Raw genomic sequence first — 72,089 nt, forward strand, 5'->3', positions numbered from 1 at the left:
TGAAACAATGTTTGTCATAGAGAAACATTGAAACTTATGCTCCTTCATGAGAAGCTCTCACTTTCACATTGAGCAAATATAGCTCAAAATAGTGAGGAAAAGCACCCTCTGACTTATCTGACTGACCATGGGAAAGGTACAACAAAGGAAATCAGAGGCTTTTAAAACTGAACAAAGCTTTTTTTGTTAAATCACTCAAAATTGGTTTGACAAAATATGTGGACATGACCCTGTTTCTCAATTCCACCAAGGGTGTTGCTACTGCATGGTGAAGCATTCAGAGCATAACAGAAATGTGAGCCACTTACTGTATGCAGTAATAAATACAAACCACTGAAAGAAATCTGTTCAACCCTCAATGCATGCATGAATGGAGGATTTGAAAAGAATACACTTAATGGATGAACTAGCTTTATATTCTATACAGGATTCAATATATACAGATTGAATTCCTTAAGAATAATTAAATAAAACATGGTAAGGTTAACTGAAAGACTCAATGATTTTTTGAAGGATTATTAATTAGTGATTTAGAACGTAAATGTACAGCATTTGTAAAATCATAATGTTATAGACCATGAATGGTATGGAAAGCTGTAATGTTATTGTATATACATTCAATAAGTTATGTAAACAAAGAAATATATGTCCTTAAAAAAATCATATATCATTTGGCATTACAAAAAGAATATAAACAAGTAAGAACAACCATCTTTCATATCAGCTGGCTGCTTATGTACCATCTGTGACTGATATCCCATACTGAGTACCTCCACCACGTCAGCCTCTCAACTGCTGCCAGGGACTCAGACCCAGTCGCTGAATTTGACTGGGGTCTCTGAGGACCTTCTCCACCAGATTAGGCTGCAGTGAATATAGCTCTCCTTTATAGCAGTGATTACAGCTTTACTATTGATTTTCTACAACGCATTAAATGGGCCTGAATGTAGGACATAGAATGATCAATATTGAACAAAACAAAGGTATTTCTACAGAACAGTGTTGACTCTCCCTCCATGGGACGTCCATACAATGCAATGTAAAGTACTATTTCCCCCTAAATTACATTATCCCATCTAACACAATCAGGTCCCTGCTGTGCAGCACATAAAATGTCTGTCAGAGTCCTCTTTTGCAGGACTGTACCCCCACACAATATATATCTCTTGGAAGCTCTTTACAGTGTCATGATAAGAGAATTTGCAACTGAGTTACCACATGTTAACATTTTACATTATTGTAGCTATTCTCCAATCAAGGAAGGAGTGTAGCTTAGTCCCGGTCTCTAAAAAGCAGTTCCCAGACCTCTAGGAAGGAGAGCACTAACAAGCCCCAGGTATCTTGTAATGCTTCATTCTCTCCCCAAATTCCCCTCTTAATTGCGCTGTATTTGGAGATTGGGGAACAGAGCGATAACTGCTTAAAGATTGATCGAACATCGGCACAGTCCCGATCCGAAGAACAGTTCCAGAGTGTTTTTGGGTATCTCCCGGTCAGGTGGTCGATGTGTAAAATTAGTCCAGGTAATCTACAGAGGTCAACAAGTCCGTCTGGAAAGCACAGTAGGCAACCAGGGCCCTCATTCCCTTCCCCACAGTGACAATAGCCCCTTTCGGGGGCTTTTGGGACCAGGCCCATAGTCTGTAGGTAGGAGTCTGTCCTTCAAGCCTCTCCAAAAGTCCGTAGCACGGGAGCTTCCATCACACCATTATGTTAAGATGGCCGCTGCTTTCAATGCCATATCCCTACCATCTATTCTTATTTGAATGCCTATTTCATCCTTTAAGGTGACCTGGGGTTGCTATATCTCTCAAACAGAGAGAGCTAGCCTGCAATTTGTAAATACCTTCCATCTGGAATTATGTAAAATGTGCAACAATGAAATAATAATTAAAAAAATGTAATCATGTTTTTTCAATGTTCAGGTGAATGGATAAAATGTTGGTGTTTGAGTGTTCTTGCAACTTCAGAGAAAATTCACAGATTTTACTATTAACATGATGTAAAGTCATGATTTTATTAACGACACAGAGGCGAGTATTATGCTGCACTCTTTCTTTATTTCCCTCAGTAGCAAAGAAAAATATAACATTCAAATGGTATGATAACAATACATAGCATGAGAGGTATATATTCCTAGCGACAGGACCAGCCAATCAGCTTCCTCTCTCCAGCATAATAGATGATGATGCATAATCTACTTCCTCTTTCTTGCAATCCCGAACAAGGACAAACGTGTCACAGAACAGGGGAACACTAACAAGAAGAGTATGCCAGTAAAGGTGCAATGTCAAATCGAGCTGGAAGAGAGAGGAGAAATATGGTGATATCCGAGTATGAAACTGGATGAATGCATAAATCATACTATCTGTCATCAAGTATAAATGTACAATATTAATTAGGAGTAGTCTCAACTGAACTGTAGACACTTAGAAATTGGAACAACTAAACGTGGATGGGTGGAGTGAGTGATGATAATTAAGTGCAGGCAAGCCTCTGTCTAAAGGTCCCCCCCAACCTTTGTAAACATAGAAACACAAAATAAAGAAAAAATCAATACAAAATGGGAGGGCGCCACAGACACTAATATTTACCTGCTTCATGTGGAATATCTCAAAACAATAGAGACGAAACAGAAAAATATATAATTAGTAAAACCAATAAACAATTTATTGAAGACAAAGATAACATTTAAATGAAAACAAATATGTTAAATATTGGCACAAAATATAAGTGTGCAGTTATCAATAATAAGCCTGAGTAGGCTTGGAACCCTTAAAAAGACACTCCAAGCACCCAGACCACTTCTGCCCATTGGAGTGGTCTAGTTGCCAACTCCCACTACCCTTAACCCTGCAAGTGTAATTATTGCAGTTTTTATAAACTGCAATAATTACCTTGCAGGGTTAACTCCTCCTCTAGTGTCTGTCTACTAGACAGCCACTAGAGGGCACTTCCTGATTCATAGAACAGGTTTTCTGTGCTATAGCGTCACTGGACGTCCTCACACTGTGTGAGGACCTCCAGCGTCGCTAAAATCCCCATAGGAAAGCATTGAAAGCATTTTCAATGCTTTCCTATGGAGAGGTCTAATGCGCGTGCGCGCATGCGCATTAGGTCTCCCCCGCCTGTGGACTGGATCTGTCTCCCCCACTGGATGACATGGGGACAGGGAGGAGTGTGGGCGGACCAAGAAGCAGTGGCGAGGGACATCGTCGCTGCCTCTGGTAAGTCACTGAAGGGGTTTTGACCCCTTCAGCAACAGGGGATGAGAGGTGGGAGGAAGAGGGGACCCGCAGTGACAGGAAAACTGTTTTCCTGGCACTAGAGTGTCCCTTTAAGGCTAGCAGCTTTTTCACAGCACATAATTCATAATACACATAGCAAGTGTTAAAGTGCAGATCAAATAAAGTAAGGTGCTCCAAATAACTGCTCAAAAAACAGCTTCACCCACTTTCCCTTCACAACACACAACAACATAGCACATAATTAGTGTGCAAATAAATATAAAGTGTAAAAATCATTCAAAAAGTGCTTCAAAGACTGCTCACACCAGGTCTCATGGTTCTCTCAGCAAGGCTCAACGCGTTTCGTTGGTCATCAGACTTCCTCAGAAGCTTCTATCTTCTTCTCTAATCTTCTTCCTTTTAAATCCGCCGGTGTGAACGTTTTGACAGGGGACCGCGCAAGTATGAACCATGTCGAACATAACGCCATACATCATGATGCCCGAACAGCTGCTTTGTGCATGCGTGGCAATCCACCCTGGAGATGCGGTTGACTGGCAGATGCGGTTTCTGGAAGGAAATGAAGAGTTCGTGTTTTGATGGGTTCCGTAGTGAAGAAATGTGAAGTTCATATGTTTGAAGGCATGCGACTGGGCATAAGAGTGGTCTGTCAGGAAACGATGGATACAAAACTTTCTTCGAGGAGATATATCAAAGAGTACACCTTCTGGTGTATATGAGCAAGCAGTAACATCAGAGCTTGGCGTCAGAAACCCTCTTGCAGGATATTAAACAGAGAAGCATGACTAGTTTTGCTGATAATTGTTTCAGAGATAGTGAGGCTTTAGTCGACCAGTATTCGAAGAAGTTGAGGATGATAGAAACGTCCTGAAAAAAGAATAACATGGTAAAGGGGGACAAGCTTATTTTGCAGAGGAGCCTACACACCATAGGGTGGTGACCTGCCGGGGTTCCATCCAAACCTTGGTGTCCAGTAGAGATAGAAGAACGGTACAGGTTCACTGTGCGATAAGACTTTCCATCATCAACGAGTGAGATAAGGAATTGGAGGATCGAAGTCAGAGGAGCTGATACGAGATCCATGTTTCGTTCCAGGCACACACCATGCCATCTGGGTCTGGTTTCCAACTGAATAACCTGTTAAGCTGTGTGTTCAAGCCCAAAGCAAAAAGGTCTATGTCTAGTGGATCCCATAAATGGTAGATATCCTGGAAGACTCTTGAATCCAGATGCCATTCGCTGGAATCTCTGAGGTGTACCAAATACACCGTGGTGTTGGAGAGGCCAGGAATATATTACGTGGTAACCGATATGCCCTGTGTCAGGCAGAACTGCCAAAAATCCTGTGCCATGTTCACCAGATGATTGATGTAACAGACAGCTGACATATTGTCCAATTTCAGCAGAATAGAGCACTGAATAGAGGGCTTGAGTTGAGGAGAAGTTGTGGATAGCGAATGAGCCTGCCAGGAGTTCCAGACAGTTGGAGAGTCGATTCATAATCAGACCATCTGCCACCAGTAGAGACATCTCCACAACGAGCACCCCAACCGTGTAAGCTCGCATCAGATTTTATTACCAAGTCTGGTGCTGCGCCAAAGATGCTGCGACCATTCCACACTTCCATGTGAAGAAACCACCATTTACGCTCGTCTTTTGCTTCTGAGTCCAGAATGACCATATCTGTGTAGGATATGCCTTCCATCAGATGGAAAATCTGTAAGCGTTATAGGGCTTGATAGTGAAGAGGGCCCGAAAAGTGGCTTGTATGGAAGCCGCCACAAGACCGATCATTCTCGCCAATTGTTTGAGAGTAAGTTGGGGAGCTGCCAGTGTGGGCCTGATTTCCTTCTTAATATTGGACAGCTTTGACATTGGAAGATGCAGGGTCTGAAGAGTAGAATCTATGATGAGACCCAGAAATTCTATCCATTGTGTAGGAGTCACGATGGATTTTTCCCAATTGATTAGGAAGCCTAGATTCTGTAGTAGAGTCAAAGTCCAGTACAAATGAGTTGAATAAACTGAGCCATGAGAAGGATGTCGTCTAAGTATATTATCAGCCGTATTCCTCGACTCCGTAACAGCGGGATCACGGGCTTCATGAGTTTGGCAAAGCAGGAAACCTTGATGTTGTAATGCAATAGGCACTGCAAGGTAGGCATCTTCTAGATCCAACTTTGCCATCCAATCTGATGGTTGGAGAAGATCTCACAAACAATGTATGCCTTCCATCTTGAAATGGTGATAGGTTACATAAGCGTTGATCTGTCTCAAGTTTATCACTGAGCGTACACCTCTGCCTTTTTTGGCAACCAGGAAGAGGTTGCTCACATAACCGGGAGTGGACATTGTAATTTCTATGATGGCTTGTTTGCGCATCAGATCCAATATTTCCTTGGTGACAAGTTCTGCATCTTGTCTGGAAAAAACAATTTCCCCCGGTGGGGAGTATTGCACTGACAGAGATAGGAAATCGATGGTGTAACCTTTCACAGTGTTTAGTATCCACATATCCAAAGAAATGAGAGACCATACATGGGAAAAAAATTAATTAGTCTGCCCCCCATTTTTGAGGAGTTGAATAGACTAAGCCATGAGAAAGATGTCGTCTAAGTATATTATCAGCTGTATTCCTCGACTCCGTAACAGCATGATCACGGGCTTCATGAGTTCGGTGAAGCACCACAGGGCTGAAGACAGCCCGAATGGCAGACATGTGAACCTCCATTTCTTTTCTTGCCAAATTAATTGCTTGAAATCTTGGTGTTGTAATGCTTTAGGCACTGCGAGGTAGGCATCTTGTAGATCCAACTTTGCCATCCAATCTGATGGTTGGAGAAGATCTTGCAAACAATGGATCCCTTCCATCTTGAAATGGTGATAGGTTAAATAAGCGTTGAGCTGTCTCAAGTTTATCACTGGGCAGACAACTCTGCCTTTTTTGGCAACAAGGAAGAAGTTGCTCACAAAGCTCGTAGTGGACATTGGCATTTCTATGATGGCTTGTTTGCACATCAGATCAAATATTTTGTTGGTGACAAGGTCTGCATCTTATCGGGAAAAAATAATTTCCCTCGATGGGGAGTATTGCCCTGACAGAGATAAGAAATCTATGGTATAACCTTTCACAGTGTTTAGTACCCACATATCCAAAGAAATGAGAAACCAAACATGGAAAAAATGAATTAGTCTGCCCCCCACTACCAATAGGGAAGAATGTAGATTGAGAGGACTTACCATAAGGTCGTCATCCTTAATGAGTGCCTCGTGGTTCACGGTCAACCCAGGGTCGATCACATTGTTGAAAGAAGGCAGGTGAATTACAGTGTTTCAGGAAACTGTCCCGCCCTTCGGTTCTGCCTTAACAAACTTCTGGTAATACAACCAGACAGATGGCTCCTGGCTCTTCTGTCCCCACCAAAAACCCTGGGGATAAATACTTTGTGAATATTTGATTGCGCTTTATCTAAGGCAGGGAATGTGTGTATGAAAAACGTTCTTTGACAAAATTTTCTCCAAATAGGAGACCATTGGCTTGCGTGCCCAGGCGTGGACATTCTGCCCTCAATTTGTTTCTGGTCACCTTATCCAAAGGCTTGTGCACTAATGATGCTATGTATCTGGCTTCGTGGTCTGACGGAGACCCTTCTGCTGACCGTGGATGGCACAGCTCATTGGGGTCGAATAGGGGTTCGCCATGGGGATCTAAAATCTTACCTGTGTCCCCTGAAGCTCCATGCTCCAAATCAGTTTTAGCAGGTTTCACTATAATAGTGACCTTGAAAGGGTCAGATTCCTCGACTCCAAAGTTAAATCCAGGATCCGATGGATCACCTGAATCATCCATATAGGACTCCTCCTCAATACCGCAGAGATCTGATTCAGAATCTAATTGGGCTTTTGCCCTTTTCCATAATCTAGACTATTTTGCCCGGATAGTGGCTCTTTTGCATGGTGGCAGAATAGTCACGCCATCTGTGACAGGTGTAATGCTGTCCATCTCTGACATTGAGAAGTGCTTAACTTTAACAAGGGCTTTGCGGCCAGAATGAAGCTGCACAGGAGTTGTTAATGGCAATGCCTGGGTAGTAGTCGGCTGAACCAATCTCTGTGCCTGAATCAAGGCTTGTGCAAATGTCTGTGACAGGGAGTTGGACATTACTCCAATAGCCGACATTAGGGCTTTAGTCATAGCTTTTGACATTGAATTGTCAATCAAAGTCTGCATTTCAGCAGAAGCATCAAAGTCACCAGTGAGTTCTGCTCTGTCTCCAGATGTACCTGGGAATGTATCGAAAGCAACTTGAATGGATGCAGTAGACCCAGAGGATGCTGAGTCATCTTTGTCAGACTGCATTTTCAAATCAGAACTGTTATTTATAGTAAATAGAAAACCTAGAAACCCAAATAGAGGATCTAAGGTAAAAGGGAGGAAAGTGTACTCACAGGAGTTGAATACAATCGAAATTTATTTCACAAACACCAGAGCCATCAGACCGCCACTAAAACCTAACTCCGAGTTCTGGCTGTTGGGGGCAGTACTAGCATCAAAATGCGGGAAAAAAACAAGAAAATTGCTGCCGCGAACAGAAATGTCTCCGCGAATGGCAAAACACATGAACAGTTTTCATTGAAACGAACGCAGGTCTATGAGAGTGCTATGGAAGCGTTTGTGGCAAAAAACAAAATAGCCGTACGTATAAGGCACTACGTGCATTCGCAAGAACAAACTCCAGAACGCTGAACGAAACGCACATTTAAATCCAGTGAGTGGCGGTTGGTACAGTAAAAGGCTCACGAAAAAATGGCGCGAAAGCGCCGAACAGGGAACAGAAATCCCTGAAGACATCCCTCAGCCATATTTATAAAACTGGGATCAGGGAAGTCCAGAAAACTCAAGCAATGACAGAAAACACAAGCAATGACAGAAAACACAAGCAATTAGATAGACAAATAGCTAAATCAAATTTAATAAATCAATAAAAAATTTAAAAGATCCCACTGTTAAAAGAACCATGGGACGTGGTGTTACTTAACTGATGGAGCAGCAAAGAAAGAGGAAGTGGATTACGCATTATCGCCTATTATGCTGGAGAGCGGAAGCTGATTTGCTGTTCCTGTGGCTAGGAAGATATACCTCTCATGCTATTTATTGATATCATACCATTTGAATGTTATATTTTTCTTTGCTGCTGAGGGAAATAAAGAAAGAGTGCAGCATAATAGGAGCCTCCTTGTCTTATTAAAATCTCAAATACTAGTTAACTTTAGGCAGTTACAATAATAACCTTTTCTGGCCAAAACTAAGAAATAATTAAATATACAAATTAAATCTAAACAACTCTTTGCAACCCTTCAAGACTCAGTAATTACTTAATACACTGCTGTAACCAAATTGATTGCTAATATGATCCTTGAAAATATATTAGGGGTTTACAAAACAATGTACAGAGATCAAACTGTACAAGTAAAGAGTCAGTACACTAAAATTAGCATCTAAAACTTAGTACATAAATTTCAACTAAGAAACGTAGAAAATTCTGATACATGATTATGATAAATAAAACAATCTAAAAACAACATATCATTTTTCACTTACTTCTATTTTTTTTTAAATCAGAAGGCCCAATATATAAAATTATATGTAAATAAAAAAAAAGTACGTTGTTAGTAGAATGTTCAGATAAATAATAATCTAATTCTGTAAGTGGCATTTTGGTAAAGCAGTCATGGAAATGCTTCTGTTGTCTTCGCAACATGGGAAGTTTGGATTAAAAAAGTGAAGAAGCATCAGAGGGTTACTCCAAGCACCATAACCACTTCAGTGTTTGGGATCTGTATGCATATAATTTCGTGTTGAGACCATGCACAGGCAGAGATTAACCCTTTAGCTTCTGGAGGTGCATCATAGGAGTGTCATCAGCCAGCCTGGAACTAGAGATCCAGGCTGGCAAATGTCAGTCCTGTGCAGCTTACGTTGCACAGTCATTGGTTAAAAGTGTTCAGCTGTCGCTCTCAACCAATGAATGTCAACCTGTGTGGTTCACTGCTGCTACAGCTCTTCTGAAGCCAGAAGCGTGTCACTTGACCACAATGGAGCATCATATCCTGGCGAGGACCCTGGTATGGGAGCAAACCTTTCCTAAATTTTAGTGGGATGTACTGTTTATGATGCTTGGAATAAACTTGTATTAATGTAAAACTGGTAAGACTCTTTATCACTGAGGAATCGTCATACATCATCATAAAAACGACCATCAGGGGTTTAAACAGTAAAACTATTTGTCTAGAGTAGAAAATCAACATTTTGATTCCATTTACTAAATAAATCTGTCAAATGGGTGAAAAGTGTAACTTGTATGCACTTTACTACTTATGTAAACATTTATACAACTATATCAATTTCACTTCAGTATTTGAGCAATAACAAATAGCTGTGTTCGGCTATGGATCGTGTCAGCGTCTTGGCAGTTGAAGTAGTAAGTAAATACATACAGAATTTGAAAACACTATAAAACATTAACCAGTTCATATCAGTTCAGCACAGCATTTGTAGGAAAATGAAACAACTGTTATATGTAAATTGACTGTAACTCGATCGTACAATGAACAGACAAAATACTTACCTTTAATCCCCCCTTCTTCTACTGTTAAATGGTGTAGACTCTGATTAAAAAAAAAAATCAAATATTTTTGAACTGCCCTCATGACAATACACCCACAAATTCTGTTTTTTCAGAAGGTTTAACAACATTTAGCGTAAAGAGTAGATGAGAAATAAAAAATTGCAAGGAAAGAAAAAAATATGGCTTCACTCTTAACATTTTTCACATGTATAAAAGACTTGTTTAAGAGGGGATCTAAACAACATTGATGTCGCAGAATGGGGCATCTGCTGGTACAGTACATTGTGAGGCGAGTCATATTAGGACATCAAAGAAAAAAGTTACCTGCGCTCTTTCCACATCCCTATGTATTTTTAAATAAATGGAGCTATAATAAGCATGTAGGGATGTATATAAAAAATACCCCTTTCTGTCTCATTAGATAGATCTTTGCCAGAAGATCAAGGGAGCAAGGTGAATGGTTAGAGTTAGGACCCACCTAAGAGGTCTTCCTTGACGTGGCAGGTGGGCACACCCTCTCATGGCCATTGGAAGTAACTAAAAACCTCCATTTTTTTAAAAAATACATAGGGATGTGGAAAGAGCACAGGTAACTTTTTTTTCTTTGTTTTTTACTATATGTATTTGGGCTGATGTGTGCTATGGTCATTGCTGCTGCCCAGGAGTTATGGGAGTTTGAGTGCAGGACTTGTTTCTTTGTATTCATATTAGGACATATTCTTCTAAAGAACACTATTAATCAATCAGGATAAAGAAAGATATCAAATTCATATCAAGTGGATATTTTTCATGCTGTTTACAAATAAATATAAATCCACTTGAACTATCTTTAGTGGTTTAGTGTTTTTATTTATCAGTCTAAGCTCCATACAAGTAGTTCATACATGTATTACGTATCTTTTGATACCTTTCGATATGTTTTAACAGAAAGTAATGTCACAATGTATGAAAACAGAAGGCATGCATGCTGCAAATGTGTCTTTATCTTTTAACTCCTTTTAGCATGGATTCATATAAATAAAGCATTGCATTTTTTTTAAATGATTGATCTCACTGTATTAATTAATCCACAATCATTTCAAACAGGAACCGGCAGAGGCATTTTAGCTAATTCTTTACAGAAACCAATGGCAGTCATTTACAATTACACAGCCGGGAATTGGAAGAGACATTGTCACTTAGAGTGCAAAAATGTGAGTCCTCATTGTTATACAGTGCATGGTAGCTAGGGCACTCCTCATTTGAATGTGCATAAACAAGTGAAACCCATTCATTTATTATTAAGGAGATATTATAAAGGCAGTCTCGAGTTTTTTAAATTGCACAGCATATCCTAAAAATAAAAAAATAAAAATGTCAAAGAGGAAAGAGGAGCTGTTAAACCCATAACACAAATATATATATATATATATATATATATATATATATATATATATATATATATATATATAAAGATAAACTTGGCACTCACCCTTCACAAAAAAAACAATCCAATATTCTTGCCTGGGTGCAAACCTCAGCATCAGTATGAATATCCAAATGTATACAAGGTGCACTCACAGGTCTTCGTAAATAATTTTCTTTTTATTATTTAGTGCAAATTACATGTGTAGATATAATTGTATCTACACATGTAATTTGCTCTAAAGAATAAAAAGAAAATTATTTACGAAGACCTGTGAGTGCACCTTGTATACATTTGGATATATATAGAAGGCGTATGCCTGAAGTTGTGGGAGGGATTTAAGGCCTATATAAACCCAGTAAACCGCTACTTACCTGTCTTCGTCGATTCCGGAAGTTCCCGCCCTCATTCCGCTTCGCAGACCTCTGACGTCATTCGTCCGCGACGTTCGTTACACAGCCCGCCAGTTCGTGAGTGTCCCACGCGAACCTAGCAAATTCATCCGCAAAACGTAAGTTACTCTTCCGTTCAAACGATGTCTCACTCAATCATATTTTACTTACGTTTAAAAACGCTGTTCGGCAAAAAATTGTCAAACTACAGTACTGTTGTCCAGTATTCATTCACAAATAGATTCGTTTAAACGTATGCCTTTTCAGCTTGCGGGTTTCACGTGCACATGCCTTGTTCGGCTATTTCTTTCAGTTATATATTGGTATTCATAAAACCGGTTAAGCTAGTAATTAAGTAGATTTACTAATGGCAAGCCAAATTATCTTTAATTTTATTAAGTGGTTGCTAAATTCATGGGTTTCCTCTGCATTTTTTCTTTCCTTTTAAAATTCCAGGGGTAATTCTGCCAGGATATATTGCTACAATTAAAGCTGAATTACAAGTTACGGTTCGGTTAGTAATATTTCCTTTCCTACACTATGTTATTTCCGTCTGCTTCACTCATTACTAGTGGGAATCAGTAAACTCGTCTTACCACAATAAAAAAAAAAAAAGGGGGGGCTTATAAACTAAAATTTGCTTGTTTCTTTTTTTTTTTTATTTTATCTAACGTCGCCTGGGTCCATTCTCTGCAATTCGGGGCATCAGCAGTGCAAAGCCAACAGAGTATAATTAACTCTTTAGGTCATCTTAACTAATACTTGTCACTAATTCGTCGTTCAGGTAAGGATAACAATATTTCTATACAAATACGTTCAGTCTCGTGTCTATTCCTCCATCCAGTTTAGTCGTGGCTGGTTTCAGGGTCTTAGGAGCCCAATAGCAGTAGCCTTCTCCCGGCTTCTTCGCCTTAGGTTAGTGGTCCCGCAAGGCCAACACCCATCCTCAATTCGAAGGTACTACGTCCCTCAGGCCAAACCATAGTTAGCCGCCTCGCATTTGGCATAGAGAGGGCCTCACCTGTCACCCCCAGTCTGTCTTATGATTACAATTCACTGAGAGGCCAACACCCCGCCACGACGCTCAGTGGCCACGAAATCCCCTCGCGCCAACTCATAGATAGAGCCTCTCAAGCCACTTGGCACTTAGTAGGGCCTCACCTGTCATCACCCTAGTTTAATTGCTTCGCCACAGCGGCACTAGTTAGTCAACCAGCACACATGAGAAAAAAAAATACATTTTTTTGCTAACACTACATTTTCTCTCATGCCCATAGCATGTCAAACGCTTCAGCACAAGACGATGAACTGTCAGTTGCAAGCACTCCGTCCAGATCTAGCATCCAGCCAGGACAGCCTAGTACCTCATCCAGCTACAGATCCTGGACTGTTCCAAGGATCACAGCCAAGCTTAACAGAAGGAACATTCCCTTCCCGGCTACTGCCAGGAAACAGAACTCTTCCGTTTACTTAATTCCCAAAATACGGAGGATTTACCAGGCCCTAGTTCTGACGGTACTATCCAGAATAGTCTAGCAGAACTACGGAGCATGATGACCTCTTTGGTGGCTTCTGTAGCTGACATAAACAACAGGTTAGATACCCTGGAAGCCACTGTTCGGTCCAGCATTACAGAAGTTCAAGTTCCACTGGTACAACCAGAGACCGTCTCAGGAGGTAACTCCACTACTATTCCTACCAAAAAATCTAATATATAATTAATATAATTAATCCAGTTCATTTAATCCCTCAAAATCTTAAACGGGACATACTAGAAGGTAAAGATGTTAATTTAGCTTCCCTCCTCATCGCATCACAGGATATTATCGAGAACAGGTCTTACACCTTTGAAGATATATCCGTAGTGATGAAAGCCAGAGACCCTAGACTTAATAAAAAACGTAATATTCCCGAATTTGTATTAGCCTTTGGGTTATATAGGGACGTAATTTGCTCTTCTTTCCCACACTGTAGGGAAGAGCTGGATTTATACTTGCACAAACTGGTGGACCTAGCATACAAGTACGGTGGTTATGCGTTCTATGACTATCATAAATCTTTTTCAGCCAGATCAGCCGCATCACTGGCACAGTTCAACACTCCCACTGATTGGAGTCAGTTGGACACAGGATTATTTTGTAGGCATTTCGCCGGGCTTAAGACACCAGCATGTGCAATATGCGCTTCAGCTTCTCATACATCGAACTTTTGTCCTAGTACCGCAGTAGCTCCGTCTACTAGTTTCACTAACCCAGACTATTCTAGTCAAAGGGAAATGAAAGACAAATTAGGCAGACCTATAGTGTTTCTCGGGAAAGCGCAAGTATGTAATAACTTTAATGAAGGGGGATGTAGTTATAGCGCCTGTAGATTGCTCCACGTTTGTTCTATCTATTTCAGGGCTCACGCAAAAACAATGTGCCCGAACAAACTGTTTCCGAAAAAGGCAATTACACCAATAAACGTACCTAATTTACAACGTTACCTGACTGCACATCCTTCTTCACAGTTGGCGGACTTTCTCATCTCCGGTTTCACCAAAGGCTTTCACACAGGTTTTGTAGCACTCCCTCCAGGCACACTAGAATGCCCCAACCTGCAGTCAGCAATATCCGACCCAGCCAGTCTAAAAGATCTCCTCGACAAAGAGGTGGAAAACGGTTTCATGATCGGTCCTTTCACCACACCACCTTTCACGTCCTGGAGAACAAGTCCATTAGGTATAGCCACGGGTAAATTAAACGACAAAAAGAGGTTAATAATTGACTTCTCAGCACCGCACTCTTCCACCTCCCCAAGTTTAAATTCCCTTATTCCATCAGAAGACTTCTCACTGCAATACGCTAAGATAGACAATGCCATTCAAACCATTGTCAACCTCGGTAAGGCAGCCTGGTTAAGCAAAACGGACATCTCAAATGCTTTTAAATTACTACCTATTAAGCAGTCGCTCTGGCACCTACACGGAGTTAAGTGGCAAGGGGAATACTATTTTGCAACCAGACTGACCTTTGGCTCAAAAAGTAGCCCAAAACTTTTCGACATGTTCGCAGAGACCCTGAATTGGCTATTACTCAACGAGTCCAGCTGCCCAGTAGTAATCCACTACCTCGACGATTTTCTATATATCGAACCTCACTACTGCACACCACTCAGCCTACAAAGGGCGCTCTCCTTATTTGGGGAGCTAGGTGTTCCGATAGCCTCAAATAACACAGAAGGTCCTAAAACAGAAATCACCTTCTTAGGTATCATGATCAATTCTGTAACCATGCAAGCTAGCCTCCCTCAAGTCAAAGTAGATAGGATTCTAGATTACATTCACACCTGCACCAACCTCGGGTCATGCACCAGGAAAGAGTTACAGTCTCTCTTGGGTTCTCTTAACTTTGCCATGAGAATTATCCCGCAAGGCAGATCTTTCATCTCCAGGTTGCTCTCGCTACTTCACGGCCTCCCTGACGACGACACTAAGATCAATTTAGACAATTCGGCAAGGGCTGACCTAGAAATGAGGGGACTGTTCTTATCCTCGTGGAATTATTAATTCCTCCCATCTCCGACGATTCTCCAGTTATCTGGACAGACGCTGCAGCTTCAGTCGGGTACGCAGCAATATTTGGGGACGAATGGGTATATGACAGTTGGCCACCTGAGACTAGTACACTAGATAACTTCGACAAAACCTCAGCGTTATTCGAAATCTTTCCCATAGTGGCAGCAGCACACATTTGGGGTGAGAATTGGAGGGGTAAAGCAGTTAGGTGTTATTCGGATAACATAGCAGCCTGCAATATAATTAACAAAGGCCGATCTCAGTCCCTGTCTATTATGAAGTTGGTAAGAAAGCTCATTTGGTTGGCGGCAAACTTGCAGTTTTACATTTGTTGTATGCATGTTCCAGGTATGTTCAATAACGCAGCTGACGCTTTGTCACGTTTCAATTTGCAGGAATTTTTCCAACTTCACCCTACAGCAAACAGACAACCCAAAACTCCCCCGCAGTTCAGAGATCTAATCATGCTTTAGATCAGTTATTGGCCCACAGTAGAATTCTAGCTCAGGCCGGGTTATCAGCAAACACAAAAAGCATACAATAGGGCATTTGAAATGTTTAATAAATTTGTACGCAACTTTAACATAATAAATCGATTTTCTGTAGAAACTATGGTTGCATTTTCAACTTTTTGCCACATCTCATTAAAACTTGCATACAATACCATCAAACTATACTTAACAGGTATACAACACTTCATGCTTACTCTCTATCCGGATAAGACCCCTTTCTTGTCCACATACCCAATTAAAAACATTCTTAAGGGTATCCAGAGACTAAATAACCATAAAACCCTTGAGAGACTCCCAATAGATAGTAACGTCTTTGAAGGAATCTCTAAGCTGTTAGATAAAAATCCTTTTGAAATTCTACTAATCTGGTAATTAAATCCGCAGCTTATTTGGCCTTTTTCGGGTTCCTACGGCCCAAAGAGTTTTCAGTAGAAAAGATAACTGACACAGACACTTGCCTTAAACAGAGAAACTTGACCAAAATAAATGATCATTATATATTAGCAATTCCCCGTACAAAAACTAATCAAACAGGCCCCCCTGTGGAGGTTAAGTATTTTCCCACGAGTTCTAAATATTGCCCAGTTCAGGTGCTGGATAAATTGTTAAGTCAGTAGACTATGAATCCAGAATTGCCGCTTTTGTCCCTACAAGGAAAACCACTCACTACAAAACACTTCATGCTATACATACGTTCATTATTACTTAGACTCGGCCTCAATCCAAATTCCTTCTCGGGACATTCATTTCGGATCGGAGCAGCCACCACGGCCTCAAGTAATCATGTCCCGTCACATATAATAAAGAAAATGGGACGCTGGAAACCTGCAGTGTATAACCGGTACATTCCAAACCCAGAGAAAGAGATCAGACTCGCTTTCCACAGTATGTCTAAATAATGTTATTATTGTGATGTTAATAAATATATAAACGTTACATACTTTTTGGCCCTCTTTTTTGCAGGCCTAGCCTCTCGTCGGTTTCGGCACACCTCAACCGACTATTATTTGTTAAAACTAAACCTACTTGGAATGTACGCCCCTTTTCATAATCCCGTACACAAATATATATATATATATATATATTCTATTTTTCTATTTTTTTAAAAGCTGTTTACTGGTATGAATTAAATACTGGATACTATTTAAAGATTTTGCACTCTGATAATATAAGTATGTTGGCTGTCTTTTTAAAGGCACACTCTGCCAATTCTGTTTAATTTAGAATGTCTTATTTTCAGCTCTGATGTTGGCTTGCTAGAACATGAATTAGCCTCCTGAGTGTAATTAAAGTTCAATTTATAGAGCAGGAGATAAAAACTTTCAAAGTAAGTTAACATGTGATTGAAAATTACAGCCTTTGGAGGTGTGTCTAGGGTTACATAAATGTAAACAAAAGTGATTTAACACCTAAATGGCAGCGAATTGAACAGTAACACTTCAGAGGCATAATCTATATACCAAAACTGCGTCATTAAGCCAACTGTGTTTTGTTGACTATATACCAAACCTGCTTCATTAAGCGAACGTTGTTTTGTTGACTATAGTGTCCCCTTAATTATCATTCTTATAAAAGAATTCCATTTTATATATATATATATATATATATATATATATATGTTATTTTTTTTTAACGTACTATAGTTAAATAAATAAATACGAAAATAAGAGCATTTTTAAATTTAGTTAGTTCAGTGGAAAACGATATCTCCTACTTATTTCATGTTTGCAACTGGACTAAGCCAGCTAGCACATAATTAGGCTTTGTAGGTTTAATTTAAACTCACTCAGCGTATCATTGCAGCTAAGCTCTCAATTTTGAAGTCACATAACAGTGTCGATTTAATAACTTTCACAGTGGATACCCTTGCCTTAAGAAAGCCAATGACTTTAAATGTCTGAACCTGTTGTTAGTACATTTTAGATCATTGTGCAATATCACGATGTTGCTATAAAAGTGTTACATTTTATACATAATTCTGCAAACAACTTAACAAGCAAGATAAACTATGAGCACTCTGATAGTATTAAAACTTTTGATAATTGTATTCACTGCCATTTTTCTTTTGCTGCCTGTAAATCCAGATTCTACTTTTCCTCACAGTCACCAGCTCAAAATAAAATTCTTTCATATAGACAAACATTTTACAGCCCTCTTTACAATTTTGCTCAGAAAATCAAAGTGTGTCGTGCTTTTGAGCACATTTTTTGCTGCCTGATCTTTTACACTTTATGAGCAATAACAGAGACCTAATTTTATTGAAAATTGATATTTGATATCTTGTTATGATCTCATAAGTCATGCCTGAGTATAACTGAGCTTCTATCAGAGATGTAATGTCTGGAGTACAAGCTAATGTTAAGCTTACTGGTATTGATTGATACTTAAAAATCATTTGTTTCTAGCATTTCTTAACATTTTACAGATTTTGAAGTCTGATGCATCCATGTCAAATTCAGCATATTATTATTAGTATATATATATATATATATATATATATATATATATATATATATATATATATATATATATATATATATAGTGCCAACAAATTCTGCAATACAATAAGTTGACTAACAGACAGGTATTTGTAAACTGACGATCTCGATGCACAGGAACAGAGGGGGTTGAGGACCATTCTCAAATAAGATTACATTCTAGAGAGAGTAGAATAACACAAAGGGGAAGAGTAGAAAAGTAGTTGCCAGAATAGTTTTCAGTGAGGGATTTTTTAAGTTTTTTTTTTTTTTTTTGGATAACACAGTTGCAAAAGAGTAGGCAAGGTGTTAGGAGGGAAAGCAATTAACAGTTTAATTGATGTGTTCTCCTGAAGAAGTGAGTTGTCAATAATATTTTTAGAAGGAAAGGAGACTGGGTGAGAATCTAATGAAGCAGGGAAGGGAGTTCCATAGGAATGGTGCAGCCCTAGAGTAGTCATATTAAACCTGAATGAACTAATCAAATCCTTCTTCACACAAATCCACATCCTTTTATGTCATAGCTAAAACAGGACTTATTTCAGATAGTTCACATATGGTTCATCTATATCAAAAGTAAAAAGTCAGGTAATTCACTCTTTTAACCTATTTGTGGGATCTCGCCTATGTATATTTAATATGTAAACATAATACGTAAAAGCAAAGATTTGAAGAATGCAAAGTAGTTGAGACTTAATTGCAAGATTACACATTTTTAGAATCTCTTGTAGAACATTTAACTGAACAGAACTTTGTAGCATCTCTACTGAATTCGAAACCTCCCAGTTGATTTACCCTCAACTTTAAAGGAAAACTATAGCATTAGGAATGTAAAATCCATTTATTTTTTATTTTTTAGAAGAAAACCCTCTATTTATTTGTCTGTGTTCAGTATGATAACGTTTATAAACTTTATTTTCTATTATATATATATATATATATATAGTGTAAATAATGTACCCCAACGCAAACACATTTTAAGGTCGTGAAACATAATATAGGTGTGTGAATTCCAAAAACCTAAATGCAATTAGTGCAATATATGTCAGTGTGAAAAATTAAAGAATAATTTTGAATGTGCTATTTTTGGTAGGCAGAGGAAAGCAATTTCATTTACACCTTTCTCTTTATCTTGCAGGTCTATCTGGTGAATAACAGGTGAGGTAGCTCAGTTGGTTGATGCAGCAACTGTAAAACTTCCTAACGTTTCATAATTGAAGAATCTATTCCAGACACGTTGACAGTGTGTTTACAGCATTTTCTCCCCATATTTAAAATAGTAGAGAACACACACATTTGTACTGGCCTTGCTATATTTGGAGTGCATTCTTCTAGATTATTATTATTATTTGGTAGCTATGGCTGCTAAAGCGTATCTAACTGGAAGAAGTCTTTGTGACTGGTCTCTAGGATGCACCTTTAAATAATTGCATTTTAAAACCTGTTCCTCCTATCAGAATGCATGCTACAATTTAAATGTTTTCTTGAGCTTTAAAATATCATAACATGACCCTCATGTTTTCAATAAAATTATTTAGTGACACTATGTCACAATTTTATTAAAGAAAGGAGGTGAGTATTAACCCACCTAATTTTTCTGATTAGTCATTTATTTTCTCTGTTCTCTTTTCAGCATAATTTGATGTTTTTGTTTGCACAAGCAATCATACCTTGTTTTCCTGACATTTCCCGGCAAGAATCTTTTTATTACTGATAATGATTCCTGTTTATATTTTTCTGTGTTCGTGTTGTTTATTAATTCATATATCATTTTAAATATTGCAGACAAGAAAGAGGACTTGATTTCTTTTTTAAAAACTATGTTTACCTGTTATTGGTTCTTTGAAACACCTGGTGGTAGAAAGCCTTGCATCTTTTTTTCATGTTTAATGTTTATTTATTTGTGTGAAATGTCTTTATTCACTGCTATTTGCAGAACCAAAGAGATATAAGCATAACACTTACCTAATTTTCTTCATAAAGATGTGACTTAACTTCACTAAATTTAGAAAAATGCTGAATTATTAATCTGATAAAATCGGTACTGGTTTGCTTTTTTCACCCTAAAAGGGTATTATTTGTATTAATTAAAATAGCTATTTCTTTATTCATCAAAATAAAAAAGTACATATAATACAAGTTCGGTAAGGAAAGTATCCAGCCATGCAATATGAAAAATATAAACATTTATTAAAGAAGATATAAGATACAAGAAACATTGGGTATTGGACAATGATGCCACAGTCCCCTTTAAAGTAGGCACCTTGGGACTTCACACAGCTCTCCCTGTGTCCTTTTCACTGTCTGCAAAATCCTTTGTTGGAATCTCCATCAGCTACCTCCTCATATTTACTTGAATGTTATCAACAGTTTAAAATATCTTCCTTTTCAAAGGTGATTTTAGGTTTGTGAAAAGCCAGAAGTTGTGGGGCACCAAATCTTTTAACAGCTTCTCGACCATCTTTAAAGCATTTGTGCCATACTTTAATTGCGCTGCACTCATTACATTGTCCCTGAAATGCTTCTAAATCAAAGTTTCCGTAGAGGAAAAGTACATATGCTCACTCAACAGCATCAAGTAGTCATTGCTCATGTATGCGCATTCCAGTCCACTCTCCTTGGCTGCCAGGTTACATTGATGTTGCACAAACCGTACTTGTTATATTAACAATGGCTGGACATTTTCCAGACAGACCCGTATACATCCATATAATTAATAAAGTTTCAATGTATTATTTTTAATCTATACATATAAGTAAAGATACATTTGTGTCATATATCTGGAACCTATAGGCAGGGACCTCTGGGCTGTGCACTCAGGACCTTTTCCGTCCCTTCCAAGGCCTTGACTTCACCCAGAGACTCTTGCCTACAGCCTCAACTTGTACAATACTTGGACAACTAGCATAAGTATTGCAGAAGATTGGATTGCATCTGTGAGAGCATTTTCCCTACTACATGGGGCGAGATCTGTCCATTAGGACTTACCTATGAATCAAGATTCTTTTTTGCCTTTGATTTCTTAGTGTGTACGCACTTGGACTGTATATTTTTTATTTTTTCTCATTATTTATTTTTTTTATTTTCTATTTTTTCCTCTTTTAATAGATATATTTTGGTACCAAGTATTCATGATCTATCTTTATTGCAAAATGGGCATTGTAAATTTAGATACTATAGAAAGCATACGGACAAGGGAAATTTTATTCCACTGTCTTCTATATATCACCAGCTGTAATGTACAATTTCATTCATTTATGGACATTATTTTAATTTATGTATTCTGTTTATGCATCTATGCCTATAATATGAGATATAGACTGTGAAGTAACATACTCAAAATATTGAAGAATTGTTTGCAATAAATAAATAATTATTTTTGAATTATTTTTAAAGTGCAGAATCATATGTTTATAATACATATTATTGAGGTGTTTTGATGTGGGCTACCTTGATACCAGCACCACCACGGATATGAGAGTGCCAATACATTCTGAATTTCCTATTAAATGATAACATATTATTATGTTCAGAGTAGGACCGTATTTATGCTCGAGCATAGAAATGGACTAAAATAGATTTTAATTAATTATAATGAATTATTACAAATATAAAAAAATCTGAACCTGCATGTATTCCCTAATATTTTTCCAACATTCTATTTGTATTGATTATGATTAATACCATTGATAACAAAAGGTAAAAAAAAATGTACAATAGAAGTTTGTGGAGTAAGCTTACTGGGTTATTCATTAAAGTAAGAAATAAAGGTGAATTAAAAGTGAATTTCAAAAAAGTTGAACTGGAAACAGTGGCGTACATACGATCCACGGGGCTCTGGTGTGAAAACTGATCCATGGCCCCCCCACCTCCCTCCACACCTCCTCCTCCACTCCCTCCCCATTCACCTCCACAAAGGAAATCCCACTTACATTGTGCAGGACAGGCAGATTTTGGTTGGCAATCATTGCCCTGCCAAGCTCTACCTCTGCGCGATTTGCCATGGAAAGAGTTGGGAGGTATGTACATATACATTATATGTCATTATAAGCAACCAGAAATAATGATGCATACATATTTATATACATACATTATATTATTTATATACATACATACATACATACAAACACACACATACAGACACATACTTACAGACACACACACATACGTACAGAGACACAGACAGACACACACAGACACATACATACAGACAGACACATACAATGTTTAAGTCACCCTCCTATTAACTACGTTTTAGGTGCAGGAGGGTGACTTCCCTGGGATCCAGTGGCTTAGGCTGATGGGACTCTGACTCCCTCTTCTCCTTCCTCCTCCCACGTAGCTCCCGGTGGTTGCTGGGAGGAAGTGACCGGGGTAGTCACTTCCTCCCAGCGTTTGACATCACCAGAGGGGGCCTGGTCGTGCTGTTCGTGCAGCACTGCCCGGACCCCCTGGAAATTCATTTCCATCGGGTGGCCCTAACCGTATGGGCCACCCGATGGGCCCCTTCAATATTACACCGTGTGGGCTGGGGCTGCAACACATGGTGGCGGGCATCCAGTTGCAGGGGTCCGCAGTGTGGCCTAGCCCCCTGGAGTGATGGGCCCGGTCGCAGCTGCGACCCCTGTATGTACGCCACTGACTGGAAACATTCCCTATTTCATTTATGTTTTCCATTCAGCCACCCTGACCTTAAATCTGAAATTTACCTTGAATTCTCACTTTAGTTAATAACTCTGTTAGAGAAAGACAAATATGTGTTTTATGTGTTCCAAAAAGATAAGCACAAGAGCAAGATGCCATTATACTGTGCAAATGACAATACATTGAGTCATAGTCCTTCAAAGCGTTCCACAACAAAATAATTGTGTGTGCAATAACAAGGATACAATGTCAAGACCAGGTATGTAGAGAGTCAATTGTCAAGTAATCACCTTATTAACATACAGCTGTATATACTAGATAAGGTTTAATGTGCTTGCATTATGTAATCAATCACACCCCAAAACTGAAGAGGATGCATTCAACAAATTATCAAAACATTGTGCAATAGATAAAGCTCAGTTAAAGAGTAAGAACCCCAGGAAATAAGTTAGTAAATGCAGAGCAGAGGAAGGAAAAGTGTATACAAAAAAAGAGAGGCACTCATTAAGAGGATAAAAAGAAAGGTAAAAAGAGAAGATGTTATGCCATTAGGAAAATATATATACCACCAGATGGGAGTCCACTAGCTGCGGATTCCAGACTTTGTGAATGTGAGTTGAGGTTTCACGACCCTGCACTCAGTTTATCTATTTCCACCATGTCTCTGGCTTTACTTGATAAACACAGACAAGGTAAGGATCTGACTGCAAAAAAACAAGTCCTGCGCTCAAACTCCCACTACTCTTGGGTGGCAGCAATGACCCATAGTACACATCAGCCCCAATACATACAGAAAAAAACAAAGAAAAAAGTTACCTGCGCTCTTTCCCAAATCCCTCTGTATATTTAAACAAATGGAGGTTATTTAGTTACTCCAATGGCCATTAGAGGGAATGCCCACCTGCCACGTCAAGGCAAACCTCTTAGGTTGGTCCTACACTGACTATTCACCTTGCTTCCTTGAGCTTCTGGCAAAGATATCTCTAAAGAGACAGAGAGGGGTATTTTTTTTATATACACCCCTACATGCTTATTAAACCTTAATAGGGAACACATGGGATGGGCAGCAGCATTGTAACATAGCTGTGTGATACAAAAAGTGAATGCAAACACACAAAAAAAGCACAAATCATGTGCTCAGACTCTCTTGGGCAGCAGCAACGACCATAGTTCACAAATGAACCCCCTGACAATTTTCTGTGATGTAATTGTGCCATCTACTGACCAAAATCTAGACAATAGTCTGTAAGGAAGACACGCCCACAGTTCTCTATTGGTCCCATCCACTAGTGACGTATAGAGAGCTTCTCCTTTAAAAATTAAGGACAAAGGAGAGAGAAAAAACACTCTTGGACACTCAGAGGCTCACACTCTCAGACACTCAGAGACTCACACTCTGAGGATGGACTCACACCTAACATCTAAGATCTGACATCTGGAGCCAAAGCTGGACACACCTAATTCTTTATATCTTTTTCAACTAACACTCAACTTTGAAATTCTTTAAAATTCAGAAATCTGAAAACTCTCCTATTTCCCACAATTCTCTATCTCATACTTGCATTAAAAGTTCCTGGGACATATCTACAAATCTGATAGAAAATCTACAACATAACTGGTAATTATGCTGGTTTTATTTAATTGGATAAATTAATTGATTTTACTAAAAGGCAGAATATACTTGGATAAAAGCTGGTGATTCCAACATTAAGGAGTCATGATTCGTTAACATATAGAATTCGTAATTCCATTCCTGCAGGTGGACCAATGAACTCTATATTACTTTTAACGTTAAAAATAGAATACCAGTCAATTATCCAGATATTATGTATATAAGAAAGAAGGTGCACACAATAGCAGCAAGGTGAAAACAAGCTCTTACACTTAAGTGAAGGAATCCCTTAACCTTCACAACACAGAACATGCAAATAAAACAAAGATATAAGTGGAGCTCTGGTTTACCTTTACAAATAGTAATATTGTATGAGTAGACAAGGTGCTATTACGATAATCTGCAAATAATACACAAGCAAATCTTAGTGCAGATGGTTATTACAGAAATGAGTAAAAATAAATAACCAATGGGTAACTCACAAACGTAGAGCCAATAACACACTTGGCTCTAATGGTAAGCGCCTCAGGATCTTCTAAGGGAGATCCAACACCCTCTTTTGTTTCCTCCTGATCTGCTCCTCCTTAAACCAATTTGGTAGGAATGGAAAGGGAAAAACTCCAAAGAAGGTATGAACAAAATGTATTAAATTATAAAATAATCAATATAAAATCAAAGATTAAAAATCAATTGTATAAAAGCAATCCAAAACGTGTTTCGCCAGTAACTGGCTTCCTCAGTTGGTGAAATGTTTGCTGTATCCTCTTGTTCTTTTATATGTTCTCTAATCATGAAATTGCCGGCATCGGTCGGACCGGAAATTCACTGTGTGGAACGCATGTGCAGCTTTTTGGAACGCACGCACAGACGTGCATGCGTGCGTAAATCATGTGACCCGGCTGTTTTCCTCCCTTGTTCTTCGTGGAACGCAACACATGCGTTCCACTGCCATCAATCGTGAGGGTCGGCTTGTTCCGCTTCCTCTCTCTTCGTGGAACGCAATACATGCGTTCCACAACCGGATTATATATTATTCGGCAAAGAGTCCTTCAATGAATTGTCCATTAGGTCTCAATGGACAAAAAAGTGTGAAAATAATATAAAATAAGGAGGGAACATAAAATCATCATGAATAAACTCATTATTTCCAATATAATAGTACTTATTAAATATAAGTGATAATAATAAGCTCCTACAATCATACAGAAGGATTAAGACAAAAATGGATAAAAATCCAGAAGGGTAGAGAGAAAATATTGCAATATATAAAAAATCCATGAAGAATAAAACCATAATTATAGTAAAAAACAGGGGGGGAAAAAGTGACTTTAATAAAATGGGGGATGTTTATGACAAGATGCCGGCAATTTCATGATTAGAGAACATATAAAAGAACAAGAGGATACAGCGAACATTTCACCAACTGAGGAAGCCAGTTACTGGTGAAACGCGTTTTGGATTGCTTTTATACAATTGATTTTTAATCTTTGATTTTATATTGATTATTTTATAATTTAATAAATTTTGTTCATACCTTCTTTGGAGTTTTTCCCTTTCCATTCCTACCAAATTGGTTTAAGGAGGAGGAGATCAGGAGGAAACAAAAGAGGGTGTTGGATCTCCCTTAGAAGATCCTGAGGCGCTTACCATTAGAGCCAAGTGTGTTATTGACTCTATGTTTGTGAGTTACCCATTTATTATTTATTTTTACTCATTTCTGTAATAATCATCTGCACTAAGATTTGCTTGTGTATTATTTGCAGATTATCGTAATAGCACCTTGTCTACTCATACAATATTACTGTTTGTAAAGGTAAACCAGAGCTCCACTTATATCTTTGTTTTATTTGCAATTATCCAGATATATTAGCTTATGTAATTTAGAAATAGTAAATCTTAATTAGGAAAGTTAAAATTCTGCAAACGTAAAATCTGGTTAGAATTATTCTTATTGGATGGACATAGGAATGGTCAATGATCTAGTATGAGAAATATTGTATTTTTCATTTCAAAATAAAGGATATCTTGCCTATGAGAATTGCTGCCAGCAGTGAATGTGTTAATTCAGTGTCATTTGACTGTCTTCTAAAGTTTTTATTGCTTTACACTGTGCTGCTGTGTTCTGTTGATTTAAAAGTAAAGTGTCCTGTCGTAAATCTTGTTGAAAACTGCATACATGTCGATATAACTGTTGCTATTTAGCTGTCTGTAATTTTTGTTAAATCATTGCCATATTGTATATGTAACGGATCACCTGGCACCCCGACTGGGTACCTCCGTTGAAGCATGCTCCTAGCGCTTCCTGAGGGCTCCAAGCACTCCAGCTGACACCATAACCACAGTAGACTCCTTCAGAGAGCAAGACAGGAACAAGCTCTTACAAGAGTTTAGCAGTGAATATAGCAAGAGTTATGCAGAGCATAGCAATCCCTTGTAGCAGATTCCACCAATAAGAGATGGCACTCCAAATTGAGGGTGAAGTAGAACTGCCAGAGCTGTGGGTTTATTGTTCTTATATACACATTCTTACACATTAGTACCACCCACAGGGTTTTGTAAAACAACCAATAAACATGTACAATACACTCAGACACGCCCACACAAAATCCTCCCCTCTGCCTGTGATACAATTACCTTACACAATGGGTTAATATAATTATCACAGGCAGGAAAATACACAGTTTTACACAATATTCATAACTTTAAAAGTATGCATCACATTCACATAACTGCCCCAAATCAGTTCCACAGATTCTTCTATCCTGGAGATAATTGGAAAGTAATCCAATTATCTCTAAGGACAGAGGCAAAACTCCATTAGCCACATGGTAGCAAAATACAATAAAATACATAAAAATATATAACTGTGCAGCTATTGCATAAAACAGGTACATTCAACATATCCCCAGATAGCTAAGATCTGAGCGCACATTATGACTGAATGGCGCTTAGATCACATACATACAGTTCAAATCACATACTCTTTCCTTATCCGAATGGGCTCAATGGCATAGCTATCTGGGGTAACACTGCTCACATAGGGAAAGTACAGAATGACCTGGCTTTCGGGTCTTTGCAGGGGAAAATCAAGCATTTCAACATGGGGCCATAGTCACAGGGCAGGAGGCTGGCAATCAGTCTTCTCCAATGCCCAGTGGCGAGGCTGGTTCCGCCACAGTATACTTACCTAAATATTCACTGATTATTATCACGCATGTTACATATTATTATTATTATTGTCACAATAATTTGTGATTAATGTGTGAAATAAAAATCCTCTAATGAAACTTACTCTAGGATCTATGAGAATTAAAATAGTGTGTAATTCTCAGCTTTAAATTATTAATCGGGGAAACCGTGCCAAGATATCAATTTTTCTATAATACAAATTATTAAATTAATGTTTTATACTTTTTATGAAAATATTATTTTTAATATTTATCACTAGTGATGTACCGAACGGTTCGCTGGCGAATAGTTCCTGGCGAACATAGCGTGTTCGGGTTCGCCACAGCGGGCGAACATATGCGCGGTTTGATCCGCCCCCTATTCGTCATTGAGTAAATTTTGACCCTGTGCCTCACAGTCAGCAGACACATTCCAGCCAATCAGCAGCAGACCCTCCCTTCCAGACCCTCCCACCTCCTGTACAGCATCCATTTTACATTCATTGTGAAGCTGCATTCTTAGTGAGAGGAGAGACAGTGTAGCTGCTGCTGATTTGATAGGGAAATTGATAGCTAGGCTAGTGTATTCAGCGTCCACTACAGTCCTGAAGTACTCATCTGATCTCTGCTGTAAGGACAGCACCCCAAAAAGCCCTTTTTAGGGCTAGAGCATCAGTCTGCTTTTTTTCCCTGTGTAATGTAATTACAGTTGCCTGCCTGCCAGCTTCTGTGTCAGGCTCGCAGTGGATACTGTGCCCACTTGCCCAGTGCCACCACTCATATCTGGTGTCACAATAGCTTGCATTTAAAAACAAAAACAATTTTTTCACTGTAATAGATTGAATAGCAGTTAGTTGTCTGAAAGCGTCTGTGTGTCAGGCCTACAGTGTGTACTCTGCCAACCTCTGCCAGTGCACAGTGCCACTCATATCTGGTGTCATAATAGCGTGCATTTAAAAACAAAAAAGTTTTTGACTGTAATCTAAAAGCAGTCAGTGTCCTTCAAGCGGGTGTCAGGCCTACAGCGTGTACTCTGCCAGCCTCTGCCAGTGCACAGTGCCACTCATATCTGGTGTCATAATAGCGTGCATTTAAAAACAAAAAAGTTTTTGACTGTAATCTAAAAGCAGTCAGTGTCCTTCAAGCGGGTGTCAGGCCTACAGCGTGTACTCTGCCAACTTCTGCCAGTGCACAGTGCCACTCATATCTGGTGTCACAATAGCGTGCATTTAAAAACAAAAATGTTTTTGACTGTAATCTAATAGCAGTCAGTGTCCTTCAAGCGGGTGTCAGGCCTACAGCGTGTACTCTGCCAACCTCTGCCAGTGCACAGTGCCACTCATATCTGGTGTCACAATAGCTTGCATTTAAAAACCAAAAAACTTTTTTCACTGTAATATAATAGCAGTCAGTGTCCTTCATAAGTGTGTGTCAGGCCTACAGCGTGTACTCTTCCAACCTCTGCCAGTGCACAGTGCACTCATATCTGGTGTCACAATAGCTTGCATTTAAAAACAAAAAAGTTTTTGACTGTAATATAATAGCAGTCAGTGTCCTTCATAAGTGTGTGTCAGGCGTACAGCGTGTACTCTGCCAACCTCTGCCAGTGCATAGTGCCACTCTTATCTGGTGTCGCAATAGATTGCATTTAAAAACCAAAAAACTTTTTTCACTGTTATAGATTGAATAGCAGTTAGTTGTCTGCAAGCGGGTGTCAGGCCTACAGCGTGTACTCTGCCAACCTCTGCCAGTGCACAGTGCCACTCATATCTGGTGTCACAATAGAGTGCATTTAAAAACCCAAAAACGTTTTTCACTGTTATAGATTGAATAGCAGTTAGTTGACTTCAAGCGGGTATGTCAGGCCTACAGCATCTACTCTGCCAACCTCTACCAGTGCACATTGCCACTCATATCTGGTGTCACAATAGCTTGCATTTAAAAAAAAAATGTTTTGACTGTAATATAATAGCAGTCAGTGTCTGTCATAAGTGTGTGTCAGGCCTACAGCGTGTACTCTGCCAACCTCTGCAAGTGCACAGTGCCACTCATATCTGGTGTCGCAATAGATTACATTTAAAACACCAAAAACTTTTTTCACTGTTATAGATTGAATAGCAGTTAGTTGTCTTCAAGCGGGTGTCAGGCCTACACTGTGTACTCTGCCAACCTCTGCCAGTGCACATTGCCACTCATATCTGGTGTCACAATAACGTGCATTTAAAACCCAAAAATTTTTTTACACTGTTATAGATTGAATAGCAGTTAGTTGTCTTCAAGCGGGTGTGTCAGGCCTACAGCATCGACTCTGCCAACCTCTGCCACTGCACAGTGCCACTCATATCTGGTGTCACAATAGCGTGCATTTAAAAACCCAAAAACTTTTTTCACTGTTATAAATTAAATAGCAGTTAGTTGTCTTCAAGCGGGTTTGTCAGGCCTACAGCGTGTTATCTACCAACCTCTGCCAGTGCACATTGCCACTCATATCTGGTGTCACAATAGCGTGCATTTAAAAACAAAAAAAATATTTTCACTGTTATAGATTGAATAGCAGTTAGTTGTCTTCAAGCGGGTGTTTCAGGCCCACAGCGTGTACTCTGCCAACCTCTGCCACTGCACAGTGCCACTCATATCTGGTCTCACAGTAGCTTGCACGCATAGTACCACTAATCCAAAAACAAATGACAGGCAGAGGCAAGCCACCCCGCAGGGGCCATCATGGTCGTGGTGCTGTGATTCCCTTTTGCCCTAGAATAATGCAAGTTTTCAGAGGCCAAGTTCTGAGGACATAGTTGACTGGCTAACACAAGACACCCAATCTCCTACAGCTTCCGCTCGGAACCTTGATGCACCATCCTCCTCCAGCTTAGCTTCGGGCACCTCTTAAGATACCACTCACCCGCCTGCCGCCACCACCAACACTAGCACCACAGCCGCTTCACTTGGTATGTCAGAGGAGTTATTTACACATCCGTTTGAAGAAATGAGTGATGCGCAACCATTATTGCCAGAGGATGTAGATAACAGGGATATGTCTCAGTCAGGCAGCATTACACACATGGACGTACGGTGTGATGATGATGATGTTGTACCCGCTGCTGCTTCCTTTGCTGAGTTGTCAGATACAAGTGAAGCGGTTGATGATGACGATGCGTCCATGGATGTCACGTGGGTGCCCGCTCGGCAAGAAGAAGAAGAACAGGGCGAAAGTTCAGATGGGGAGACAGAGAGGAGGAGGAGACGAGTTGGAAGCAGGGGGAGGTTGTCGCAAGGAGCTAGTGGCACAGTCAGACAGCATGCATCGGCACCCGGGGTCAGCCCGAAAGCACGCCAATCAACTCATGCTGTGTCCACCACCAGAATGCCGTCATTGCAGAGCTCAGCAGTGTGGAATTTTTATGTGTGTCTGCCTCTGACAACAGCGATGCCATTTGCAACCTGTGCCAAAAGAAACTGAGTCATGGGAAGTCCAACACCCACCTAGGTACAACTGCTTTGCGTAGGCACATGATCGCACATCACAAATGCCTATGGGATCAACACATGAGTACAAGCAGCACACAAACTCAAAGCCGCCATCCTCCTCCTGGTCCAGCATCTTCAGCCACATCAACCACTGCTGTCCTCCTTGCCCCCTCTCAACCATACGCCACTCCGTCTCTCGCCTTGAGCAGTTCCCGCTCATCTGCCCACAGTCAGGTGTCTGTCAAGGACATGTTTGAGCATAAGAAGCCAATGTCAGAAAGTCACCCCCTTGCCCGGCGTCTGACAGCTGTCTTGTCTGAACTATTAGCCCGCCAGCTTTTACCATACAAGCTGGTGGAGTCTGAGGCGTTCAAAAAATTTGTAGCTATTGGGACACCGCAGTGGAAGGTACCCGGATGAAATTTTCTTTTCACAAAAGGCAATCCCCAACCTGTACTCGATTGTGCAAAAGGAAGTAATGGCATGTCTGGCACACAGTGTTTGGGCAAGGGTCCATCTGACCACTGATACCTGGTCTGCAAGGCATGGTCAGGGCAGGTATATCACCTACACTGCGCATTGGGTAAACCTGCTGACGGCTGCCAAGCATGGAATGCGTGGCTCTGCAGAGGAGTTGGTGACACCGCCACGACTTGCAGGCAGGCCTGCTGCCACCTCCTCTACTCCTCCTACTCCATCCTCTTCCATAACCTCCTCAGCTGAGTCCTCTTCTGCTGCTGCGTCTTGCTCCACATCAACGGCACCCCCCCAGCTCCCCAGGTACTATTCCACATCCCGGAAATGGCAGTGTCACGCCGTCTTGGGTTTGAATGCACAGGTGGAAAAGTGTCTGACTCCGCCGCAACTGGAGATTGGCAAAGTGGTTTGTGACAACGGAACAAATTTGTTGGCGGCATTGAAGTTGGGCAAGTTGACACATGTGCCGTGCATGGCACATGTGTGTATACTGATCGTACAACACTTTGTGCATAAGTACACCCGCTTACAGGACATCCTGAAGGAGGCCAGGAAGGTGTGTGGCCATTTCAGGTGTTCCTACACGGCCATGGCGCACTTTGCAGATGTCCAGCGGCGAAACAACATGCCAGTGAGGAGCTTGATTCGCAACAGCCCGACACGTTGGAATTCAACACTCCTAATGTTCGACTGCCTGCTCCAACAAGAAAAAGATGTTAATGAATATTTGTATGACCAGGGTGCTAGGCCAGCCTCTGGGGAGCTGGAATTTTTTTTGCCATGTTACTGGACGCTCATGCGCAAGGCCTGTAGACTCATGCGTCATTTTGAGGAGGTGACAAACCGAGTCAGTCGCACCGAAGGCACCATCAGCGACATCATACCATTTGTTTTCTTCCTGGAGCGTGCCCTGCCAAGAGTGCTGGATCAGGCCATAGATGAGCGTGAAGAGGAAGAGTTGTGGTCACCATCACCACCAGAAACAGCCTTATCAGCATCGCTTGCTGGACCTGCGGCAATGTTAGAAGAGGATTGCGAGGAAGAGGAGTCAGAGGAGGAATGTGGCTTTGAGGAGGAGGAGGAAGACCAACCACAACAGGCATCCCAGGGTGCTCGTTGTCACCTATTTGGTACCCGTGGTGTTGTACGTGGCTGGGGGGAAGAACATACCTTGATTGAGATCACTGCGGAGGAGGAATGGGAAATGAGTAGCTCGGCATCCAACCTTGTGCAAATGGGGACTTTCATGCTGTCGTGCCTGTTGAGGGACCCTCGTATAAAAAGGCTGAAGGAGAACGACCTGTCCTGGGTGTCCACGCTACTAGACCCCCGGTATAAGCAGAAAGTGGCTGAAATGTTACCAAATTACAACAAGTCGGAAAGGATGCAGCATTTGCAAAATAAATTAAAAAGTATGCTTTACACAGCGTATAAGGGTGATGTCACAGCACAACTGGAATCTAACAGGGGAAGAGGTGAAAGTAATCCTTCTCCTCCCACGACCACGCCGGCAAGAACAGGACGCTTTACAGACGTGTTGTTGATGGAGGACATGCAGAGCTTTTTAAGTCCTACGCATCGCCACAGTCCTTCAGGATCCACCCTCAGAGAGCGACTCGACCGACAGGTAGCAGACTACCTCGCCTTAACTGCAGATATCGACACTCTGAGGAGCGATGAACCCCTTCACTACTGGGTGTGCAGGTTTGACCTGTGGCCTGAGCTATCCCAATTTGCGATAGAACTTCTGGCCTGCCCCGCTTCAAGTGTCCTGTCAGAAATGACCTTCAGTGCAGCAGGAGATATTGTCACTGAGAAGAGAAGTCGCCTAGGTCAAAAAAGTCTAGATTACCTCACCTTTATTAAGAAGAATGAGGGATGGATCCTGAAGGGACTGACAGTGGGCGACACATTCGACTAAAAAAGGCCTGATGAGATGAGCTGCCTTGGGCTAAAAATGGTCCACACGCTGCTGTATTTTAGCTCTGAATGCCGGTTGACTTGCGTGACTTATCCGCCACCAACTAGGGTTCAAGCCGCAATGTTTTAGGGCACTTTCTGCCTGGGAAACAAACATCAACTTTTCTGGCCGCTGCTACAGCAGCGGCTGCAACAATACCTAATTTTTCAGGCATGTGTACATGCCTAATTTTTCGGCCTCTGGTGCTGCACTGTGGCTTCAAAAACCAAACCAAAAAAAAGGCACATAACAGGGATTAAACTGATAGGAATAGTACTACTTAACACACCACTCCTATCTGGTGGCACATTAGATTGCACGCGCAGTGCCCCAAATTTGAAGTAGGAGGTCCGACCAAGCATCTTTTTCCATCTCCCGGTTCCTAAAATCGATGCACTATTCACGTCCCCTGATAGGGCACCAGCTCGTTATTCTCTTGGGGGCCAGCTCGTTATTCTTTTTTTCACTTCACTAGGGACACTTTACTGCACTATGGGCACTTAGACCCACTCTTTGTCTTGCACAGTGTTATTCCTAGCCAGCATCTGTGATGGGAAATCAGGCAGTCATCTAAACGTTTAGATTGAGCATTAGCTTAGAACACCCTTGAAGGTGTTTAACCCCTTAAGGACACATGACGTGTGTGACACGTCATGATTCCCTTTTATTCCAGAAGTTTGGTCCTTAAGGGGTTAAGGAGATCAGGGCTAGTTTAGAGGATTCTTCTTAGACCTCTCTGAGTCTTTATAGCCCTTCAACCTATCCAGCAATTCTGGAAACTAGCTAAGATAAAGGGTTTCTGTGTGTCTGTGATACATTTAACTTTATATCACCTTATTGACACTTTTTATGACAGCATCACTCCGGTCTCCATACTCTCTGCCTATACCCATCTATTTAGAGGTTATTTCCTTGCACCTGGCAATATTATATAATAGGTAATTACATTACAATTATTACACAATTAGCCACTATAGGGGAGTGAGTATAGTATCCCTTTGTTATTTATAAATGATACAATAAAGACTTTTGTCCATTACTCAATTTACTTCAACAAAGGGTACTAACCACGGTATTAGGAAGCATTACTCTGCTTTCCCTTTCTCCCTCTATTATACACCTATGCTCACTAGGATTTGTAGGTGTCACTTTATTATAGTTGTCTAACCTTTTCCTATGCCAGTTTTAGATCTCCTTCTTGCGAGATTTTTTTCTTTTTTCAGTTTATTAGCATACCTGGGTACAAGCCCTCGTGGGGCTGGCACCACCACCTGACCACATTTCCTCGTTTCTTCCACTCATACCAATTTTTCCATCTTTGAAGGGGTTTAGCAAAACAAGGAAATAGTCCTCTACTCGTAACAGGGATTAAACTGATAAGAATAGTACTACTTAACACACCTTATAATAACGCAGAGAGAGGCAACGCAGAGAGAGTAGTCTGATAAGAGGAGTCAGAGGAGGAAGGTGGCTTTGAGGAGGTGGAAGACCAAACACAGCAGGCGTCCCAGGGGGCTTGTTGTCACCTTTCGGGGACCCTTGGTGTTGTACGTGGCTGGGTGGAGGAAGAGACCTTCAATGACATCAGTGAGGAAAAGGAACGGGACATGGCTAGCTTGGTATCCAACCTTGTGCAAATGGGGAGTTTGCGGTTGTGCAAATGGACTGTTTCCGGTTGTTTGCGGTGCGTTAAACGGGGAGTTTGGTCTGTCTCTGTGAAGCGGGCATAACCCTTACACTACCTGATTGATACAACATCATACAGTATGGCCCCCCTCATTATTTTTATGGCCCCCACCCACCGCTCACGGGTGGGGGCGGGCGGGAGGACAGTAGGTCCCCCCATTGTGATTTATGGCCCCCACCCACCGCGCAGGGGTGGGGGCCAGGGGGGAGGACAGTAGGTCCCCCCCTTATCCTTATTTACTGAATATTCCCCTGTATAACAATGTTTGGCATTTAGTGAATATTCCCTATTCTGCTCTGTGTCAGTGTGTATCAGGGTCCCTGAGGACAGGTGTCAATCCATATCTGCCAAGTGACCCCATGTAGGGGGAACAGTCCCTATTCTGCTCTGTGTCAGTGTGTATCAGGGTCTCTGAGGACAGGTGTCAATCCATATGTCAAGGTGTCAATATGTCATATGTCAGGTGTCAATCCATATCCATTGTGATTTAGGAATGTTAGGTGATTTATGCCCTTTATGGATTAAAACCCGACTCTGCATCAACTGTGTAATTTTCCATGGGAGTTTTGCCATGGATCCCACTCCGACATGCCACAGTCCAGGTGTTAGTCCCCTGGAAACAACTTTTCCATCACTATTGTGGCCAGAAAGAGTCCCTGTGGGTTTTAAAATTCGCCTGCCCATTGAAGTCTATGGCGGTTCGCCCAGTTCGCCGGTTCGCGAACATTTGCGGAAGTGCGCGTTCGCGTTCGCGAACCGAAAATTTTATGTTCGCGACATCACTATTTATCACCCCATAAATATCCTCACAATACAGATAGATACATACATACATACAGACAGACGTACATACACACAGAGACAGACAGACATACATAGATATACATACACATACTGACATACACATATACTGACATACACAGAGATATACATATATACACATACAGATACATAAATAAATAATGATATACATACTAACATACATACAGATACATACATACTGACATACACACACACATGGCTAATTGTTCTTACCATTTCTTTGCAGGAGGGTGGCTGGACTGATGGGTGTTGGCTGGCACTCCCGTCCTCACGGCCTGTGTTCCCCCCTCTCCCTCACGGAGTGAGCTGGGAGGAAGTGACCGGCCGCTATTTCCTCCAAGCACTACTTGCGGCAGCTATTTTTTAAAGGGGCCTGGTAGCGCTATTACATGGCCACAGGACTGACCGGGTCCCTGAAGATACAGGGGACAATCGGGTGGTCCTTAATGCTTGCGCAACCCGGTGAGCCCTATCAGCATGTGAGCCCCGATGAAGCTGCACCGGCGGCAATTCCGCCACTACACATAGGGCCCAGACAGCCGGGCCCCCAGGGATGCTGGACCTGTGACAACCGTAATGGTTGTCACCCCCTGATGGTGACCCTGTCAAGGGTTAACCCCTTAAGGACACATGACATGTGTGACATGTCATGATTCCCTTTTATTCCAGAGGTTTGGTCCTTAAGGGGTTAAACTATTTCCAGTGTATCAACCCCGATGTTGGCATTGATCCTAAAAACCACAGTCTTTTAGCTGCCTTCCTCTATGCAGCCACAGTATAAAGAACATTTAAACTATACTCTAAACACCAAAATCATGCTACACATGATGTTTTTGAAATACAACATTTACTTTTGTCAGTCTATGCAATTCTAACGATTCTCAGAGAGTTCCTAGTCCCTAGAGGCATTTCCTTGTGAAGACTGTTAAACTGTTAAAGGGGACTGTTTCCCCTAGAGAATCATTGTAATGCTTCTCTAAAAGGAGAATCCTATTGAGGTGATAGCTGTGTATGCACCATAGGACCAGCAAGACTTCTTTATGTCATGACAGTTTGTAGTTTATACTTGAATTTGCCATATTCTTGTCAATTATTTACAACTCACATTTAAGTGATTAACCATTTAATCATTCAATTGGGTTGAATTCACAGTATTTGCACCTGCAAACCCAACTTCAAATCCTCACCAGTAAGTGCTCTTGGACAAGATACCTAATAAAATATAATTTAATTTTGTTTACTCTCATCCCATTATAAAATAAAAAACTTTCAGTTCATACATTAGAATGATTCAGATATACTGTTTTCATCTGCTACCTGGAGCAAATTATAGATTTCTTCTTGTCCAATTATTTGCTCATCATGTGCAGAATGTTTGAGTAGGAAGTAGACACCTAACCATATTATCCACCTACGTTAATAATATGGGAGTAACACAAACCAAGAGAGTCATGTTGAGTTAAATGCTAAGGAACCAGGGTAATCTGACAACAAGTGGGATCCTGGAACATGCCATTCCTTGACACAAAATCTACACCAAAACAGCTAGTTACACAATGTTTTAAAATAGATGAGAGAAAGCTTGTGTCATAACTTAAATATATTTTATATATAGACAAGCTAGTCCCACAATTGGAGTGACAGAGAGAGAGAGAGAGAGAGAGAGAGAGAGAGAGAGAGAGAGAGAGTGTGTGTGTGTGTGTGTGTGTGTGTGTGTGTGTTTTTCTATGGAAAAGTTGTAAAAGGGCATCACTAACTATGGAAACTAAAAGAATGACTTAACATTTAGTCCTAGGCACCCAGATTAGCACTTGCTTGGTTTCATAAATTACCTCTTGAAGTTGTCTTTTACATTATTTTGGGATTTAAAATAAAAGTGGAATTGCTGATATATTAAATAAAGTTACAGTTTAATAAACTGGAGTTTGATGGCAACAAAGTTTGTGCTCACATTTGAAGATTCTAATATAGCTTGAAGCAGAGCAGTAAACTGCAAGTGACAGTATAATTAGATTAAAAGTACAAAGTACCAATCTCAATTAAATATATAGTTGAACATTGGACTATAGCCCTTGGAAAAAAAAACTATTTGGTAAATGTTTCAGGTAACATTGTAAGACAGGCATACAATAAAAATACTAACATAAGGCAAAATGCCTTTAGTGATTAAATGTTTTGTTCTGTGACATTACATTTTTGGGGGTTTCACAATACATATTCAAGTTTTGTATATTCTATGTGGGTGGTGACAGCAACAGGAATTATTAAGTCCATATGGTCACCACATGTAAGTTACTCAATAATTTAGACCAAGTGTTAATCATTTTTAACTAACTTGCTCATCTTAAATCGTAACAAAGACTAAATGAAAAAGGGAAAGCAGACTGCATACATTATATTATAAAACAAAAAACACAGAAGAACTTTACTTTTTCAGTGCATGCACTAGAATGACTGGATTAATCTAAATTTCTTTCTAAAATAGTTGCTCATCATATGAAGACATTTTGATCAGAAGGAAGGTATAAGGTCTGAAAAACTATTAATCATTCAAAAAAGTGCATACAAAAATAAAAAAGAATAATATACTTACATAACATACATGTGACACAAAATATATCTGACCAGCACAATGAATATTTGTAAGGAATCTGATGGTATTTTTGGGAATACTGATATTTTGCTAGACTACGTTTATACATTCAGTTTATCTTCTTTATTGGGTTAAAAGTTCTTATTTGTGTGCTAAATAATATTTAACTTTCATCAAACATATTCTTTAATGTATCAAGGTTTGGGTGTCTACTAGACATCTGCATTGTGTTACAAACAAATTACCATTTGCCCAGATTTTGTGACGGTATCATGAAACAAACAAAATGGACAATAAATGAACTGTTTTGTTTGATTTTTGATTCAGAGTTCCAGCTGTGGTGCCAAAAGAACAAATGATTGATGGAAAAAAAAATTTATTGATGATTAAGGGACAGCCATTAAATGTTTATTTTATTCACGGATCAAGTGATAAGTTATCAATAGAGTTGTAAAAATGAAATGTCGTTAAAAAAAAGTCCATGTCTATTTAACCCCTTAAGACTGCAGGACGTTCTATGCCGTCCTTATTTTTGTGGCTCTAAACGCCCCAAGACGGTATAGAACTTCCTGCAATCTTTTGTACTTACCCGGTCGCCGGCGATCCCACACCGGTGATCGCGGTATGGGGGACTTACCTGGGAGCCCAGGGAGTCCCCCTCTGTCCTCTTTGGCCCCCCAGGGCCATGTGATCGCGAGGTCCATGTCAATGCCAGCAGGGGGAGTGCCTGTAATGACAGGTACTCCCCCTGCTGCCTGAAAATAAAATGAAACATGTTAAATAAGTGTAAAATTAAATATATACTTAGATCATATATATATATATATATATATTTATTATATAGATGATCTAAGTATATATATACACATATACACAAATACACATAAATATACATACACTGTCTACGTGTATTTTAATATTAATATATACATAATTATATATATATATATATATTAATATCAAAATATGCGTACAATGATATTGATTAAATATATAATTTTCATTATATATATATATATATATATTTATATATAATAAAAAATAAATATATAAATATGTTAAAAAATATAATTAAAAAAATTAAAAATAAATGGATAAAAAATATATAAACATGCGTCATTTCGTTCTAACTGTATTTAAAAATTAATATATATATATTGATATCAAAATACATGTAGAACGAAATAATATATATATCTATATATATAAGTATATACCTATATATCACTATATATATATACCTATAAATAAATAATAATAAAAAATATATACATATATACACACATATATAATAATTCTACGTATATATTTATGTAACAATTTTACATAATTAGGTCATTTCATTAATTACAATTTACAGGACCTGCCTGACAACCCAGGCCGAAAGTTCAGGGAATTACATTTTCTAGCACTATATTTAACCCTGTAACTTTCCAAGACAGGGTTAAACTTTCCATTTAACCCTGTAACTTTCCAAGACATGGGGGGTACTGTTTTACTCGGAAGACATCACTGAACACAAATATTAGTGTTTCAAAACAGTAAAATATATTACAGCGACGATATCGTCAGTGACAGTGACATTTTTTGCATTTTTCACACACAAATGGCAATTACACTGAAGATATAATTGTTGTGATACGTTTTTAATGTTTTGAAACACTAATATTTGTGTTCAGTGAAGTCTCCTGAGTATAACAGTACCCCTCATGTACAGATTTTATGGTGTTTTCAAAAGTTACAGAGTCAAATATAAGGTTTGCGTTTCAGTTTTTTCACATTAAAATTCGCCAGGTTGCCTTTGAGACCGTATGGTAGCCCAGGAATGGAAATTATCCCCATGATGGCATACCATTTGCAATAGTAGACAACCCAGGGTATTGCAAATAGGGTATGTTCAGTTTTTTTAGTAGCCACTTAGTTACAAGCACTGGCCAAAATTTGCATTCAAATTAGTTTTTTGCATTTTCAAATATTAACACTAACTTTGGCCAGTGTTTGTGACTAAGTGGCTACTAAAAAAGACTGGACATACTCCATTTGCAATACCTTGGGTTATCTACTTTTGCAAATGGTATGCCATCATGGGGGTAATTCTTATTCCTGGGCTACCATATGGTTTCAGAGGCAACATAACCAATCTGGCGAATTTCAATGTGAAAAAACTGAAATATGTAACACGCTATATTTGACCCTGTAACTTCCCCAAACACCATAAAACTTGTACATAGGGGGTACTGTTTTACACGTGAGACATCGCTGAATACAAATATGTGTATTGTATTGCAGTAAAAGCAAACAGTATTTTGACATTCACAGTTAAAATGTCACGTAGAACTAAAACAATTAAAAAAAATCTTATTTTTTTCCCATTTTTTAAATATTTTTTTCATATCAAATTATGTTCTATACCTAAATATTTGATGTTAAACGAAAGCCCTGTTTCCCCTGAATAAAATGACATATAAGTGTGGGTGCATTTAATATGAAAGAGGTGAATTACGGTTGGACAGACATATAGCGCAAATGCCAGGTTTTGTTTACGTTTTTTTTGGATCACAACTTGTACATTTGGCTGCGGTCTTAAGGGATTAATAGATTAGATTTAATAGAATAAATTGTTATTGTTTTTTCCTAGCAAATATTTCTTCTCACCTGATCTGATACCTGATACCTGATACCTGTGTACTGCAAAATACATACAGAATCTTTTCATTAAGTATATATTTTGCAGTACAACAATAGGCCAATTTTTGAACCCATTTAGTTAATCCAAATTGGTTTTGCTGTAACAATTGAAAGGTAAAGATTTGTCCAAGCTGAAACTCCAGATGGACAAATTTTGTATAATCTGAATAAAATGTTTTTGTTTTTTTTCAAGAAAATCTATTTGGCTGAATAAAATCTTTCCACTGTGTACAATCCTAGACTCTACAGTTCAATCTATCACAATGTCTGCAACAAGTTGAAAGAGAAATAATTCAGCAGTAAGTGATAAAGTGATTTCCGCGTAATCTTGTCTGGAAGGATCGGCTATTGGGCTATTGTCAATGCAGCTCTGTAATTTTTAAAAATCATTTTAACACAGGTAACAGCTATGTATCAGTCATCAAAATATTTGAACTGGACATGAGGGAGGTGAAGAAAAATCATTTTTATCAAGTTGTAACGCACAGAGGAGCATAAGTATGAAGAAAGCAACCAAAGTGTCAATAAAAAGTCAGAAGCAGATAAACACCTAGTTAAAAGGTCCAAGCTGAAACATGATTATGTAGCTAATCTACTAGATATCATATCTAGGTCACATTGGACATTCCCTGCTGGTGATAGCCCATGAACATAGCAAACAATAAGATAATCGTAAAGTATTCTATAGAATTCTTCTGGAGAAAGTTGATCTAGATAGAAAGTGACTCCGGAGAAATATTTACGGAACATGATGTTACATTTATTCCTTAGGGGAAAAGCCTATTGTAGCACTAAAATAAGGTAACAGCATAAACAATTTAAACATTATCTTACTTTGTGAAATATAATTTACTTCACATATTTTATTTATTTTTCTACAGCAGCCATTTGATATGTGCTCCATTATGTTTAATTATTCATATTAATGTTGTTTAGCACATTGTGTAAGGTTTAATGTAGCACTGAAAAGAGTACCTAAAATTAACTCATTTAGAACTCCGTATTACTTGACTTTTGTTAATAAGGAAAATGGGAAATAAAATAAACATGCCTTTACTTTTTTTTCTTGAAAATTATATTTTAGATGTTTAAGGTGTAAAGCAACCACTCTAGCTGTCTGAATTTTAATGGATAGGATGTAATAAGACCAATTTCTAACCCTGCCTACATCTTATTTACGTGGTTTACAGCTCGTACTAACATGTCGCAATTTTTTTTATTTTTGTGAAGATAACTAAATAGGTCGTTTTCAAAGATCAGTTAATCAACCACACTATGTGGTACACTGGGAAACTCTGGTATTTGCCCATTGCTTTTAGTTAAAAAATACACGTTATTAATGTTTTAACAGCAGTTATTTAAAATAAAACCCAGCGCACATCCTGTCTCCGTAGAACTGCATTATTTGTTTGAAAATAATGTCATGTAAATTATAATCATAATTCCTACTGAGTATTATAATTTGTCTTACTGAATTTTAAAAAGAATGAATTAGTTTGTGTACAATATTTGCTTTTTAGTCATTACTATAATTTAATTTATGATTGCTGACTTTTTAACATCTGAATATTACAGCAGATAATACATTTTCCAATAGCACATTCATACTTGACTCACTGCTCAATATTCCCTAAGCTTTCATCACTTAGATGTAGACAAACTGACAAATGCATCATAAATCCATTGAGAGACTTGAAAAAAGCCGAAAAACATGGACTTCCATACATAAAAAAACTTGTAAATTAAAAGCACTGTATTTTATCTTTTTTCACTGTGCTATGAATGATAATCATCATTTTAATGTTACTCTGAAGGGCTTTTTTCAGGCTGCATAATTCATTTATTTGTTTATGGCTTGCAATATGACAAGTAGATTAGAAATCTTTCCAATGTATTAGAACCAGTTGGTAAAGTTGGTATTCGTCCTAACAAAGTCAATCTGGAAAAATAATATGAATTCATTGTTTATAATTTTAATATTAATCCATTATATTTGCATTGAACACTTAGAATCACATTTGGCATTATTGAAATAAACAGATGTACTCAGCACCATTTGAATAAAAAAATTATGTTGTTTTTTTTCTGTTTGCTGCAAACTTCTCTCATCTATTAATGACAAATAATTGAAGATTTAAAACATTAAATATCTGTTTGTATTTTTAGTGTTTTGTATTTTTAGTGTTTCTTCATTAATGAATATTAATATTTATGAATTAATTAATATTAATATTTGAATATATCTGTGTTCTATGATTGTATATTGCAATCACTAAATGCATATGTATCTTTCCTATTTAAATATGGTACATACTTAATATTTATGTTAAAGAGAGTAACTTGGCCTCTTGGCTCAGGAATTGAAAACTTTAACCCCTTAAGTTCCAAGGCTCTTTTGAAATATGATGCATTTGTGACCTTGCATTTTTGACACTTTTGTCATGCATGAATTCTACCACACATTCACACTTTCTGTTTAAGTGCACCCATACATATCATGTACCAGTTTTTAAAGGAGAAACAGGACTTTATTTTGATACCCTATATGTACACATAAGACAAAATTAAATATGAATGCAACAGTAAATACTATTCTTGATCTTAGTTTTTCATCTAATAATTTGTACACATCAAGAGCAAAAAAATAAATAAAATTAACTCAAAATAGATTCACTAATTAGTCCTGATTTTTAAAATACCAATATGTCTAGATTTCAATTCATTTTTAAAAGTTATAAAACAAATATTGCAAGGAGTGGATTATGGTTATGGTTTTAAAGCTAAATCTTTGCAAAATTTGCCATGCTGAGATTACAACGTTTGTATTTTATACAATGATGCTACACAAAAGTATATAGAAAATATTGCATTAATTTGTTTTATTTTGGGGAAATTCGCAGACCAAGCATGTCCCACTACTGTAAGTGTCACATATTTGTATTCTGTTACTGTTCTTGAGTTAAATACCCCACATGTATTCTAAGCCACCCTCTAACCGTACCCTCTAATCCCACCCTAAATTATCTCAGAAGGATTCCCTCTGATGACCTCAGTAATGACATCAGCAGAGGGATTTCCCAGCTCACCCAGTACAGAGCTCTCTGCACTGTGTGGTTGCAAAATGAGATCGCCCTATCATGCTGCAGCTCATAAAATTGTGATCAGTGCTTGGCAGCTGGCAAAGCCCAAAACTAATCACTAGGCAGAGGGGCATGCAGGGAAGCCTCATCAGCACCTTTTCGGACCCTGGAAACCTCTCTCATTGCTGGGGCAGACTTAAAATCACAGTAATTGAACGTGATCGCTCATGTTTTGTGTTCCCTAGACAGACACGCTTTGCCTATTTTGTTAGATTTTTTTTATTCTCTTCTCTTTCCCTCATTTTTAACTGGTCTTTCCATTTCTAGTCTTCTCTCTTTTTTTCCTATTACTCTCTCTCTTCCCTCTTTTTTTTTCTCTTCTACCCCCCCTACACATACTGGTCATGTTGCCCTATGCTGGTTCTGCTGTACAGGGGTCTGAATATCCCTGAAGTGCATTCCTGATAACTAACTTTGGGCTGCTTGAACATTGATGGCTACACATTTCAGAGATTATTCCGTGCCCTTGCTGAAGTACAACCAGTTACCAGTTGGTTATTTCACTACTAAACTTATGCTAAGAAATCTGATCTGAAAGCTATTTTGTTTTCTCATGTGACATCATTTGTTTTGATTGACAAATAGTTGATGCTCGTTATGTGTTCCTCAGAGGACACATTCATGCACAAATTTATACATTTGCTACAGTCTATGCACCAAATTCCAATCGGCATTTCTTTCTAGTTGTCTCCCTCAAAACTCTAGCCAACGTTGGTCAGGGTATTTTTAGTTTTTTTGAGGCAACTTTGATCTACATTTAGATCCTGAATTGGATTAATCTTAGGCATTCATATCAGTGCAATCACCCATTTTTACATTTGACAAATTTCTAAAATCTTGTCCCAACTTAATCTCGTGAATTGCTGGAGGGCGTTGCATCCTTAGGGTAGGGATTATACTTTCATTTCAACATTGCATGGTACATACTCACTAATTGATTACCTCTTTCTGTTCAGGAGCACCTTTCTCTACACCAAGACATTATGACATGGTCTAATCACCCCCCTAACATCTCTTTGCATGACCTCTCCATCGTTTCAGCCTCTTGAGAAGATCTGAAGGCTTAAAGGACCACTCTAGGCACCCAGACCACTTCAGAGAAACTGCTATGTTTATATAAGGGTTAAGCCAGCCTCTAAATCCTCTAGTGGCTGTCTCACTGACAGCCGCTAGAGGCGCTTGCGTGATTCTCACTGTGAAAATCACAGTGAGAGCGCGCAAGCGTCCATAGGAAAGCATTGTAAATGCTTTCCTATGCGACCGGCTGAATGCGTGCGCAGCTCTTGCTGCGCATGCGTATTCAGCTGAAAGGGAGGATCGGAGGCGGAGAGGAGGAGGAGAGCTCCCCGCCCGGCGCTGGAATAAAGGTAAGTTTTAACCCTTTCCTCTCCCCAGAGCCGGGCGGGAGGGGGTCCCTGAGGGTGGGGGCACCCTCAGGGCACTATAGTGCCAGGAAAACGAGTATGTTTTCCTGGCACTATAGTGGTCTTTTAATGAATTATTCCCTTACATCAAAAAAATACTGCAAATGAATTCACCCCTAACCCAGTTCTTTGCAGACAATAGTCATTCAAAGGCACTCCCCAGTTATGGTGTGGGAAGCACATTCATGTTTTGTTGGAGGCTTCTTTATTTTAATTTGTATGCATCGCATGAACATTTGGTTGGACAATTTGCAGAGTGTCCTAAATACAATAACTAACTTTGAGACCAGCCACACAAAAACACTTTCTAATGAAAACAACAGGGGACTCTTAGTAGCTCGAAAGGACTTATACACTTTCCTTACACAGAAACACTTCATGGGTCACCAAAAATCACAGCACGTTTTATGAACATCAAACAAATGTGGCAGACTTCGTGCCTGGATGCTGCAAAAGCTGAAGCATCAGTTCCATATTCATTATATTAAATTTGGGGCTAATAAAGCTATTCATTTCCACAGGATATTCTGTGCATTTGCAACATATACCTGTACATTCTATATACATGCAGCACATACATTCTATATACGTGATGCAGCATTTTCATTCTCTTTCTCTCTCTCTCTCTCTCTCTCTCTCTCTATATATATATATATATATATATGCAGCAAATACATTCTTTATGCATTATATATGCATCACATACATTATGCATACATACAGCATTTACATTATGTATACATGTAGCACATACATTCTATTCATATGGCACATACATTCTATATACATTTATGCGATTGTAATATTTAAGCATGCCACATTAGGAAGGGAGCGGTGTTTAATAGATAGCCCCCTATTTTGGTATCCTTAAATATGTCAATCTCACATATATGTATTCAGCATATAAATACGGCGTGCATATAGAATATATGTGATGCATGTATAATATATATAGAATGTACATGCTGCATGCATATAGAATGTATGTGATATATACAGGATACCAAATTAGGGAGCTATCTTATTAACAGCTGATTGACCAAAATTAAGAAATGCGATTTTCTTAATTTTGTTCCTTCAGCTGTTTAGTAGATAGCTCCCTAATTTGGTATACTAACAGTAGTTAAGGTAAGTGTATTCTTATAAATGCATCCTGTCTCTTCTGTTGTAATTAGGTCCATCATAATTGTCAGCACCAGGGACAATGGGCTCGTAATCAGGTCTTGATACTGATGTGTCCTTTTTTGCAAAGAAGTCAGCTTTTCTAATATTGTTATTATCACCTGTCTTGTGAACTGTTTTTTCAGTTCTTATATGACAACGTTTGACTGTAAAGCCTTCCTTGTTTTCTTTTTGACTCTTGTATTTTTCAAAATTTATAAATAAAGATGGTTAGAAAAAAAATACAGCATTGTCACAGATTGCGGTATGCATTATGATGTAAGCATTATGAATGCTACATCTTACAACCCATAAGTCAATTTACATTGTGAGGTATTTCTACTAATGAACTCTACTTTTTTTATTGTATATGAGAGAATGTATGTGAACATACACCATGAGGTCACACAATGTTTCCACTGGTCCCGTAGATATAAATTATGCAGATTTATACATATATAATTATATTATAAGCACATTACTGTTAATCATTTGACTCTACCCAACTTTATTACTCTTCTCTATGGTGGTAGGGAGTCCATGAGGACTTATTACAGTCCTGCTGTTCCTTTAAAGCTTTCCTTTTAGCATTACAAAACGGCTAACCATAATGTACCTATTAGTTTAGCTAAAAGTTTTAAAACAAAACTTCATTCTTGAGATATCAAGCTTTCATACTTTGTTGGCCAAGGCTAGATAAAATATGTAATTGAGTTAATACTTAGAGTGCCGAATGATCAGTGCATGTTTGCCTGCAGAATTGTTGTAGGCAACTTTGAGTGTGCATGCATACAAAATTTCTCTGTTAGATGCCCAAGCATACACATGAGCAGTTAACCCCTTAAGGACGCAGCTTCAGAAGCTGGACATACCCTTAAGGACACAAGCAATTTTTGCATTTTTTGCTGTTTGTGTTCAACTGCAATTTGCATCTCTCTCATTTATTGTACCAAAACATATGATATACCGTTTTTTAGACAACAAAAAGGGCTTTAATTTGATGTGACCTATACATGTATGAATTCTCATTTATTACAAAAAAAATGCAAAATAATGTGGAAAAAACAAAAAAAAAAACGCTTTTTTCCCCACGTTTTGGCAATAATAATGTGTGCATAATATGTACAGCTTAGGAAAAGTAATTCAAAATCAATTCATTTATGTGTCTTGATTTACCAAGTTCATAATATGTGTAGGATTTCAGTTTATTTTGAAAGTTACAGGTCACAAACTACAAGGTCTAAAATAAAATTTCAATGTGAAACAATTTTAGAAGTTGGTATGTTTGTCTTGGAAGTTTAATACCTATTACAGGAAACAAAATTGCCACACAAAAGTATATATTTATATAAAGTAGACATCACAGGCTATTTACCTAAGGTTAGTTTGACACTTTTTGCATAGCCCTTTCACCGCCAATCTCTGCTAAATATTGGAGTAAAATTGTGTTTTTTCTCTATTTTGGCATATTCACATATAACAAGGTTTTTGTAATGTGTATTTCGTAAATCTAGTGTGTGCTATCCCTGTACAGAACCCCATATTGTGTTCAGCTACATCTGCTGAGTACAACAATACCCCCATTGTATACCTTTGCCCCTATTCTGTGAAGCTACAGTGCCATATAGGAGACCATTCTATTTCAGTTTCTATAGTTGGAATTTTCATAGATGGTCATATGTCTGAATTTGTGGCATTATAGCCATCTCACTGTTCAAATAACCCCATAAAGGCCTTCCATTTGAGAAAGCAGACACTCCAGGGTATGTTATTAGGCATATATTATACCTTAACTTGCCACCATGTTTTCACCAATTTATTTCAAATTTTGTGGTGAGAAAAAAAAAATAATTTTTTTTACATACACGTTGCATTTTCGCTGGGTATTTCTTACATTTGATAAGTGCCACTGTCATAAATTCCCCCTAAGTATGATCAGTTACCTCTTCTGAGTAAAACAATATGCCCAATGTATGACCCAGACACTATTTTGTGAAGTTACAGTGCTGTGAAAGAGATGTGATAAGTTCAGGTTTTTAAGTGTGAATTTACATGGAGAGTTTTAATGGGTCCGTATTCTATTTTTAAATATGTTAGCAGGCTGCTTTATCCAATTACACCAAAAAGGCATACTATTTCTTAAAGAAGATGCCCAAGGGTATTTCAAATGGCAAATTTTGAACCTTAGCGTGGGATAATTTTTCCGTTAGCTTGTATCAAGAGCAGTGGTAAAAAGCATTTTTTTTCTGCCTTTTTGACACACAGTGAGTTTGTACTGTATATTTTGCAAACCTTATGTGTGCTATGGCTTTATAATACTTTATATGTTGCTCAGCTATGTTGTCTGAGTACAGCAATACCCCCGTATGTACCTTTGCCAGTTATATGGGGACGTTGAAGGGGCACATTTCAGACACAGTCATTGCAGGTTTTGTCAAACTTTGAATTTTTACGCTGTGTTGTTACCCCACTTTGAAGTTTTTTAGCAGGCTATATATTCCAACTATCCCATAAAAGCATACTATTTCTTAAAGAAGACATCCCAGGGTATTTCAAAAGGCATATTTTGAACCTTAGTGGGGGATCATTTTTCTGCTAGCTTGTACCAAGTGTAGTGGTAATAAGCATTTTTTCTGCTTTTTTGACACACACCGTGAGTTTGTACTGTGTATTTTGCAAACCTTATGTGTGCTACAGCTATATAATACTTCCTATCTTGCTCAGCTGTGTCATCTGAGCACAGCAATACCCCCATATGTACCTTTGCCATGTATATGCGGACATTGAAGGGGCACATTTGAGACAAAGCCATTTAAGTTTTTTCAAACTTTACATTTTTACGCTGTGTCCATACCCCACTTTGGAGGTTTGTTTGTAGGTTAATTATTCCAGCTACCCCATAAAGGCATACCATTTCTTAAAGAATACACCCTAGGGTATTTCAAAATATGTATTTTGAACCTTAGCGTGAAATCATTTTTCCGCTAGCTTGTACCAAGTGTAGTGGTAATAAGCATTTTTTACTGCCTTTTTTACACACACAATGAGTTTGTACTGTATATTTTGCAAACCTTATGTGTGCTACGGCTATATAATACTTCCTATCTTGCTCAGTTATGTAGTCTGAGCACAGCAATATCCCCATATGTACCTTTGCCAGGTATATGCGGACATTGAAGGGGCACATTTGAGACACAGCCATTTAAGTTTTTTCAAACTTTACATTTTTACGCTGTGTCCATACCCCACTTTGGAGGTTTGTTTGTAGGTTAATTATTCCAGCTACCCCATAAAGGCATACCATTTCTTAAAGAAGACACCCTAGGGTATTTCAAAAGATGTATTTTAACCCTTAGCGTGAAATAATTTTTCCGCTAGCTTATACCAAGTGTAGTGGTAATACGCTTTTTATATGCCTTTTTGACATACTCAATGAGTTTGTAAAATATATTTAGCAAACCTTATATGTGTTACAGCAATATAATACATGATATGTTGCTCCGCTATGTCATCTGAGTACAGCAATACCCCCGTATGCAGGGCCGGCGCTACCTGTAAGGCGGACTAGGCAGCCGCCTAGGGCGCCCCTTGGGAAGGGGCGCCGCCAGGAGCGCCGGCCCCCCTAATGCTGCAGCCGCCCGAGCGCTCTGTAGAGAGCCTCAGGCGGCTGCAGCTTTGCCCGGGCTGGTGCGTCCATGAGGGCGCACCGCCCGGGCACAGCATGAGGAGAGGGAGGGCGCTGACAGGAGGGAAGCGCTCAGCGCTCCCTCCTGTCACTCCCTCTCTGTAGCGTGACCGAGCGCAGTATAGTCCGCCAGTACAGGGAGCATCTGTCTCCTGTACTCGGACGGACTAACAGGAAGTGAACACTGGTGTTCACTTCCTGTCAGTCCGCCGGGTACAGGAAACAAAAGCTCCCTGTACCCGCGGACCATGATACAGAGCTCGGCCACGCTACTATAGAGGTAGGGGAGGGTGGGGGGAATAAATAGAGAGGGGGGGGAGATAAATAAATGGAGAGGGAGGGGAGGAGGAGAAATCAATGAAGAGGGAGGGGGGGAGAAATAAATGGAGAGGGGGGGAGGAGAAATAAATGGAGAGGGGGGGAGGAGAAATAAATGGAGAGGGAGGGGAGGAGGAGAAATCAATGAAGAGGGGGGGGGGGGAGAAATAAATGGACAGGGAAGGGGGAGAAATAAATGGACAGGGAGGGGGAGAAATAAATGGACAGGGAGGGGAGGAGGAGAAATCAATGAAGAGGGAGGGGGGGGAGAAATAAATGGACAGGGAGGGGGGAGAAATAAATGGACAGGGAGGGGGGAGAAATAAATGGACAGGGAGGGGGGGAGAAATAAATGGACAGGGAGGGGGGAGAAATAAATGGACAGGGAGGGGGGGAAATAAATGGACAGGGAGGGGGGGAAATAAATGGACAGGGAGGGGGGAGAAATAAATGGACAGGGAGGGGGGAGAAATAAATGGACAGGGAGGGGGGAGAAATAAATGGACAGGGAGGGGGGAGAAATAAATGGACAGGGAGGGGGGAGAAATAAATGGACAGGGAGGGGGGGAAATAAATGGACAGGGAGGGGGGGAAATAAATGGACAGGGGGTGGATAAATGGACAGGGAGGGTGGGGGGAATAAATGGACAGACAGGGAGGGGGGAATAAATGGACAGACAGGGAAGGGGGAATAAATGGACGGGGGGGGGGATAAATGGACAGGGGGGGGAAATAAATGGACAGGGAGGTGGGGAAATAAATGGACAGGGAGGGGGTAAATAAATGGACAGGGAGGGGGAGGGAATAAATGGACAGGGAGGGGGGGATAAATGGACGGGGGGGATAAATGGACAGGGAGGGGGGGGAAATGGACAGGCAGGGTGGGGGAATAAATGGACAGGCAGGGTGGGGGGAATAAATTGAAAGGGGGGGGATAAATTGACAGGGAGGGGAATTGACGGGATTAGGAGGGGGAATGAGAGTGGGGAGGGGAGAAGAGAGTGACAACGGGGGAGACGAGAGTGACAAGGGAGGGGGAGAAGAGAGGGACACGCAGGGGAGAAGAGAGTGACAAGGGAGGAGGGGGGAGAAGAGAGGGACAAGAGGGTGGAGAAGAGAGGGACATGGGGGGGAGAAGAGAGGGACAAGGGGGGTTGAGAAGAGAGTGACGAGAGAGGGAGAGGGGGAGAAGAGAGTGACAAGGGAGGGGGGAGAGATTGACATCCATCACACACACACAATGCACCCCTTGCACACAGAAAAACACACAATGCATTACACACAGACACACACACACAAGCAATTCAACCCTTACACACAATGCATCCCTTACACACACAGAAACACACAATGCATTCCTTACACACACTCAATGCACCCCTTACAGACGCACACACTGCATCCCGTACATACACAGAAACACTCATTGCAGCCCTTACACATACAAACACAGATTCACACAATGCATTCCTTACACACATATCAGGACATCCCCTACTCCTGTGAACAAACTAATTGGTGGAACATGAAGGTGGACCCTGGGGCCCAGACCTTGAGCTGTGCAAAGGGCCTTAAAAAAAATGGAGCCTTCTTCCTGTTCTCCCAGAACACAAACAGCCTCCAGAGAGCCTGTTCTACACCAGACCAGTGGAGCCAGACTGCAGGTAGAGCCCATCACCATCCTCATCTGATTGTAAGTAGGCAATCTAGTATATTATTCGTGGCACTAATCTCTAATTTACCTCACATTAAAGGGACACTTTAGTCCCCAGAACCACTGCAGCTTAATGTAGTGGTTCTGGTGTCTATAGCCTGTCCCTGCAGGCCTTTTAATGTAAACACGGTGGCACTGCAGCACTTGCGTTAGTTAACATGGGGCATTGTCATGTCATATCGGGGGGGGATGGGGGGATGGGGGGCGGCAAACTTTACTTTTGCCTAGGGCGGCAAAAATCCTTGCACCGGCCCTGCCCGTATGTACCTTTACCAAGTATATGACAACGTTGAAGGGGCACATTTGAGACACAGCCATTCAAGGTAGAATTTTTTTGCTGGGTCCATGCCCCACTTTGGAATTTTTTTAATAGGTTGTGTTTTCCATTTACTTCACAAAGGCATACCATTTCCTAAAGAAGACACCCCAGGGTGTTTCAAAAGGCATATTTGAAACATTACCGCGGTATCATTTTTTCGCTAGCCTGTACCAAGTGTAGCGGTAATACGCATTTTCCCCCTTTTTTAAACATTTTTTTTAACTTTTTAAAAGTTTTTTTTAACTTTTAAAAAGTTTTATTTAGCGTTTGACAACTTATTTTACTATTTTAAAACTTTGTTTAAACTTTTGAAAAGTTTTTTTAACTTTTTATAGTTTTTTTTAACTTTTAACCCCTAACTAGCCTAACCGTAAATCCCCAAATTTCCCACTAACTTCTACCCACCTTAGCTAAATAAATAAATATTTTAAAATATTTAAACAAATTAATTAAATACATTTAACCCCTGAGGATTAAAAAAAATAAAAGTTAACCCTCAGGGGTTAAAAGAAAAAAATCAGATCACAGTGAAATACTGTGATCTGTATTTTGATCACTGCAGGCAGTGATCAAAGGGCAGGGAAGGGGTTACATTTTATTTGAAAGAGGTGAGGGGGGGTGGGATTTTGTAACTAACTTTTTTTTTACAGCCAGAGAGAAAGATCAGCACCGATCTGTCTCTCTGCTGTTCACAGCTCACACGGAGCTGCAGAGAAACAGATCGGGTTTCACTGCAGCACGTGTGATCACTGACTCCCGGTCAGAGCGATCACATGGGCTGAATCAGTGAAACAGCCCATGGTAGTGTGCCTCCGATAGGGAGACACACTACAGGAAGATTAACCCCACGATTGCCGCGATTGTGGCAATCAGGGGTTCATTTTCATTTTGGACGGAAATTTTCCGTCCAGCGTCCTTAAGGGGAGTGCTGCAATGACGGAAAATTTCCATCATGCGTCCTTAAGGGGTTAAGATCTATTCACCCCAAAAAATGCTGAAACCACTTACCTGCACCACTAACATAATATTACATAATACAATCAAGGTGAGCTGGAATGTATATCATGGGATTTCTGCACAACTATAGCTGTTATGATCTACCTTACAAACACAAAACTCAGTCTACTGCACTGCTGGATCTAAATGCCCTTGGATGATTAGGAGTGGCAATTGCCCTTATGCCCCCTCCTAGATCTGTCAATAGCTGAACCCAGAAACAAGGCCTCCTGGTTCTTGCTTTGTAGTTTCAGTTAGTTTTTGGGGGGTTTTGTTTGAGTTTTAAACAACTTTCTTTGCTTAGTTATATTAATGAAATATGAATAAAATTAAATTTATATTGCAATACATCTTAAAATCCCGCAGTTGGTGGTGTTTAGTACATTTTTAAAATGTCTATACTTATAGCTGTTTCCAAACGAATATCAGTAATATATTTGAGCAATACTTCTTTCCTTTATTCATTCTAACCTACAGATCGCGTAACCAATACAAAATGAGATGAGCTGCCTCAGAAAAGAAAAGTTTGTTTGAACATAAATTTTTCAGGGACCATTCGCTCTGTCAACTTCAGTAAATTTGACTTGGCTCACTGAAGCAGTAAATACATTTCACCTCCTTCATGAGTATGACCTATGATGAACATCTGAATGTTTTTCCTTCATTTATTTTCTTAATCCTGCTATTATTTTTGTGATACCTAATTGGCAGCTCAGAGCTTTAAAAAGGTTTTGAGAACAGTCGCACAAGCGCATGGTAATAAATCAAATGGGGTTCTCTGATTTAGTAACAGTTACCTCTTCTGCACTGTGTACCTGACCAACTGCATTGGCCATAAATATTTAATAGTATGATTTATTATGATTGAATTACTGCACTTATTTTTTTTAATTATAACACTGTGCTGAACAAGTTAGTAATTGGATCGCTTCAACAAAAATAGTACCATTTATGCGGCGATAGTTCTCAGTACTTCTTGTGTAGTTTGCATTGTGGTTTAATTTTCTCTCGGGCTTTTGTTCAACTTTAAATATCACATGAAATATCTGCAATTGAAATGTATCGATATCTTAGTATCAAATACACACGTATCTAAACATAAACACAGAAATACCCTACTTGAAAATTGTGAAAAAAAAAAATCAAAAGAAAATATCTCCTAAAGGAGCTTCATGTTTATGTTTATATATGAGTGTATTTGATACTGAGATGTTGATATATTTCAATGGCAGATATTCCATGTTAAATTGAATAGTGAAAGAGAGGATGCATAAAGGAGTTGTGATTTTATCGTTCTCTAATACATGCGTTAGTGTTTTGTACTTGGTTTTTGTTTTTTTAATAAACAGGGTTTGCAGGTAACTTTTTTTTTTTTTTTTTTGGGATGATGGATACTGTAGCCATTGCCGACACCCAAGAGTAATGGAAGTTTGCGCAAAGGGCTTAATTGTGTCTGTTTGTAATTGCTTTCATATTAACAGCCATGTTATTGTGCTGCCTTGCACCCCATGTATGAGCTATTAAGGTTTTGGTTCACAGATCAAGTGAGGATACGTAACCAATGGAGGGAAAATGAAGAGGAGAAGTATGTAACCAATGGAGGGAAAATGAAGAGGAGAAGTATGTAACCAATGGAGGGAAAATGAAGAGGAGAAGTACATTGGTTATTGACGTTATGGCAGGCTTATGCAATGAATGATCATATAATGTAACTAAACCCCCATTATTTTTGCCTAGATTAAGTGTTTTTAAAAAAACTAATAAAATCTGTTAACATTGAAGTTGCTGTTTAGTGGATAGGTGAGTGCGCTGGATCTTGTGTAATGTATAGATTGGCCCCCAGCAGCACCCCATTTATGCATGTCCAGGTGAGTGCAGCCCCCTAATTAAAACAAAATCTATTTATTTGTTTTAATTACTCTTCAGAAATCAGAAATGGTTCAGAAATGTGGACAGTCACTAAATTTTCCAAATTCAAATGTATTACATAAACAAATTTCCACGTCTAGTCTGTATGTGACTGAAGGTATCTGCATTTGGAAATATGTGTAGCTGTGTGAGGCTGTGTCTGTGTTAATGTAGATGTAGGTATTTGTTACTGTATCCATGTTTGTAATCAAAATGTGTTTGTGCAAATATATAGGTCCAATTTTATAAAGATAAAATCTGACACAATCTAAAAGTGCCACTTTTGAATTCTGGGTCCCTCCCTGGAGTAATTTACTTGCCAACCTAAATGTCATGCAATATCCATATGAATAACCTAATTGGCCAATGTTGTTTCACAAGCTATTAGAATTATATACACTAGAGGCTTAATTCATACATCCTTTATTGACACTAGGCAAAGGTTTAAAAAAGCAGCACGAAACAGTAGTATTTTCTATTGATCTTTCACAAGCCAAATAAGTGAAAAATGGAGAAAGGCTTTTAAATAAAAAAAAAAATCAACTAGTTAAAGGATCACTATAGTGTTAGGAAAACAAACTTGTTTTCCTGACACTATAGCATCCTTAGGACCCCCCCCCACCCTCAGGGCCACCCTCCGTTGGCGCCGAAGGGGTTAAAACCCCTTCAGTTACTTATTTTAATCCAGCGCCGCTGGTGATCTCTCCTCCCCCGCCGTCACCTCCCGAGTGGAGCCGAATGCGCGGAAAGTTGCCACGCGCGCAAACAGTCCATAGGAAAGCATTTCTCAATGCTTTCCTATGGACTTTCTGCACGCTGGATGCAAATTTCTCATCCAGCGTCGCAGAAGCACCTCAGGAAGACAGCCACTACAGGTTGGATTAACCCTGCAATGTAAACATAGCAGTTTCTCTGAAACTGCTATGTTTACATCTGAAGGGTTAAAACCTGGGGGACCTGGCACCCAGACCACTTCATTGAGCTGAAGTGGTCTGGGTGACTATAGTGTCCCTTTAACGTTCGGACCACTTAGAAGTGTTACTTGAGATGATTTGCATTATTATATTTGGCTAATCTTGGATAATTAACATTATTTATGTAGTACTGTACTTGCTTTCTACTTGACCATTCCTTGTCTTCTGCCCATACTGATCCCTGGCCCATTTACTGACTATCCCAACTTCTGGTATCTCAGACTTTGGCATGTATCTGGTTTTGTTCATTAACATTTATTTAAGGTGACTTTGTTTCCATTAACTCTAACCACTCTAAACTTGGTAAAACATCAACAATCACTTGAGTATATTTATCTACTAAAATTCCATAAACTTTAATGGTACCTTCGGTAGAAGCTTAGTAAACGTTTCTAACAGTATTGAATTGTTTGGAAGGCTTATGCAATTGAGGCCTTTGTTTGCCATATTTTGATACTTCACAGAAATTTAAAAAAGCATATAAAGCACACATTGCATGACAATTAATTGCTCTATGATGAAAATTATGCTGTAAGAGATTTTTTCCCGAAATGTTAAGCATGCTCATTTTATGTTATACTGAAACAGTTACCATTTTCAAAATAACGAGAATACCGACTATATTTTAATTGAAGGAATAATTTATGTGTGCATTGGCATTTTCATGTGTCATAGATTGCATTATTGTAAGCATTTTCATGAATAAATGTCGAGGCAGAGGATTTACTTTATTTTATTGCTGTATCATCTTTGCAAATTCGGTGTTGTTTTTGTTGTTTGGATATATATATAAATTATTCATGAGTCTAGTGCCCTTAAGTTGGTGTTTATTTCTCAAAAGAATTAAAAGTAGACTTTACCATTAATCATAAACACTTATTTCCATCTGAGAATTCTGTAAGGCTGTTATATGCTTTTCTTACTGATTCATCATATATTGTAGCAGATGTTTTGTATATATACACAATTTATTTTTTTTGCTGTGTTTTATATTTTGCTGCTGTGTCTACCTTTTAATGGAACACGTTAGGGGAAATTATTAGAAAATTGAGTTTTACTTAGAATCCAATACACATAGAATTTTGATATATGTACAACTATCATAATTTTCCCAGCAGATATTGTTTTTGTTTTCTGAAATACGGTCATACGTTGTGATTCCTGTGCGCAGAAATACGAGTAAAACTGCACATATCGGCAAGAAGTACAACTCATTTACACCATTTGGGCAGCACTATTGCTTTAATGTTCTTTTTTTTTCTGATGAAGCAAAAAGTCAAATATTAGTTTTGAGTCTCTCTAAAAACATAAATTAAGTACTTAATTTAATTAAAATTATAAAGTCTTCCTAAAACCATTGGCAACACAATTTCCCAGGTTTTAATTAGACATCTCACAAAGACTTAATCTGTGATTTGTTTATTATGCTACGGGGAGATACTATCAAGCTGATACTGTGTTTTATTTAATTAAGCCATTTTTACAAAGACTATTGAAATTACAAAACAGCAATTAGTGCTTTGTACACACATATAATTCTTTTCCATACAAAGACATCCCCAGCATGTGTTTAGTATGGGTCCACCATTTTTTCTCTCTTTTTTAACATTTGAGATAAACAACATATATCACAAAAATGCACTAATGAACAGCTTGCAAAAATGTTTAAAGGGACACTATAGTCACCTGAACAACTTCAGCTTAATGAGGTTGTTCAGGTGAGTGCTGCAGCTACCCGGAGCCTTTTTCTTGTAAGCACTGTATTTTCTGAGAAAATGCAGTGTTTACATTGGAAGCTTGGAACACCTCTTGTTGCAGTCAGACGGCCACCAGAGGGACTTCCGAGTTTAGAGGCCCTAAAAAGGCCTCACGTCTGACATATTCACGCATGGGTGAATACTTCAGACGGGCTATCAGCACACAAAGCACTGTGAACGCGCTTTGTGTGCTGAGGCTGTCAGCTCTGCTGTGGGAGTGGCTAGAGCTGACAGCTGAAGCCCGAAACCACAGGGACTCTCTGTCCACAATAGTGGTTGAAGGGGGGGGAGGAGACCAACTCTCCAAGCCCCCCCCCGGCCCCCACCCCCGGGCGGCGGGTGGGGGCCATGAAGATTGTGAGGGGGGGACCTACTGTCCTCCCGCTCTCCGGCCCCCACCCCTGTGCGGCGGGTGGGGGCCCTAAAAATAACAAAATTGGGGGGAACCTACTGTCCCCCCCCCGGCCCCCACCCCTGAGCGGTGGGTGGGGGCCCTAAAATAAAAATTAAGGGGGGTCCTACTGTCCCCCCCGGCCCCCACCCTTGAGCGGTGGGTGGGGGCCCTAAAAATAACAATAGGGGGGGACCTACTGTCCCCCCCGGCCCCCACCCCTGAGCGGCAGGTGGGGGCACTAAAAATAAGAATAGGGGGGGGACCTACTGTCCCCCCCGGCCCCCACCCCTGAGCGGTGGGTGGGGGCCCTAAATACAAAGGGGGACCTACTGTCCCCCCCGGCCCCCACCCCTGAGCGGTGGGTGGGGGCCCTAAAAATAACAATGGGGGGTGACCTACTGTCCTCCCCAGCCCCAACCCCTGAGCGGTGGGTGGGGGCCCTTAAAATAACAATTAGGGGGGACCTACTGTCCCCCCCTGGCCCCCACCCCTGAGCGGCGGGTGGGGGCCCTAAAAATAACAATAGGGGGGACCTAATGTCTCCCCCAGCCCCCACCCCTGAGCGGTGGGTGGGGGCCCGAAAAATAACAATAGGGGGGGACCCTAGTCACCCCTCCCCCCCCCCCCACAAAAAATAATATCTCCCTACCTACCCCCCTCACCCTAAAAATAATGAGGGGGGGACCTTTAACTAAAACCCTGTTAAAAAAAGGAGAGATAAAAACAACTTACCATTCGATGTTCTTTCTTCTAAAATCTTCTTTCTTCAGCCCCCAAAAAGGCCAAATAAAAATCTATAATGACCGACGCAATTAAAAACAAAAAACGAGCGCAAAAAAAAAAAAATCCATCTTCACCCATGGAGGGCTCCGCGCAGACTGAGCTCTGCAGGGCGGGGGAAGGCTTATAAAGCCTTGCCATGCCCTGCAATTAGGCTAAGAACACTCTGATTGGCTGGTTTAAGCCAATCAGAGTGCTTTGTGTCATTTTACACAGCGTGGGAAAATTCCAAAGAACTTTCCCACGCTTGTAAAATGACACAGAGCACTGTGATTGGATGGCTTGAAATCCATCCAATCACAGTGCTCTGTGTCATTTTACAAGCGTGGGAAAATTCCAAAGAACTTTCCCACGCTTGTAAAATGACACAGAGCACTGTGATTGGATGGCTTGAAATCCATCCAATCACAGTGCTCTGTGTCATTTTACAAGCGTGGGAAAGTTCTTTGGAATTTCCCCACGCTGTGTAAAATGACACAAAGCACTCTGATTGGCTTAAACCAGCCAATCAGAGTGTTCTTAGCCTAATTGCAGGGCATGGCAAGGCTTTATAAGCCTTCCCCCGCCCTGCAGAGCTCAGTCTGCGCGGAGCCCTCCATGGGTGAAGATGGATTTTTTTTTTTTTGCGCTCGTTTTTTGTTTTTAATTGCGTCGGTTATTATGGATTTTTATTTGGCCTTTTTGGGGGCTGAAGAAAGAAGATTTTAGAAGAAAGAAAACATTGAATGGTAAGTTGTTTTTATCTCTCCTTTTTTTAAACAGGGTTTTAGTTAAAGGTCCCCCCCTCATTATTTTTAGGGTGAGGGGTGTAGGTAGGGAGATATTATTATTATTTTTTGTGGGGGGAGGGCTGACTAGGGTCCCCCCCTTTGTATTTAGGGCCCCCACCCACCGCTCAGGGGTGGGGGCCGGGGGGGAACAGTAGGTCCCCCCCATTGTTAGTTTTAGGGCCCCCACCCACCGCACCGTTATTTTTCAGGCCCCCACCCGCCGCACAGCGGTGGGGGCCGGGGGGGACAGTAGGTCCCCCCCATTGTTATTTTTAGGGCCCCCACCCACCGCTCAGGGGTGGGGGCCGGGGGGGGGACAGTAGGTCCCCCCCTTATTTTTAATTTTAGGGCCTCCACCCACCGCTCAGGGGTGGGGGCCGGGGGGGGGGGACAGTAGGTCCCCCCCTATTGTTATTTTTCAGGCCCCCACCCACCACACAGGGGCGATTTCGTCATTTTGACGAAAAAGGGGGCGCGGCATAGCTGGGAGCTCGGCGCTGGAACGGTCACTTTACTATACATGTTGCTCTATTGGATATCCTCATTCTTGTCTTCACATATTTGATACATTAACAAGGTCTACCATCACTTCTGCTGAATATACTTCCCAAGATGGGGATTGTACTGTCTACGCCCAATACAGCAGAGCTCTTTGTGGCTCTATAAAGTGTGAGTGAGTTTTTGTATTATATCCCATTCTGTCTGTTCTTAAGGACATACTGCACTATGATTGGTTTTCCCATTTTTCTCTTTGAGATATAAAACATTGTGTAAAGGGTTAAGATCCTACATTTATTATATATGTGATCTCACCTATGGGCTACACTGTTTGTTAGGCGCGGTCATCTACTGTTTTTTTGCTATAGTTATATTTCTACAAGGTTTTAGGAATCCTGGTAAGACTGACTGCTGCCTTCATTACAAGTATATAGCAAGCACCTAATATATTTTGTATTTCTTCTGTCCCAAGGACAAAGGAGACATTTTTCAGAATTGGAAGAATTAAACGTTCGTAATTCATTTTTGTCGTTTTTTTTTAATTGAAATTAAAGAATAGCGCACTGTTAGAAAATTGGATACACATCCAAGGCGCATAATATATATCTTGAAATGCTAATCCAAGCTGGCTTAAACTGTGTTTTATAAATGTTGAGACAACCATATCTGACTTTGTGCTCAACTGACTTTTAATAAGTAGTTTGTAGGTATGCTGTATTATGTCTGTATCTGCAAAAAAGCTGATAAATACCGCTTAAGCTTGATACTGTTAAGACTGTTTAGCATGTAACTATATCAGATTTTTTAGATTAAAAAAAAAACAAAAAACATTCAGTGGTGGTAAATGACACATTACAGTCCCTGTAACTCACACCAGTCATGTGGATTGTACAAGTCATAATTCATCAGTTTTCAAGCTCTGAACATTTTCTACTTAAAAGAGGAGTAACTGATGAAAGAAATATAACTTAATGGACAGCATCCATTCAAGCTGTGTTATGCATAATTGAGAATGAAAAAGAGATTAAATTAGATCTAGATAAAAGATACCCCTACCATATCTAACTTCTCTATCCAATCTTTTATTATCATAAAATGTGTCAATTGTTATTTTGCATATTGTCTTAAACAAATGAATGTCTTATTATATGAAAATATTACCAAAATCCAACAATAGTGTTTTGGAATGAATAAAAAATACTTTACATGAGAAAGAAAAATAGAATGTAAATTAAATGTTAACAGTGTTGACATGAGGGATCTTGGCATTCACTCTCTGCTAGTTTTGTTCCTGTGGGATTTGATATGTGACCTAGTTGTAGAGGTTTGTCTATAAATTTGTATTCCTTATAGAAGTTGCTGCAAGTTTATGACAGTTTGAGTGGCTCCAGACTAAATACTGAAGGATATGGAATGAACTCTGACAGTTGTAATATGTTATTTGTCAACAAGTACTGTTTACGCAAGACCTTGTCATATTCCATATTTCAACTGTCATTGTTAAGTAAAACTAACCTTTTCTATAAGTTCTCAAACTGTCCCACTTTCTCGTACTTTGCTTTTCTAAATTTTGTATGGTTACCTCGCATGATTGAGGATTTACTCTGGGGAAAAGAAAAGTTTAACTTAAACAGAAATACGATATTTATGAAGAGCAGCTGTGTGATAATGAGAAAAAAAGTTTGAGAAGTTTTTAACTGAATACTCATATTTATAAAACACAAAATGTGTCAACGGGAATAATTATTTAGGACAACTTTCTGTAAATGCTACATAACAACTGAACATTTTAGATATCAAAATTTCAACAGAACCTGGTCAGAAAAATATGGAATGAAAGCCTCTGTTGACCTTGGTGGGGATCGAGCCCGGTCCACTGAAATCTGAGTGTTATAGTTAAAACAATATCCAGTTGGACAATAATTGTTACCAATTTTTAAAATCAATCTAAAAGTGCGAGACAATTAATAAAAATTAAAATATACACCATAGCTGGTGTACTTTAAATTAAATAAACAATGGGTTGCCAAAAGGGAGTAATTAAAGGGTCAAGGGTATTTACTAGCAAGTTCCAAATTTGGGCAGCTCAAGAAAAGTCCTGCAGCTCAGAGATGGAAGATCTTGTGAGAGTGGAAAGCAATAGATCACCTGATATGGAAGTAATTTAATTTATGGTTGACAGAAGGGTATTAATAATAAAAAAAATAGGTTAAAATCACTTATTATGAATGGGAGCATATCAGGCACAGTAGATTTTGGTGAAACCGAAAGTTGAACACGTTCATTATTTTGGAGCTACCTGTGTAGGAGTACCATGGTGGCATAATACTTACTGTAAAATGGAGCTAATGAAAGAAAGCAACGATTACAAAGTAGCAAGGAGGAATATAATAGATATTTAGTAAAGCAGGCAATAAGAGTAAAAATAGGAAGTTAGAGATATGAGTTTTTAAGCATTACATTTTGCAAAATTAAAGGGATGTGCTACCTCATCTTAATGTAGTAGTTTTGGTTGACAGAGGTTGTCCCTTTTCTTTGATAATGTTAAACATTGCTGTTTCTGAGAAGTTGTAATATTTAACTTTTTCTTAAAAACATGCCTTCATGTTCCACGTCATCATGCATAGCATGAACGTGAATAACCCTCCTCATAGAAAACCTGACGAGGCTGCCATATGGAGTCCTGCATTACAGTTAAGTTTAATTGATTTCTGCAATTGTGTTTTACCCTGCAGAGCCCATTATCTAACATTCCTACTGTAGGGACACACAGTTGTTTAAAATGAATATTAGAAAAAGATATGACGTTAAAATAGCAGCTAGATAAAGGTTTAGGTAAATGCAACATAAAATGGGGAGAGAAAATACAAAAAGGTGAACATTAATGTAGAACAAAAAGATGGAACAGTCAACACCTTTTGAAATGTATGGGCTAAACACACCTAATTTTCATCAATTTCCAAGCAGGAGCATATGGTTGAATTGTATGACGCCAATAGAGAATGTAGAGGGGAAGGCGAAGTAATTTAATGAAAATAATAAAAAGTGATTTAAGGATAAACAAAAAACAAAAAGAAAACATTTAAATCAACTTCATTGCCAATATGTGTGCAAAAGGTGCAGCAAAATAGATGAGGGTGACATTAAATGGGAGCATGGCTGCTACATTTATAGCCATTAGAGAAATGTGAGTTAAAGTGACACCATAGACACCCAGACCACTTTAGGTCATTGAAGTAGTCTGGGTGTAGAGTAAGCTTTCATCTCTAGTGCCGTTTACTAGATAGCCACTAGAAAGATTTCCAGGTCATTAGGTGACTTTTGGTCATCTAACAGGTACTGGACATCATCATGCTATACATCCAGAATCATGTAAAATTCCATAGGGCAGTATTATACAATGCTTTCCTATGGGGGGCGAGGTACTAATGGAGCGCATGCGCATTAGGTATTCTGTGGCCAGCAGAAATCGGCAGGAGGTAAGAGGTGCAGAAGCAGAACCTGAACCAGCACTGAGGGACATCGGCACTGGAATCAGCTGAGTGGCAGAAGGGTTTTTAACCCATTCTGACCCATAGGGTATGGGGGGCTGAGGGGGGTACTATAAGGTGCCAGGAAATCAACTTTATTTTCCTGGCATTATAGTTTGCCTTTAAGCATTTCTGATAGTTCACATAGCTGTTTATATTGATAATTGTGTATTTAAAACTGGAAATGGTTAGAACTGGAGTTAAATACGTGCAGTCAATGCAGAACATATATATGAAATATACATGCAATAGATTTTTATCCGTTTTAAATAGAAATCAATTAAAATATTAATACAATAATCTATCTTAAAACCAACTCAAACATATTATTGCACTTTTCTTGACTAATAAAAATGTTTGCAAAATAAAATATATTGTTTTTAACTGTGGAATCATTAGAATCAAATTCTCAGTGTTGAAGTGTCTGTTTTTCTTATGAGAAAACCATAACTCTCTCAGTGCTGTCACCATCCAGCTGCTTTTTTAAATCCGCTGTTATAAAACAATAGTAATCTGTAGTGGATGATTAAAAAAAGAGCTTCTTCGAGTTGTTATAAAGTTCTGTCATACTGTGGAGTTTTTAACAGAAGACAAGCGCACACCACAGGAAGACATAAAACATCTACAACAAAGCAAAAATAGATAATGTGTATAAGATTAAAATAATATAGAAAATAGACAAATTCATTGTAATGCCATTTTAATATCAAATAAATAGGATTAAACTGATAGGGTTGGAAGCCTGTTTACCATATATGGCAGACTTGACTAGTTCTTAATGTTTTTTTTTTTTTCAGGGACCCAGACTGGACTATATACAAAACATGCCTATAAAGCTGTATTTACACATACATTAAAGTGACCAATTTGTTTTGCCAAAAATGTCATCACATTATGTAAGCTTTTTTTATACTGTTTTTTTAAACAAATGAAGGGGTACGAAGGAAAAAGCTTGTATAAGCCAAGTTCATTCAGACCCAAGACATTACCTTCAGTTCAGAAGCAAGATTTAATTGAATTCGCAAGAGCACAGCTCTAGTCTTATACCATCAATAAACATGTATGCCTTGGTCATGCATGTAAAATACGTGCTGGATATGATATCTGATATAGATTCCCGTTTACACCTCATTAAAAAATAAGAACACAACCACCTGGAATTGAGAGACTATCGGGAGCAAGTTGGGGTCTGCAGGCGACAGGCATTCTTTCCCTCTTTAACATTCTCTTTCTTCTTCACTCCTTCTGTAGCTAACCCTTGATGCCATTTCTCGGGCAATGAGGAAGTTGATGGTTAGGAGCTTTTGGGGACTGGCTGCTGCTCCGCCACCTGTGTTTTCTTCATGGGGATTAATCCGAGGTCGCGGCTCAAAGCCTATAAAAGGAGCCTTGGCTGGGGATCTGGTGGGGATTGCTCGGGGATGGGATCCACACCGATTGAGTAAACACAATATCTTGCTCTTCCCATGATGCTCTGTGTGGGGCCTCTAACTCACTGTCCTCCTCCCAGGTGAATACAGCTATTAGGACGAAACAGACACTTGCTCGAGGTCTGAGAGGTGCATGCTAACAACAGACATCAATGTCACATTTTCGAGTTGTTTGGTTTCTCCTTTTCTTATTCTTTATGTGGAATATAAAATATTATTGATGTGTATTTGAACAAAGGCCCCGAGGCAAAATGTATGGATATACAGTATATTTTATGTCAAACAACATGTCAATGTAATGTTTTCTACTTGTCATATACTAATGCCAATATGTCACACGCAATGTGATTTTATCGGTCAAGGTCAAAACCATGTATTTTACATATGTTAATATTAGATAAAGAATTAAAAAAAGAAAAAGAGGAACACAAAGCAAGCTTTGCTTGAGGAAGTGTTGTTTACCCACTATTAAAGAAACCTATAGAGTCTTGCTAATAAATGCAATCTGTATGCATTCATTAAGGCAGTTAAAATTTGTGTTTGAAAAAGTTATTCTGGAAATGTTTAAGGTCATTTTCTAATCATATCTTATGGATTGCATTCTAAGTATTGGAACTGAAGATAAGAACATTGAATAACTATCGGTAGAAAAAAAAATTGATTCTAACTGGGAACACACAACTTATCAGACAAACAAACAAGATAATTTCAGATACAATAATAATGTACTGTCTTAGCAGAAGGAAGTCGTGTAAGGATGCCTCAGGATGGCACGAGAACTAACTAAATACAATATATTAACCAGACACCAAACATGGACCAATCCTATGTTTTGCATGATGCCAGGTAATGGATATTACAATAGAACTGTAGCTTCACCCATTCATTTTCAGTTTTATATATATATATATATATATATAGGAAACATGGGGGGATGGTTGCACTCACCTAAACATGCTTAAATGGGGTGCTGCTGGGGGCCATATTAAGCAGCACCCCATTTAAGCATGTTCAGGTGAGTGCAACCATCCCCCATGTTTCATATATATATATATATATTTGGGAGTCTAGCCAACTCCTTGTTTTTGCACCCCTCCCTGTTACAGGTGCCTCATCTCAGGTCCCTGTTTAGCCTTGTACTGCAGAGAGCCTCAGATGGAATTGTTTCCCAAGTAAGTGGTTAATCTCATAAGAGCAGACATTAGACTGTGAGAGTAGGACCTGCCAAAGATGGGGTACATTGACGTTGTGGCAGGCTTATGCAATGTATGATCATATAATGTAACTAAATCCCCATTATTTTTTTTGCCTAGATTAGGTGTTTTTAAAAAAAACTTTTACAAACTAATAAAATCTGTCAACATTGAAGTTGCTGTTTAGTAGATAGGAGAGTGCGCTGGATCTTGTGTAGTGTGTGTGTGTGTGTGTGTGTGTGTGTGTGTGTGTGTGTGTGTGTGTGTGTGTGTGTGTGTGTGTGTGTGTGTGTATAGTATCCCATGAACCCCTGACCAAATGTAATTTAACTGAATAATAAATGCATAACTGCATAATACAAATATCCCCCCCCAAAAAATATTCCGAAAAAGTTTAACAGTTTACAAATGGAACTTCTAATTAGAATTAATACAATGATTAATGTACAGCATATAGGCTTGTTTTTTCTAAATTATTTGGTTACCAATCATGTGCATGTATGAATTCATACACACACAGGATTAATATGTCTGTGATAGAAAGGTAGAGAAGAATCAGTATCATCTAAGAGATCTTAGCCATTAGGACTATATGGGCTAAATTAGTTATGGCTTTCTCGTTAAGACACAAGTACAAATCTGAATGTACAGTTTTGTTAGTAACATGGTTACATATTCAATTTGTGTATAGTAAGTACAGAGGTGGAATGCTGACAATGGCTTAATGTAGTTTCGTAATGCAATGTGCATAGTGTCTTTTTTATTAACCTTCTTCTGCTCACTCTGTATCACTGTGATTTCAAGTAAACTTTTTTTTTTACACAAGCTTTAGAGGTGCCCAAAAGGTAGATCCTCAGACGTTGTAGAATTGCAACTCCCATGATGCCTTGCATGCTTTTAGAATGCCTTTAGAACGTCTTAGCATCATGGAAGCTGTAGTTTTAAAACATCTGGGGATCTAGCGTTTGGGTACACCTGCTTGAGAGTATGTAGTGGAATGGATCCAAGCATAATTTGCTTTTGGTTATTATGGAGTGCAGGTAGATTCTAAAATTGAAACTATTCATGGAGGGGAGGTGGAAAGTTGGGGGCCATCTGCCTAATTTTGCCCTAAAGCACAAATTGTTGTAAAATATACATGCTGGTATATATAGGTAAGCAACGAATCCAAAAAAAGAAATATCTGCTGTTTCCAGACATTGATTAAAACAGTGAATTTGAAATGATCATGGTTAAAACATATAATGCTGTAAATTTAACATTCAATTCAACGTTTCCTGCGCAACGTGCTTGAATACAGCTATCAGATAATTTTTTAAGATACTTTAGCTTATATATCATTAACACATTTTGATTGTCTTCTTACAAGTGCATTTTATAATTTCATGAAATAATCTTCCCGCTCTCCTACATTTCTTTATTTTCTAATTGAACATGGTTCCAAGATTACATAACAAAGCTGGTTTCTATGAGTCAATTTAAAACAAAACTATTTTGCAGAAATAATTGTTTCAACACAGTGGTATATTACAAAATTAATTCACCGATGTATCATTTTAAAAGCATGACATTAAGCCAATTGTTACTCTTAATTTTGTTTAGAATACCATTTTTCAGTTCTTACAATGACTCATGAAACATAGAATGGTGCCCGAAGTTACAGAATTAAGACTTTCCACCTGCCTAAGAATATTGTCTTATATATCACCTGCTGTCAAGGGAGTATAGCTAAACATTGCAAAGCCTATTGTAGCTTGCAGTTAGTTAAATTGTATCAGTTGATTAGATTGAGGCTACATAATAAGGAAACCGAGTGAAAGTGAATTTTCAAACTGTGACATAAACATGGTTTTATCACCTGCCCCTGGGGACTGGCAGAAATGAAAGTGAAATAAAAAAAAATGGAGAAAAACTATAAACTTTAAATGACTAGGTAATAGTCGACCAAAGCTTCTACTAATTTCATCAGTATATTTAAAGAATCACAAAACATACATTATACACTTCCAGGAATGCAGTGACTCACTACAATACAGTAAAAAGTTCGGAAACCCTGTTCAGTGTAGTAAAATAAATATTAAAACATTTTATTGAATGCAATGGGATATTTCCCCTGATACCCATGGAAGAATTTCCTGAAAGTGGTGGCATTTTATTCCCTCATGCCAGTAAATGTTAAGTGCAAACCATCTCAACCTAGCAAGCAGTTTCAATGTCATTAAATTTGTATATCATTAGATCTGTATGCTCGGATAGCATAAGAGTCTGAATGGATATGCACCACTTGACAATTCGATTTTAACCAGTAAGCAAACACTTTTAAGCAAATATTCAAACCAAAATAAAGCAACAAAAACCTTTACATGTATGTAATAGATGTATATAAACTTTGGTCAGATTGTATTGTTGGGCACGCCTCTCAGCTAGGAGAGTTTCTTCAGGTCCCCCACTCTTAGCCACCCATCTCTCAGTTTTAGATTAGTCCACTAATGACAGAAATAGGGCACCATTGTGCAGCATCAGAAGAGAGAAACCCGACACCAGAGCCTGCTCCACATGATTATACTGATCAGACTCCCTCTCTTCTTCCTCTGTCAGGATGTTTCAAGGTTAATAGATCTTCCTGCTGCACATGTGTAAATCTGTCAGGCATACCTGATGCACTTTTCCTAGGGATAGGACACAGATTGATTAGATCAGTGCCGCCTTGTGAGTGTATGTGGAAAGCAAAAGAAAGACATAGCAGGTAAATATGAAAAATACAAACATATCTACTTGATAAATGGCACATGCATGTTTCATTTGGTAGAAGCAACATTTTAAATAGTTGTTAGTATGAGTTATCAACTAATAAGGTCAACCTATTTTTAAATACATTAATGTTAGGGAATTCTAGAGAAATAGAACCATTAATAGTGTCATTTAAAAAAAAAAAAAATCTGTTGAAAAACATTTCAAATTATTTATCTACAGAAGTCACCATTACATTTTATGAGAATTTTTTTGGATAAATCATTTGGAATTATTTTTTTTCAGCTTGTTTGAAAAGCTTATCCAAAAGTATTAAGTTGAGATCTTAATTTTAAAACAGCCAATTTAAACAGGATTTCGGAATTGTTCCAATGTGAGCAGTTCTCTCTAAAAATCTACAAAACTACAAATTTCAAAATGTAGTAATAGAAGAGTTAGTTGAAGAATACAACTATGAATATGACATTTATGTCTCACTGGCGTTATATAAAAAGAGGCCAAAAAGGTGTTCAAAGGGCAATTAGATGATTAAAATAAAAAAATAAAAAAAAGTGGTGGGATAAACTAGAAAACAAAATAGCCAAAGAGACCAACCTCAATAAAAAGATCAAAAATGTATAAAAACCCTTTCTGCAAAATGGTAATGTTTTAAATTGTAGGGTTAAAAAGATGAGGGAATAGCACCTGAACCACTTCATTAAGATGAAGTTGTTTGGGTGTCTACACTGTCCCTTTCAGTTTCTATTCTAGATTCACTTATCTTTAATCTATTATGATGAGTAATTTTGCAATGAGTATTGAAAGTTCCATCACACTATCTGCAGATGATACAAGCATTGTTAAAGTCTGAGCATAATGTTACTAATCTACAGGTGGATTGGAATACATTTTTGGTAATTGCATTTAATGGCATTTAATAAATATAAACGTAAATAGGTCTGAGTTATGTGAAAAAGAAGGACTTGGGGATAATTTTGCATCTATATTTATCAAACACTTAAAACTATATTATGAAAATGGAAAACTTGCAAACACCAGCTACAAAAATAAAAGGAATGGAGATTCTTATTTAGGAATAAAGTCTAGAAATACGGAAAATTTTATCATACTTACCGTAATTTTCTTTTCCTGGCTATTATTCATGGCAGCATCACTTATGGGTAGCTCCGCCCCAATCAGGAACAGGACAGGACAAAATCAATTAATCCAGACCAGACTGGGTATAAAAGGTCCCTCCTCCTTCTATCCCACAGTCTAGTCCCAAAGCTAATTCCAATAATAAGGGAGGGTTGCTGATGCTGCCATGAATAATAGCCAGGAAAAGAAAATTACGGTAAGTATGATAAAATTTTCCGTATTCCTGGCTAATCATGGCAGCATCACTTATGGGTAATACCCAAGCTTCACCATAGGGTGGGAAATTAACAGAAACTCCAAACCAGATAATGCTGAAAAAAGTTTAATTTAGATAGATTCCACAGAGGACAGAACACCTCTACCAAAGGCCGTAGAGGAAGAAGCCAAATCCAGTTTGTAGTGTTTGATGAAAGTGAGAGGAGAAGACCACGTAGCTGCCTTACAGATGTCGTCAGATGGAACTTCTGCCCAATTAGCCCATGATGTTGCTAAAGCCCTTGTAGAGTGAGATTTGATCCTGCTAGGAGGAACAAGGTCTTTCAAATGATAAGCCTTGACTATGGTATTGGAAATCCAACGTCTCAAGGTGGAAGTAGAGGCTGCCTCCCCTCTCCTGGGGCCAATCGGAAGAACAAACAGCTGTTGAGACTTCCGAAATTGAGTAGAAACTTCTATGTACTTAAGTAGGCACTGCCTGACATCCAATTCATGAAGTTTCACTTCCTCTGGAGGAGAAGGAGATTGATAAAAGGAAGGAATAACAATTTCCTGTAAGATGTGGAAATTCGAGACGACTTTAGGCAGAAACTCTTGTCTGGGTCTCAAGATCACCCTGTCGTGGAACACTTGAAAGTGATTTTCATCGCAGGAAAA

This window comes from Pelobates fuscus, chromosome 10, assembly GCF_036172605.1.
Source record: "Pelobates fuscus isolate aPelFus1 chromosome 10, aPelFus1.pri, whole genome shotgun sequence".
Classification (NCBI taxonomy): Eukaryota; Metazoa; Chordata; class Amphibia; order Anura; family Pelobatidae; genus Pelobates; species Pelobates fuscus.